The sequence below is a fragment of the Saccopteryx leptura genome, chromosome 10 (assembly GCF_036850995.1).
Source record: "Saccopteryx leptura isolate mSacLep1 chromosome 10, mSacLep1_pri_phased_curated, whole genome shotgun sequence".
NCBI classification, from domain to species: domain Eukaryota; kingdom Metazoa; phylum Chordata; class Mammalia; order Chiroptera; family Emballonuridae; genus Saccopteryx; species Saccopteryx leptura.
Window position 1 is genome coordinate 60,070,553 of NC_089512.1, and position 71,036 is coordinate 60,141,588.

At 43.8% G+C, this 71,036-nt stretch overlaps 1 protein-coding gene across 5 annotated transcripts; it reads right to left on the bottom strand.

Moving 5' to 3' along the window:
- Positions 1-28,155: 28,155 nt before the first annotated feature.
- Positions 28,156-48,739, bottom strand: WNT5A (Wnt family member 5A). Of its 5 annotated transcripts, none has more exons than XM_066350811.1 (5): positions 47,276-48,739; positions 41,052-41,185; positions 39,576-39,826; positions 34,831-35,123; positions 28,156-31,249 (listed from the first exon to the last, which is right to left on the bottom strand). In XM_066350811.1, the coding sequence occupies exons 1-5, from the start codon at positions 47,279-47,281 to the stop codon at positions 30,791-30,793; spliced, it is 1,143 nt and encodes a 380-aa protein (XP_066206908.1). In that variant the 5' UTR covers positions 47,282-48,739; the 3' UTR covers positions 28,156-30,790. The 5 variants fall into 5 exon arrangements, with proteins under 5 accessions (XP_066206908.1, XP_066206912.1, XP_066206911.1 ...); XM_066350815.1 differs by having other exon boundaries at positions 48,393-48,611; XM_066350814.1 differs by lacking the exon at positions 47,276-48,739 and adding an exon at positions 42,134-42,230.
- Positions 48,740-71,036: the final 22,297 nt, after the last annotated feature.

Here is a 71,036-nt window from a genome sequence, read left to right on the forward strand (position 1 = left end):
GACCAACCCCCCATTTCTGCAATCATCACAGTAGTGCTGGGTGGGGATGGCATATGCTGCCCCCTTTGCAGACTGTCAACTCCAAGAGAAAAGAGCTGATGTCTTTACCTGGCATGTAACCACGTCTCAGGAAGTTTTCAGTGACAGGAATTTACAGAGCGTTCAGACCTCATTGCTGGCCCAGTGTGTCTCAGACAGAGAACTACTGAGCTCTTCTGCCAGCCATTCTTGGATATCACATGCTCTCTCACAACTGGGCACTTGCACATGCTTTGCCCATGACTTAAGCATTCTCTAATGTTTCTTTCATCTAGTTTCCTGTCCCCAGTACTGGGTTGCGTTGCCTTGTTTAAAGCCCTCCTAGCCAATGTACTTTATTTTTATTTTTATTTTTATTTTTTTGTATTTTTCCAAAGCCAGAAACGGGGAGGCAGTCAGACAGACTCCCGCATGTGCCCAACCGGGATCCACCTGGCACGCCCACCAGGGGTGATGCTCTGCCCATCCTGGGCCTCGCTCTGTTGCAAGCAGAGCCATTCTAGCGCCTGAGGCAGAGGCCATGGAGCCATCCTCAGCACCCGGGCCAACTTTGCTCCAATGGAACCTTGGCTGCGGGAAGGGAAGAGAGAGACAGAGAGGAAGGAGAGGGGGAGGGGTGGAGAAGCAGATGGGCGCTTCTCCTGTGTGCCCTGGCCGGGAATCGAACCCGGGACTCCTGCATGCCAGGCCAACGCTCTACCACTGAGCCAACCAGCCAGGGCCTAGCCAATGTACCTTAAAGTAGTACAGTGGTCCCTCATCTATCATGGAGGTTAGGTTCCAGAACCCCCCACGATAGGCAAGAATCCACGAAGTAGCAACTTTATATTTATTTTATTATTTATATATATTTTAAGGTTTTATAAACCCTCCCTACACTCTTATAAACCTTTCTCAAATTGCTAACCTTTCCCACACTCTCATAAACACTCCCTATGCTTATTTTACCACAAAAATAATTAATAAATATATAAAAATACCTATATACAGCAAAATCCTGCAATATAGCAAAAAATCTGCTATACAAAATTAGATATATATATATCATACAATATTAAAATCCGCAATACAGTGAGACAGTGAAAAGTAAACCTTGATATGGTGAGGGACAACTGTAGTTCCCAAAGTGTAATCCCTACACCCCTGGAAGGTCCCCACGACCCTTTCAGGGAGTCTGTGCAATCAAAAATACTTTTATAAACCATAAACCATTAAGAAAATGCAGTTCACCTGAAACTAAAATAATGTTGTATGTCAATTATATCTCTATTAAAAAAAATACAAAGCACAGTAGGTGCTCAATAAATATTTAGAATGAGTGAACCACAGCCTTACTGATGGTCCTGAGGGCTAACATGTCCCGGACACACCCTGTCTCATCAAAGGCAGCTCTGGATGCCACGCACATGCAGGGCTGTGGCAGGCCCCTCCTTGAGGAAAGAGGGGAGGGGGTAGAGGCAGTGCACCCCTGGCCCCCAACAGTATGTCCACTGGCAAAACTTGCAGACCCAACACAGTGCTATAAATGTGCAACTTCCCATTTGGCTCTGCATTTTTTAAATTTCTTGGAAATGCATCTGGAACACATTACAAAGGGGTCAGACTGGCTTGGAAATGTTTGGGTAACACTGGACAAGGGAGATGGGGCTGGAAATCCGTGTGGAAGAGCAGGACTCCTCGACGGAGTTCACGGGTAAGGCCAATTCTGGCTGGCTGCCAGCCCAGGACAGCTGTCCGGGTCCCCGCCTGGCCTCTCCCACTCTTGCTCTACTCTTCTGGAGGCTTCTGGACCCATCTCCAACCCTCGGAGACTCCTTTCAGACTAGCTTTGTAAGGAGACAACCCTCCCCTCGTTCTCCTCCCATTGCCTCTCCTGACCCAAACCCAAACTCAGCCAGGCCCTGCCCCATGAATAATAATAGTGATGACAGTAATTGTAACCCATAAATTATCTCCCATCTGTTGAGTCCCAGGTAAGGAGCTCACACACAATCACTCTTTTTATCTTTTGAATAAACCCTCAACTCATATGTATTCTTGTACGCACTTCACAGACAAGGAAACTGAGAGGCAGAAAGGCAGCCTAATTCCTCCATGGTCATAAAGCTGAAACTCAAACCCAGAATTATCCACCACCAAAGTTTGTTTTGTAACCTCCACAGGACATCAATCTCCCAGGAACACAGAAGAATCGTTCCGGAAGCTGGTTCCTTTTCCACTGAATTGAGGAGGTGCAGAAGCAACTCAGAGAAGCAGCTTGAGGGCAGAGGGAGTCCTGCTCGAGGTGCCTGGCCACCTGTGCCCACCAGCTCCTGTTCATACTCCGCCTCCTCACTCCTCTGCTATAGCTCCCAAACCAATTCTAGTTTTCCAATTAAATTCCCAACACTCTCCCCATTAGTTACCAGGATGAGAGCTGTTCCCGTGAGTTCAGGGACCCACTTCCTCGGCCCACCCACTCACCAAAAGACAGGATCACTTCAGAATAGAGCAGGGGTCGGGAACCTATGGCTCGCGAGCCAGATGTGGCTCTTTTGATGGCTGCATCTGTCTCGTAGACAAATCTTTAATAAAAAAAAATGTTAAAAATATAAAACATTTTCATGTATTACAATCCATTTATTACCTATCACTCATGTTCATGGTTGCGGGTGGCTGGAGCCAATCACAGCTGTCCTCCAGGACAACACCGAATTTTTATTGGATAATGCATAATGTACAAGGGTCATTGTATGGCTCTCATGGAATTACATTTTAAAATATGTGGCGTTCGTGGCTCTCTCAGCCAAAAAATTCCCGACTCCCGGAATAGAGAGAGGTTAATTTTCTAAAAACAAGTTTTTTCTCTTTGAATATGCCTGAGAAATCCCGGGTTAATGATTAATTTTGTGAAAACCAGCCCAGTCCACAGGCTCAGCAGAGCAGAGAGAAGGGAGGGAGGCAGGGACACTTTGCTGCTCAGGGCAGCTCTCAGCAGGAGGATGGCACAGCCCTCCAGCCCTCCAGCTCCAGCGACAGAGAGAGAGGAGCCAAAATGGAAACCTGGGGAAAGGACACAACTGCTATCAGCTTCACACCAACTTCCTCCAGGTCTAGAGCCATGCTGTTCCACACAGAAGCCACAGCCCCGTGACTGCTGGGACATGGCGGGTCCCATGTGGAACACACACCGGATCACAAAGACTTAGCACAAGAGACATATGAATTATCTCAGTAATAACGTTCATGTTGATCTCATGTTGCAGTGATAAATATTTTTTTTATTTTTGGGGTTAAACAATTTACCAAAATTTTACCTTTTTCTTTTTGCTGTTTTTTTATGGGCTATTAAATGATTTTAAATTACACAGGTGGTTAGTGGTTATGTTTCTATTTGACAGCTCAGCCCTGGATAGAAAGTACAGTCAGCCCAGAGACCAGGCCCTGAACACGGCTATCCCCAAAAGGCCCACTGGATCAGTCACCAGCCGCACCTTGGAAGCCCACCCCCCTCCTTCTTCAGAGCTGCCCTGGGCTTCCCGTTACAGGTCAACCCTAAGCCAGTCTCCCCAGCCGTGCAGGCTGCCCTGGTTGACCCACTGGCCCTGTCCTGACCTTAGGCAGTGACCTTGGAGGCCGCCTTCAGCTCCTTTCAGCCCTGCTGCCTTCCTGGCACAGCCACGGGGCCCCAGGTAGAGAACAGCCTCCCTTCTGCCCCACTCCTCCTTGTGCTCATTACCTTCAGAAGTTCAGAAGTTTGCATGTAATTGCTCCTTCCTTCCTCTTTAATGAGCTCCTGGCTCTCAGGGTGCAGAGACATAGGCCCAGACCTGCCCCTCGGCTGGAGCTGTTGATGCCTGGCCACACCCACCTCACTGGTGTTCATGCCCAACAGGTGGGCCCACTGAACCCAGGCTCTCACCACTTTTCAGGCAAATAAACAGCAAAAAATGGCTACTAACAGTGGCAGGCAGGCAATCCACCATCCACCATCTGCAATCCCTCTGACCCAAACCACCCATAACCTTACATAGGTCATACACATGTGGTGCTGCCACGCACTTACACACCAATCAGGCAAGTGCTTGCAGCCAGTAAACCTGCGAGCAAGCCTAACACAGCTGCTTCCCCACAATAGTCCATCTAAACCAGCGGTTCTCATAATCATACTGTGATAAGCATGCTGATACATACATTTTTAGTCACCCACCTGGCCCTGATTGTTTCCTTACGATGGATTATTAAAGGCAGGTTACTGAGACTAACAGTATGAGCCCTTTTATGACTCATTATCCACACTGACTGGCATATATTTGAGTACCTGTCTCATCACATACTCACCAGCACTAAGTATTATCTCTTTTTAATCATTTGATACTATATGATGATATTTCTTTGTACATTACATTAAATATTAGTGAGGAATAATCAGCACAGGCTAAAATAATCTGGCTCTGGGAGAAACAAGTAGAAGAAATATTCTACTGAATTTGACACCAGCTGGAAATAGACATTTGTTTTCAAGAAATGCAGTATGATTAGCCTGACCAGGTGGTGGCGCAGTGGATAGAGTGTCGAACTGGGATGGAGAGGACCCAGGTTTGAAACCCTGAGGTTGCCAGCTTGAGCGTGAGCTCATCTGGTTTGAGCAAAGCCCACCAGCTTGGTCCCGAGGTCTCTGGCTCAAGCAAGGGGTCACTCGGTCTGCTGTACCCCACAGTCAAGGCACATATGAGAAAGCAATCAATGAACAACTAAGGTCTCTCAATGAAAAACTGATGATTGATGCTTCTCATCTCTCTCTGTTCCTGTCTGTTCCTGTCTATCCCTCTCTCTGTCCCTGTAAAAAAAAAAAATGCAGTATGATTATGTTTAACCTGCACTTTTTTATTCTAACTTGCAGCCAGCAAAATAAATATTGCTGAGGCTTGAATAGTCCAGCTTTATGGAACAGGTAAGCGAAAGGGGAGGCAAATAACAGTATTTGAGTAGTTTCAAGTAACCTGTTCTTAACATGCAATACCATATTCTATCTTAAATCTCAGACAGTTTTATTATTTTTAGTTGTATAGACAGAGAGTCTGAGACTCAGAGAGGCTAAGTGATCCAGGTCATTCAAGCTGGATCCGTGCAGCTAGGACTCAAACCCAGTCTGTCCGCTCCGGGGTGCACATTCCTTCTGCGCCCCCAGGCTGCAGTGCAAAAAATAGGTGGAAATAAAGGTGACTTAGTCTGTACTTCAGGTCTCTCACACAGGATGAAATAGCCCCACACAATCTGCTTACTTTACTAGATTCTTCAGCAAACTTTTTCCCACAGGAGGAAAAACCTTATTTAGCAATCACCTAAATTATCTTCTACTGAAAACAGAAATGAATTGCAAATTACCTAACACATTTAAATATATCTCTCAAAATGCATACAAAAGTTAAATGTAAAAAAAAAATACAAAGTTCAACAAAGGATGAATATGTATTTATGAGAAATTCTATTCACCGTGAACTAAAAACAAAAAAAATCCATATATTAAAGTTGTAAGTGGTTTATGAAACCTCTGGTTGCTATGTAACATGGACAAGATTATTTACAATATACTAAAATATAGAAAACACTGGCTCGTAGGAAATACAAAACAATTTCTCTGAAATAGCTGGGAACCACAGATCTGTGGTCGGTTGCATAATCAGAAGTTACATTCAGAAGATGGAGAGGTGCTGGAACGAGGGCCTTGTTGGTGGCTATTTAGGAAGGAAGGAAGAAGGGACCTGAGTGAAAAATGGACCAGGAGATCACTGACACCAACCTTGGTACTTTTAACCAACTATTTTGAAAAATTGGTCAAGAAAAATGTTGATTTTATATTTTCTCCTCTTTCACAAAGGGAATGCCTCAGACAGGGAACTCAGATATATTCCCTGGTTGTGTTAGCAGGATTTTCTTTTGGCAATCAAGCCAGTCTGTAAAGCCAGTAGCCAGGGCCACCATTACAGCCGCCCAGCCCATGCAGATTCACGTTGGATTCGGACAGTCGGTAAAGAAACAATGGAGCCAAGAACTGGTGGGCCATCATCTTTAATCCTAGCTTGCACCCGGCGGACAAGTAAAAAACACACACTGGGCTCCAAAACCCACTCACATTCAGGGCTCACAAAGCTACTGACTTATCCGAGTTTCCCAGAATCAAAGGTTTCTAGCTCACCAGACTTATTCACCTCTGTTCCCCATCTCCTTCCTTCTCCCTGCACAAACTCTGCACAAACTGGCCTCTCACTCAACACTCCACCATCTTGGCTGCTTCTCCTGGCCTCCTCCATGTGGCTTTTCTCTGCTCTCCTCTCTGCTCTCTGTTCTAATGTTAATCTCAGGAACCACAAGCTCAAGCTCCCGTTCTGCCCCCATTTTATAGTGTAGAAATCCAAACCTTTAATCCAATATACAAAATAGGGAAGTCTCTAATACAAAGTCACTTATCAGAGACATGATGGGATTGCACCACCCCACATCAAAAAGGGTGGGAATGGCTTAGTCCTAAAACCAAGCCCCAGGCTACAAAAATCCTGCCTGCCCACAGCCCACCCCCAACACACATTAACATCACCTGGGCAATGGCTTCCACATGGACAGCGCCATCTTTAACAAAGTGGGCATAATATATTTTATCTGCCCAACACTGTCTGTCTGCCTTTCCTTCTTCCTTCTCTCCTTCTTTAACTTCTCTACTATGAATTACAAATAGAAATATATCATTTTGGTATAAAGCCTAAAATATTCAATACAATTGGCAAGCTCTTAAAAGAGTGGATGAATAATTGTCCATTTTGTATCCAGGCAAACTTTCATTCACGATTGATGGTCAAATAAAGTCATTTTTAATAAAATAATAACTGAGACAATTTCCACCATTCAGTGAAGAAAATTCTAAAGGCTACACTTTCAGGATATGAAGAAAATGAACTGATTTCACAGAAGGTCCCAAAGAGAAGATGTTGGCAAGTATGTTAAACTGATATTAACTATATAAAATAATTACAGTACATTTTAGGGTTTTAAGTAACAAATATACAGGTCAAATAAGAGCATATATACTAGGAGAAGAGAAATGGGAATTATCTGAAATTGCATTGTTTGAAAAGAGGATCGAGACACTGATTAACATTAGACTTTATAAGCATAACTGTTTGAATAATCTAGGGTCTCCACTTTTTAAAAATTTGACAAAAATGTAGCTTGAAAAAAAAAATTAAATGAGCAAAAGAAAAATAAAGCATCCAAAAGAACAAGAAATAACATGTTGTAAAGTACCCAATCCACAATTCCACGGGTTTCCGTAGAGGCACGTAGTCTAAGTAAGTTTTTGAAAAGTTTTATTAAAGGAGAAAATTTATTAAATATGCCGGCCGTATATATCTTACACAGGACAGTTCCAAAGTCCCAAATCATGTGTGTTATTAATATTCTAGGGGTTGGTTATATACCATTAATTATACATGGGTGGGGAAATAACCTGACATCACGGTGTAAGCCTATACCTTTTGTTTTCTCCTATACAGGTTTGGGGAAAGGATGAAGGGAGGGTGATGGGACACAATTCATTAGCAAGTTTATAACATCTGTCTATAGGATTCATAAAAAGACGCTTCTACACATTAAAACTTACAAGGCAACACAATGGTAAAAATGTCACTTTACATACTAAAAGACATTCCTATAATTTCTAGTGTTCATTTGCTATTCCTTTGTCCAGAGATACACACATCAACCACATGCCTTCAGGAGGGGAGAGGTAGTCTCCATGGGGACATATGCCTGTACATTTATCCATTAGTATAAGAAAAGGTTTAATTTAATTTTTTCTCTCCCTACACCTGGCTAGCTATTCACCCATTTTTCCACAGGTATGGGAGAAGGCCAGAGAATCCAAGTCTCCTTCTTCTTCTGCATTTACAACACATTGCCATCAGCCATCTTGGTTTTATGCTAATCACAAGTACAGAGATCATCTACAAAATCTCTCTGCACGCCTAGCCCAAATTAACAAAATGTTCTGCTTCCTAAAATATTAATATTAATTCTGTAGCCTTTGGTACTTTACAGCAATCCCCACTGGTTCTATTTCCTAAATCAAATTCTTGACTTAATTTACTGATGAGCATAAGGCTGTTGTTCAGGAATATTAACTTATAGCATGTAACAGATATTTAACAAACAGCATTAATAGCAATACAGTTCATTAAAGAAGCAAATATTACTGATTGATTTCTTATAAACTGTACAAACCTTTTGCAACTTACATAAAATTAATTGGTTTTTATAACAACTTATTTTTAGTCAGAACTCTTAAAATTTTTAACTTTTAGTGACAATTAAGTTGACTTTTTTTTTTTACCCTAGCTTCCCTTTTCCCAAAGTCTAATTAAAAAGAGTCTTTAATTTATTCACATATTTGCCTTACACAGACCAACCAGCTTCCTGTTTGTGGTTGGAGTGAGACACGCCTTCTATTTTGGCAGCAGTGGGAGTTGTCAGGATCAGGGTGTGTGGACCGGTCAACGTGAGAGTCAATCCTTGGGTGATGCACTGGATTTCCTAATAACACTAGAAGCACCTTTTGGACCATCTTTTGAACAGCTTGCTGAGTAACCTGTAAATCCTGCAAGTATTTAAGGAAGGGGTGGTTATGTTTCTTATATTATTTGGTTTATGTAATTTACTTGCCCTGAACCTTTGGGTACCTGTGGGTATGATGTAACTTTTAATTAGCTTCTAATTAATATTGAGTTCCTTTCCTACTAGCTTTGAGACTGTGGACATGAATGTAGGTCCAATACTAGAATGGGCAAGCTAAACTTGGAAAGAACTATATATAGCAATTTCCTAACAATTGTTAATTAATTTATTAAAATTTATTTTTAAATATTTACCTGAAAAAATTCCTTTCTTCCCTGTTTTAATTTTTTTCTAATTGGTTTCAAATAAACCTTTGGCAATAAGGGTCCCAAAATCCCACTGGTTCTGGGTGGTATCTACTCATTTGAATTACTATGTTCCAATTTTGAGGTAAACTGGAAGAACATACAATTAACAATAAAATTCAAACAGCTAATGTTAATAAATACTATAACAAGCATTTTAATACAATAAAGTGACTAAAGCCTACTAGATTATTAAAAAAAATTTTAACTAATATAACAGGATCCAAAGTAAAATTCTTATAGTCACAAATGTCTTAATATGTTAACATAATTTCACTAAATTTATGTTGATGCTACTGTTGTTTTCTGTTATTCACAAATGTAACCTAATTTTTATTTCAGTCTGAGAAATGTCGTAAATAGCCAGAGATACACACATTGAGGAAAAGTCCACAAGGTACAAATACCTTAGGCTCATAAACGGTGTCATGAGATGGGGCCAATATTAATCCTTCAGTGGCAAATCCCAGCAGGCTGGGCAAGGTCAGGTCACAGGTAGCTGGAAAGGACTAAAAGAGACTGAACCCTTCCTCCGTGGAGCAAGGGGGCAGCTTACCTTCTCATATCCCTTTTTTTTTCCCACAGCAAAGACATGTCCCCCAGTGGGGCCAAGAAGCCTGGCAGGCCTCATCTCAATGACTTTTCTTTCCACTCTTGACACGAGGCCCTGATAAAATCTTACGAAGCTCCTTTGGGGTGCTGGAGCCTTTTAAGGGTATATGCCAAAAGCTGGTATTTTCCTGATCTCTTTTAGGCCTTATTTGCCTTTTCTGTTTCTATCTTGGTTATTATAGACCTTAAAAGCCATGTTCAGAAGATCTCTGAGGGGCCTGAAAGCCCTTTTTTGTCTATATAAACTCTTGGAAAAAGACAAAAGCAATGTTATTAGCTGGATTAAATTAAGAAAAACAGGTTTTTGGTTCCTTTTTTAGAATTCCAGAGTCTCTTCACTGCTGAATAACTCAGTATATTAGTATTGAAAATAAATTTCAACAAAAGAATAATAAAATAGATTTGCAGGAATTCTAGGATATGACTCTTTTTTTATATTACTTAGTATAGAACAATATTGTTGCAAATGATAAACTAAATATTATATAAAAAGACATTATTAACAATTCCTAATATTTAAACTAAGATTCTACTATTATAGGGCTATAAAACAACAAATAAAGGATTAACAAAAAGGCCTTTAAATTAACACATATATTTTAATATGGAAAATACATTTTTTACACAATAGTAGGGAGGAGACAACAAATCACTACTCCTAACCCAGTGGTCAGAAAACCTATTAGTTAATAGAGCCAACTACTAACAGTACAATAACTGAATTTTTTTTTTTTTTTTTTTTTTTTTGCATTTTTCTGAAGCTGGAAGCAGGGAGAGACAGTCAGACAGACTCCCGCATGCGCCCGACCGGGATCCACCCGGCACGCCCACCATGGGGCGACGCTCTGCCCACCAGGGGGCGATGCTCTGCCCATCCTGGGGGTCGCCATGTTGCAACCAGAGCCACTCTAGCGCCTGGGGCAGAGGCCAAGGAGCCATCCCCAGCGCCCGGGCCATCTTTGCTCCAATGGAGCCTTGGCTGTGGAAGGGGAAGAGAGAGACAGAGAGGAAAGCGCGGTGGACGGGTGGAGAAGCAAATGGGCGCTTCTCCTATGTGCCCTGGCCGGGAATCGAACCCGGGTCCTCCGCACGCTAGGCCGACGCTCTACCGCTGAGCCAACCGGCCAGGGCTGAATTTTTTTAAGAACGAAATTTTAAATTTAAATTATATATGTAGGCACCTTCCCTACTGAGGCTGCATCCACACTTGGCACTCCATTGGAAAGCTGTACCTACGAGGCCTTATGTGGCCCGCAAGCTGTTTGCAAATGGCAGTTTGCCGACCAGAGTTCTTAGGAGAGGGGAAAAGGAAGAGACGTCCAATGTGCCTGTCCCTCTTTGCACAACTCAAGGGCTGACTGAACCCTAGCCTGGCCAAGTAGCAAGGCTCCGGGCTCAGTCCCAAAGCAGCACTTTCTCAGGACTTCCGTTCCCTGTTCCCTTCTCCTTTGCCTCCAGATTAGGGACACGGTTGCCATGGGAGAGGTGGCGCAGATGGGCGTTTGGACCTAGCATTTCCATACGCCAAGCCGACTTTATTCCCTCCCCCTGCAGCTGTTTAGCTTTATTTCTTAAAATAAAAGCAGCAAATAAAATACAATTTTAATAAATTTATCTTCCTAATAATGGGCTGCTTTTTGTCCTGTATGAGGTTTTCAATCTTTCCCGCAATTTCCTGAAAATTCTTTTTACAGTTTTTACCATTATGGTTAATGCTGTTGGTCTTCCTTATGAACTTCATGTCGTCTTCTACTAACTGAGAGACTTGAAGGAGATTCTACCACCCTCTCGTCCTGCAAGAGAGTTTTGGAAACTTTTTCTTTATTTTTACACCAGTGGAGGGCAATAAGCCATCATCCCCAACCCATGGAGAACTTATTTCTAATTTTATTTTCTATAATTTTATTACTTATGTTTTTATTACTCCTTCTGGAGTTGCAATTTAATTTAAGAAACCGCCAATTAGCTAGCAAGGTCTACACCTATGGTTAATTTTTAATTTTTTTTCTTTCTTTAAAGATTTTTTTTAAAGCAAAGTTCTAATTTTTAATACTATTTTTACCCTGTATTTTTCAAATGGGCAAAACCTCCTTTGGTCTACAGGTGGACATTTGAAACTAATTTCTATTCTATATTTTAGTTATTTTATTCTTTCTTTATTGTTCTTTCTCCTCCACACTGTACACAGCAAGCTGAACCCTAGTCTAGCCATGCATCTGGAGATGGCAGTGGGGCTCGCCTTTTGGTGCTCGGCCTTCTGCTTGATGTTTGCCTTCTGCCTGGGTGCCCTGTGGGGCGAGGGCAGGAGCAAGGCGAGAGGGGTAGGCGGCATGTCTACGTTCACCTCTCCACGGCCACACCCCACTCTATCGTTACGCACACCATGCCTCCCCACACGGTTTTTCCCCTTTCTCTCACCTAAATCACTTACTTACCAGTCCTTTCTCCTAGAGGCTGGAGAAATACTTTCCCGGCTCTATTCCTTACTGCAATACTACATTGATTTCTTCCTGAGTTCTAATTTTTTCTCTCGAATCTCTTTCCTGTCTTAGATATAAGTCTGGCCAGACTAGGAAGACATATCGCCTTTTCTGTATTGAACAAGCTTTTAGCCATTGTGGTGGTTTTAATGTTAAATTTAGCCATTGATTAATGTATGGAAACTTATCAGGGATAGCCTGGATTCCCAGTTACTATATTCCAGACTGCTTTTACTAGCTGGGGATTAAAAGTCCCAGCTTTTGGCTATTTAACCCTGAAAGCAGGCCATTTTGATTCACAGAGAGTGTGAAGCCTTCTCTTAGATTATTTAATTGCATACCCACAGTTGTCTTCATAAGCTTCTTAAAAGTGCTTTAAAAGACAACCTAAAGGGGTCTTCTGTGAACTGGCCCATCCTCCCATATTTAATAGTCAAGGCCACCAATTACAGAATTAAAACTACTGCAGAAAAATCCAGAAATTAGTGCACCAATAAAAACAAATGGATAAGACAGATAATTAACTAGTACCCAGAATAAAAGGTGTTTGACTATAGAGATATTAATTATCACACAAGACAAGGGGAAGAAGCCAACTGAAGAGAATGATTCTTTTCAGAGAGAAACCTGACAGGGCGCCCGAAGGTAATTTGAGAACAAAGAGAGGACAATGATTCTCTACTTAAGATTGCTTTTTAGTCAGAACTTTCCAATGTTGATACAAAAGACTTAAGGCACACTTTAAAACAGACATATTTTAGCCTGACCAGGTGGTGGCGCAGTGGATAGAGCGTCTGACTGGGATGCAGAAGGACCCAGGTTTGAGACCCCGAGGTGGCCAGCTTGAGCATGGGCTCATCTGGCTTGAGCAAAGAGCTCACCAGCTTGGACCCAAGGTCGCTGGCTCCAGCAAGGGGTTGCTCGATCTGCTGAAGGCTTGTGGTCAAGGCACATGTGAGAAAGCAATCAATGAACAACTAAGAAGTCGCAACGCACAACGAAAAACTAATGATTGATGCTTCTCATTTCTCTCTCCGTTCCTGTCTGTCTGTCTATATAAAAAAAAATAATAATAATAAATAAATAAAATGAATAAAGCCTTAAAAAAAACAGACATATTTTAGATATTAATCAAAGGACTTATACACATACCCCACACACACACACACACACAAACACATGAGCGCGCTTTCATAGACGAGGGAAGGGCTCCTCCTTGAGGCCTCTCCAGTGTTCTCCTAGCCGTGTTCCCAGAACTTCGGCTTAGGCACTAAGGTTTCTAAACCAGGAGTGTTAGACAGAGACATTAAAACAAAGTCTGAGATCTCGACAAACACAGAGAAGTCTCCAGAAGTCCGAGGTGAGATTAATCAGTCCAGGTTAGCTCAGTCTCCACTGATTCAGTACGATGCGAGACTGACTACGCCTGGACTGACTTAATTTCCACTATGGCTTCCGAGAGCACAAAGTCTCTACTATATTTCTCTAGAGAACCCAATGTCTCTTAAGGCCCGAGGCAGGACTGATGGACCTGATCCACTCAGTTCTCATTAATGTTCATCCAGAGTATGGGTAGATATCCCTTAGAGTCTGAGGCAGGACCTAGAAAAGTCTCCACCAACGTCTCAGTCTTGGAGAGCGTAAAACGAGCATGTCGACCATGTCTGATCTATTTCGCCGTACTCACTACAGAACAGAAAAGCAAGCATACAGACATATAGAGGAAAGCTAGCATTCAGTAAAGCAAGAGTTGCTTTACTTACCTCCTCGAGTTCTCTGCTGAATAGTCCAAATTGTCGAATTTTGGAACTGAGAGGTGTCTACCGGGGAACTGTCTGGACCCCACAGGAAGACCAGGAGCCCTGGAAGTCTCAGGTGGCGTGCCTTTCCTCGATTTCCAAGCGGGCCCGGGGCAGCTCCCCGGAGAGTCCGTCCGACTCAGGGTGCCTCTATCTGGTGATGTGAAACACCGTATGCCCCACATTGGGTGCCAAATGTTGTAAAGTACCCAATCCACAATTCCACGGTTTTCGTAGAGGCAGGTAGTTCAAATAAGTTTTTGAAAAGTTTTATTAAAGGAGAAAATTTATTAAATATGCCGGCTGCATATATCTTACACAAAGTCCCAAATCATGTGTGTTATTAATATTCTAGGGGTTGTTATATACCGTTAATTATACATGGGTGGAGAAATAACCTGACATCACGGTGTAAGCCTATACCTTTTGTTTTCTCCTATACAGGTTTGGGAAAAGGATGAAGGGAGGGTGATGGGACACAATTCATTAGCAAGTTTATAACATCTGTCTATAGGATTCATAAAAAGACACTTCTACACATTAAAACTTACAAGGCAACACAATGATAAAAATGTCACTTTACATACTAAAAGACATTCCTATAATTTCTAGTGTTCATTTGCTATTCCTTTGTCCAGAGATATACACATCAACCACATGCCTTCAGGAGGGGAGAGATAGTCTCCATGGGGACATATGCCTGTACATTTATCCATTAGTATAAGAAAAGGTTTAATTTAATTTTTTTCTCTCCCTACACCTGGCTAGCTATTCACCCATTTTTCCACAGGTATGGGTGAAGGCCAGAGAATCCAAGTCTCCTTCTTCTTCTGCATTTACAACACATTGCCATCGGCCATCTTGGTTTTATGCTAATCACAAGTACAGAGATCATCTACAAAATCCCTCTGTACACCTAGCCCAAATTAACAAAATGTTCTTTAAGCTTCCTAAAATATTAATATTAATTCTATAGCCTTTGGTACCTTACAGCAAACAAAAGAAATAAAGAGTAGGACAAATACAAAGCTCAAAATATATCAATGAGCATAATTAATATAATGAACTAAACTTTTCAGTGAAAAGACAAAGATTGTCAGACTAAAAAAAAAAAAATTCAACTCTAGATATTTAAAAGAAACACTCAAAACCTAATGACTCAGAGCAGTTGAAGAAAAGGATTGAAAGAGATAAATACCAACCAAAAAGAGATGATGGTAGCCACATTAATGCCTGATAAATAGACTTTGAGGTGCAAAATATTATTATAAACAGTAGGTAATAATAAGTTTTCATTTGTCAGAAAGATATTAGGTGAGGAAATGAGTAAAATGTTACCAATTTACATGCATCTTCAAGTCCTTGGGAAAACACATCCGTAGAAAGGAGGCAGCGCCCTCAAAACCAAGGGGGAACTTACCCACTGGCTATGCAGGTATCACCTCCTAGAAACATGTGATGTCCTTATACCTGCCTCAAGCTGAAGGTCTCTGCGAGCTCACCATTGCTTCATTTCCTTTGACTGCTGGCCAAGTAGACTGACCTCCAGACTACTGTTTGGCACAGTTCCTCAAGTGCCCCACTCAATGCCACCCAGTTTACCCACGTCAGTGGTCCCTTGCTTTTCCAGCCCCAGGGCAGAAACCTAAAGGAACACAAATGCTCCGTGTTAAATAAACATCTTCCAGTTCTTTCTCTTCCCCAGACTCACCCTGTAAATATGACTTAAATTCTTTCTTCATTCATTTATTCAACACTTTTCCATACTTACTAGGTGCTAAGCACTGCCCCACATGTGCACAGGAAAAACTCCTGCCAGGCCCAGCGTGACTCTTGGGAGCTAGCCTGGACCACCTTACATTTATCAACTCCAGAGGAGGGAGGTGTGTGATACCAATTGCCAGACTGCTGAGCCATCCTGCTCCCCTAGAAACTGAAACATCTCCCAGTTTCAAGCTTGAAGTTTGCCCTCAGTTAGAGATCCTTTCCCACAGTTTTCATAAGAGATAATTACATATGGCAACCCTTATTTTATGTATCCATTTTTAGATTTAAAAACGACCTTTATTGCAAAAAAACTCATGTTCAGCAAAGAAAAATTTAGAACATAAAGATTAATAAAATTAAAAACCGGCTCTTCCACTTAGAATTACTGTGAACACTTTGCACTTTGGTGGACTGCTGTTCAGACATTTTTCCATATATACACGTACATGAACCGTTTTACTCATTTCCTTTCATTAGGAAACAAAACATTTAGTCTGAGGGCAAAAAAAAAAATCGAGACTCTTGGATATCACCAAGCACCCCTTAAAATTGAATGTTCCCAGGATTTACTATTAGTTTTTCATTGAAAAATTGCAAAGTCAACAGGGCACTACATAGTTAGAGAAATATTTACAAATGGTTTTCCCCAACAGAGAAGATATAACTCTTTGTATCAGTTATCCATTATTACATGACAAATGGCCTCCCCAACTCCTCGATGTCACAAAATAAAGCAATGAAAATGGCATTATCCCCCCACAGGAGATGTGTCTAAACTCTCTGAACAACTCATCAAAATTCTCTCCTCTTTTTTTTTTTTAATTGTGGTAAGAACACTTAAAGTGAAATTGACCCTCTTAACAATTTCAAGTGTACAATCCAGTAATTTGTTAACTATAGGTGCAATGTTGTATAGCAGATCTCTAGAATTTCTTAGTCTCATATGACTGAAACTTATACCCACTAAACAGTGACTCCCCATTTCTCCCTCCCTCCAGTCCCCTGGCAACCACCATTCTATTTTCTGTTTCTATGAGTGTGACTATTTTGGATTCCTCATGACTTATTTCACTTAGCTTAATGTCCTCCAGTGTCATCCAGATTGTCACATATGGTGGGATCTTCTTTTTATTTTAAGGCTGAATAATAATACCTTATATGTATATACTACATTTATTTTATTCATTCACTTGTTGATGAACATTCTAGGTTGTTCCCGTACCGTGACTCTTATAAACAATGCTGCAATAAACATGGGAGAACAGCTATCCCTTCCTGATCTTGATTTTAATTTTTTGGCTATAAATGCTCAGAAGTGATATTGCTGGAGCATATGAATCAGGCTTGAGCCGTGAGACTCCACTCCCCTTCCTCCTCCCGCCCCCACCACCCCACCTCCATCCCCACCACCACCATCGTGCTAATTATACAATGGAAAGACAGGTGGGTTAATCAGACCCTCTCCCTCTGGATCATGGCATTCAGTCTGGAAGCAAGATTCCTAGGGAAACAGATCAGGAGCTGAGAGCACAGGTCAGGAACGGAGGTATCTGGATGGCAGCTTCAGTCTCACCTGAGGAGCCTAGAAAAATACAGATTCCCAGCACTCACTCTAAGCACAATGAATCTGAAAATCCAAGAAGGGCCCTAGAATCTGTACTTTACGAATATCTTAGTTGATTCTACAGCTGTCAAATTTGGAAAGTTCATCAGAGAGCAAATTCATGAATTTCTAACCTGAGATCCCCAGAGCCACCTCAATGGCTCAAGTCACCCTCAGATTTTAAGATACATCACAACATCTTCCAACAAGTTGGGGTTTTGTTTACTCTAGTTGGAGTTTGGTTCTGTGACTGCAGTTAAGAAGAACCTTAACTAATATGACTCGGACCACTGGCACATGGAGTGCCTGCCATACTACAGCTGTCGATCGTGTTTTGCGATCTTTGCTGTTCTTGTGTTATACCTGTCCCGCTGTGGAGTATTTTTCCACATTTGGACATTATACACACAAGAAGGGGGATCCACAGAAAAAGCTGATTTGTCTTTTAAATTCTAAATTCTGGGGAAAGTACTCCTAGGAGATATATATATATTTCTGAATTAATGCAGCCTCCTGTTGACCACAGGTGCTGTGATTGTTAAGAGCCGTGGAAGCCACAATTTCTCTGTTGGGCTCCACTGAGCACCTAGCGAGTGCAGGAAGCCAGAGCTTCCAGGACAGATTCCCTCAATGATGGAATGTCCTATAGCTTCGCTGTCATTTCGGACATGCAGCTATGAAAACATGGCTAGCGCAACTGAGAACAGAATAGTAACTTTATCGTAACTCAAATTTCAATAGTCATATGTGGCTAATGGCTCCTGTGTCATTCTAGATACTTCACATAATTCATTATGCAAGGCAAGAAACGCCAGCTCAGTTTCCCAGATGGGAAAAATGACATGCCTGAGGTCGCTGAGAGAGACAGGGCCAGGATTCAAACCCATATTCAAACCACACATAAACTGCTTCACACACACACACACACACACACACACACACACACAGTGTGTGTGAAACATTGATAGGGGATAAAATAAAACTAAACATCCCATCTCTGAGACATCAGCTCTGTTTTAGTTACAAAGACAAAACAAAAAGGAAAGCCACGGAGCAGGACACACACTATCAATTCTGCCTAACCATGTATGTAGACGTCAGGCCAACAGGCTTGGCTTTCTCCTCCAGCCGTCCTGGCTCAACACCGGCCTTGTGGTCGAGTGTGTTTTATTGCAGGCCTAAAACTGCAGATAACTCAGCCTCCAAGTACAAAAGTGATTGCGGGGTGAAGAGGGAAGGGGGCCAAGAGGCTGTCCCTCCCGACTCTCCGGGTGGACACCACGTCTGACGCGGCGCGGGCCCCACACGGCCCTGGGAAGAGTCCCGGCCGCCACCTCCACTCGCTGCGTCCCGGGAAGACTCCATTTCTAACAGTTACGGTCAGCCATTTAAATCACATTACACCGTAAATGGATATACAAATTGTCAGCCCTAATGAAATTTAGGAGGAAGCAGTGGGAGAGGTGAAAACACTCAGAGCTGGTTTCTTGGTTTTCGAGACCCGAATTCAAGTGGTTTCTACTGCTCATTGAAAGCGTGCTTGGAGTGTGGTTTCCCGGCTGGCGGGCAGAGGTCCCTGGGAATGCATGGCTGTCTCTGCCCCGCTGGCCCTTGACCGCACCTCGAAGCAGACCTCGATGGTGCTCCTCAAGGCAGGGAGGATCTCACTCATTGCTTCACCTCGCAGAAGGCCTGGCACTCAGACACATTTGGGAAATGCGGGAGGAAAGAATAAAAGCAGGCAGCCCTAGGCACAGCCTGAATCTGGAGAGTCAGAGGGGCCCTAGCAAAGGAAATCCACCTCCATGGTGCCAGAAATCCCTCCGTGAAGACTGTTGGGGGCAGGGAGGGGCGGTAAGAATGGCCCATTTTCAGTCTGTTCCTCCAGAATGCATGCGCTCATGAGATAATGTGCTGAACAGCCTAGTGGAGGAACTAATGAATTATTTGCCCCTAAATAAGTTATCAGGTCCTCTCTCCGGGGCAGAAGGGGTGAAGGACTGTGTATTAGGATAACAATATAATAGCTTCCATTTATTGAGTGTTCCCCATGCTTTTTACACTGCACAAGCATTTCCTGGTAATCGTCACAAAACCCCTACACAGTGGATAGGGTTTGCCCCTTTTATAGATGAGAAAATAGAAGCTCAGAAGGGTCAAGAAACTTGCTCAAGATCATTCAGGTGTTTCTGAGTCCAAAACTCATACTTTTTTTGTTCCCCAACCCATCCCGCCAGGCTGGATGGGGAACCTGGACAGGAAGTGGTAGGTGTGCAGATGTGTACAGGACATGCCAGAGAGGTTTCCCCTGCGTCACCATATTGCTGGCCCAAAGCAGCATAGGCCAGATTTTATTTGAATTTCTTTTATTCCCAAATATCAGAGCTTATGTTCCTATTCTCTACCTCAATGTGGCATCAATTTCCTGGGACACAGTATTGTTGGACAGGAAATTGAACTCATTCATTTGACCTTGCCCAAACCATTGTGCAGTATCTAGAAATGAGGCCCAGAGAAGGGAAGGGGTATTTCCAAAGTCAGACAGCAAGCTAGGGGCCAAAGTAGTACCAGAATCCAGACAAAGAAAGTCCTGTTGGGCTGGTGAAAAGCCGGGTCCAGGATCCTCCCAGCCCTGGTTCACGCGCAGAGGCAAGTCTCGCCCGACACCCCCGGGGCTCTCTGATGGCACAAGTTTGAGGACTTAGAGGACAAGCTCTGAGGTGGCCGCAACTTGAAAACCAGGACAAGCGACTCTGGGTCAGAAATGGAATGTTAGATTTCTACCATTTCCAGCCTTCCATTTTTCTCCTCCCAGCAGCCCTGGGGCACTATGAAAACCAGGTTGCTATGATCAGACGCATGGTTTGCTACTTTCCAGCTCTGTAGTTCGGGGAAAGATACTTGATCTTCTGGGGCTTCTCTTCTTCTGTAAAATGGAAAGAGTAACCCTTCTTTATTTTGGATGCCATGAGATCAAACAAAATAATATAATTAAAAATGCCTAAGAAATAAAAAAGCCCGTACTTGTAATGCATAGTAAATGGGAGCACTTGCTAATAAAGCTGTGTTCTTCAGTCTTTTGTTGTTGTTCTTATTCCTATTAGTTTTAGTCAACACATTTCAACTTTAGAAGGCAAAATTAGAACACAGCATAACTTCAGAAATTCTTTTTACAAAGAAATTAATACCTTTTAGGGTCATTGTCACACAGGTCTTATTATTTCCACTCTGTAATGGAGAAAACAGAATCCCAAAGGCAGTTTGGTGGCTTGCCTAAGAAGCACAGCTTGCCATCCACAGAAAACAAAGTGGGGTGATGGGTGTGCTTAGAACTCAGGAGTCCAGGGCTGTTCTTCTCAGCCTCAGAAACGTACTCTGTAAAGAGGAGGCGAGTCCCCACCCTGCTGGTGTCACAGTTCTCTCCTAAGACATGGGAAAGTGTTTTGCAGAGTTTCCCAGGGACGGGAGAAGACTTGGTATGTCTGAGCTGAGACTAAGCCCATCCTCTCACTCCACACCTCTGCTTCCTTAGCCTGAACCTGATCAAGAACCTTCAGGAGCTCCCTCCCAGTGCCTCCAAAGGAGCACCCTGAAATTTGCTGAACAGGGAAGTTCATGAGGCATTGAAAGCCCATGATGGAAATATGGCTGGTTTCTCCCAGGCCAGTGATCACCATCACCAGCAGCAGCATCTGAATGTCTGTGCTATACCAGGCCCTTGACTTACGTAGTTAGCAGCCTTCCTCCTCACCAGATCCTCATGACACACAGAGTACTGAATGAAGTGCAGAGAAGGTAAGTAACTGGCCAATAGATAGCTAATAAGAGCAAAGTTTGGAGCCAGGTTTTCTTGACTCCATATTCTTTGTCCTACCCTCTGAACCATGCTGACAGTGATTTTGCAGAGTGGGAGGAGGGTTTTCTCCTGCAGATGCTGTCACAAGAGAGAGGGGAAGTGGCGTGCCACTCAGACCTGTGGAATCCTGACACACAGGAGAGGCTGCTGGCAAGGATGCTGCAGCAACTGTGCAACCTTCTTGCAATGTGACTGCCATTCCTTTTATCGAGAGGTGCAGTGTGTCCACTTCTTTGAATCTGGGCTGTCCTTGGGCTTGCTTTGACCAACAGAATGAAGTGGAAATAATATGGTGAAAATTCCAACTGCAGGCCTCAAGAGGCCTTGGCGCTACCAGTCTCACCTTCTTGGAAAGTGGTGTCCCAAAAGATAAAAGATCTCATCAAAATAAAGGCCCAGTCAATAGCCAGAACCAACGATTGACTTGTGAGTGAGGCCACGTAGGATCATCCAGCCCCTAGCCTATGGCAGAAGCATCAGAAGAACCCCTCACTCACAACTCAGTCCAAACTGTTGACCCACGGAACTATAAGCAATTATAAAAGTTACTGTTTTAAGCCAGTTTTTGTATGAGTCTGATGTGTTATTCAGCAATAGATAACTGATAGAGTAAGTGGTAAGTGACCTAATTTTTTCCAGCCTTGTTTTCCTGATCTGTAAAATAGGAATAATGCTCACAGTCTTTATTTAAAAGAAAAAAGGCTTTTATAACTTTATTTATTTATTGAATTTAGAGGGGGAGGAGAAAGAGAAAAACATCAATTTGTTGTTCCACTTATTTAGGCATTCATTGGTGGATTCTTGTATGTGCCCTGACCGAGATTAAACCCATAATCTTGGTGTATCAGGATGACATTCTAAACAACTGAGCTACCTGGCCAGGGCAATTCTCACATTCTTGTTTGATAAATTTGTTATGAAAAGTAAAGGAGATGAAGACTGAGTTATGGAGCAGTGGGTCTGGAATCAAGGTTCCCCATTAGGAACCTCTGAAGCAAGTGACACAAGTGAGCCCTGCAGTGGGTGGGGGCAGCATGCATAGAGAGGGAAACTCCAGGACAAGACTGTAGGGTAGAAATTAGAGCAAGTCACACTAGTAGAGCAGAGGTGGGCATCTGGCTAGAATTATCTGTTACAGCGATTGTAAATTGTCCCAAGTTAGGAAGACAGCCCAGGATTACAGGGCTTTGAGTCAAGGCAAAGCAACACCAAGATGTCCCCAAGATCATGGAGGCCTTCAGAGTTTAGGAACTAAAGAATTGAGGAGGCAAGTGTTTCTACAAGGTTATTAAAGGTCAGTCCTGAGCATGTCCCACCCCTGCTGAATTTGTTTTCATGGCTCCCATTCCCCTAAGGAGGGTGACTAGGCCCTTCTTGACTGCAGCCTGAGCTGCAATGCACCCCACCTCATCCTGCACTATTGCCCTCCACCTTCACATTCCAGCCGACCTCTAGCCTCATGGTTCCTAAGGATAGACCATATTGTCTCCTACCTCTGGGCCTTTGCATATGCTGTATCCTCTTAAATGCTATTACCCACTCTTCCCCCACGGAACCTGGATAACCTCTACTTATCTTTAAAAGCTCAGCTGAAACATCACTTTCTCTGGGGAGCATCCTTGATCCCCCATGTGTGGGTTCAGCTCTCCTCCCCAGGGCCCCCATGGCACCCCATCCTTTCCTGATGCTTCATTATTGTGATGCTGGTTACTCCAGAAGGGCAGGGACCTAGTTTGCTTTGTTCACCTCTGTAAGCCCAACATCTAAATCAGTGCCCAGAACACAGTAGATAATCATTTAAAACCCTACCTACTGTATAAATGATAAATCAAGAAATGAGTTAGATGGGTCCTTAGAGAAAAAGCAACAACAACACAAAGAATGAGGCTGAGAGAAGGAAGAGACTCACAAGGGACCTTCCAATCTGTTCATCTTCTGCCGAGGGCACAGCCCCCCCCCCATTGTGTCTGGAAACTCAGTGACATCCCTGGGTCTGACTATGGAAGCATGACAAGTGGACTGAAGTGCCAGGAGAGGTAGCATATTGGGTACAAGTACTAAGTATTGTATAAAACTCCAAAATGTCAGTGGTTTAACAACAGAAGTTTATAAGTTAGACAACAACCAAAGAGAGGAGTTTCTAGTCATCTCATGACTTTCCTCCATGTAGTGGGTCAAGAACTTAACGTTTCTTCCACGTTGTGGCTCCATTAACCCCTAACACTTCAGAGTCCTCTGCCCCCAACTGATGGAAGGGAAAGACGCAAAGGAGAACTCGTACCAGCTCCTCAAAACGTGAGCTCCAAGACTGACTCACATCTCTTCCATTCACCTCCCATTGATAGAAACTAGTCATGAGCTGTACCTGCATGCAAGGGAGCCTGGGAAGTCCAGTGTTTTGGTTAGGCAGCTGCCTTCTAATATCAGCTCCACATTGATAAAGGGAGATCTAAATTTTGGGTAGACAAGTGGGTTCTTGGGTCAGGCTGATGTTCTCCAAACTTCTATTTCTTCATCTACAATATGAAAATACCGTTACCTCAGAAGATTTTTGGAAAGCTTACTTAAATGGATGAAAGATAAAACCCTACAGAACACATAATGGTTAGACATTACCTTCCCACCTCACTTTTTTTTTTTAGTTCTAGATTTTCTCCTGCCTTTATTCATCTCTGCTTTGCATGCCTTCCTCTCTCTCTTTCCACCCTTCCCTATTGTTCCTCCCTTTATTTCTCTTTCCTTTTTTCATGGTATCTTTAATTCTCAGGACTCCCCTGGCTGCCTTCAGGAGCACCTCCTTTCCCATCCCCATCTCCCAGGCTAGGAGTGGATTACCTGCCGCTCAGAGCCAGCCCCCTCATTAGCAACCAGAGCAATGCCAGCTCTCTAGACACAGGTCATCAAAAAGGAGTTTCTGCAGCCACAAAAGGTGAGCCAGATAGCTCTTGACCTCAATAGAACACATCCCCACAAAAGCTGCCAGAAAGAGGAGAGCTCCATGCCTGAGCTTCCCAACTTGCCCAGAGGATAGCAACAGGTGTTAAGTGAACAGGAGTCAAAACATTTCCGACAAACTGAGTTAAGCAGCAGCCTTCCTTCATGCCGCTCTTTGATTTCAGCACTGCCAACAGGCTAACGAACAGCATACATCTCTCAGCAGGGCAATGATCCATCCTTCGTCATTTCCCAAACTTGTTTGGCAGTGAAACTCTTTCTGTTGAGCATCTCCTGGGTCTGTGAGTGATGGGATGCTCTTTGCAAACTGCAGCTCAGGAACAACAATCAAAGAACAGAGCGCATATTCACTTAGCTATGTGGGGACAGGCTAACCAGGAAAATTTGGCCAAGAATTTATTATCTTTGTTTTTAATACTAATTACCCCTCTTAAGTTGCTGCTGTGGGTAGACTTTGGAGGTGGCCTTTCAGGTTCTATCAGAGCAATTCAAGAATGGTGGTGGGGCTGATGGAAATGGATGTTTTTTACTTACCCATTAAATATTTATCAAGTTCCTGCGATGTGCCAGACATTTCTTTACACCAAGAGACTAATCTTTTTTGTTTATTTATTTTTGTTTGTTTTAACGTCATTGGCTAGCTTATGAATACAGACCATTTAGTTTTAGACCAATAGTTTTGAACCAGGGTGATTCTGCCCCTCCCACGGGACATTCCACAATATCTGGAGACCTATTTTGTTGTCACAAATGGAAGGGCGCCATTGGCATCTAGTGGCTAGAAGACTGAAATATTGCTAAACATTCTACAATGCACATGACAGCCCCTCACAACAACAAATTAGCCCAAGCGGCCGATAATCGTGAGGGTGAAGAATTCTTAAGAGGAAAAAACACTTTTAAAACCATCACAAGTGCATGGACCTGTGGGGTTAGTTAGGTGACATAAATGGCTCACTAATTGGAAATACTCAGCCCTGTCTCAAAAGGGTCAGTGGCTTCCTAGACCCAGCTGGTTGATCTCACAGAGGACTCAGAATGCCATGCATCTAGGTGGCCAGTTTTTCCCAGTTTTCAAGCCAGAAATCCATATTTGAAAGTGAAAATACTGATCTTTTAAATGTTAGAAACTAATTTGAGTATTTTTATAATATTTTTTCAGACAAACAAAATACATCTGGTAACATGATGTAGACAGGCCACAAGTTTGCAACCTGCCCTTGTTGCTAGCCACTTTCAGGCACATTAAACAACACTGACCCATACTTCCTGGGTTGTCTTCAGACTGATTTGATCCTTCCTAGCTAACACTTAGTGAGCTCTTGCTAAGGACCAGAACCTCCTCTAAGCACTCAAAACATGTTAATTCATGTTACCTCTACAACAATCCAGAAGGTAGGTATAATATTTTCTCCCATTTATAGACAAATGTTCAGAGAGGCTACACAACTTTCCCAGGGTGACACAGCAAATGGCAGTACCAGGATTTGAACCCAACTAGTCTGGCTCCAGAGCCTATGTTGGTAATTGCTAAGCCAGCCTGCCCTATGGAAGCTGCTGCAACTCCATATTCTACACAGGGAAACTTATAAGGGATTTCCCTGGCTTACCAGACCAACCTAGGCAAGTAAGTCCACCACTGTGGTTAGCCTGGTTTCCCCAAATGCTCAGACCTCAGTCCTTCCATCTAAAGCTGTGGTTCTCAACTGGGGGCGATTCTGATCCCTGGGGCACATTCTACAATGTCTGGAGACATGTTTGGTTGTCACAGATGGGGGGGTACTACAGGCATCTAGTGGGTAGACACTAGAGATGCTGTTAAAAATCTCATAGCACAAACCCCCACCACAAAGAATTACTCATCCCAAAATGCCCATAGTGCTAAGGCTTAGAAACTCACCTAAACACCTAGCTGGCGACCGTCGCAGCATGTAAAAAACCACCAGCGGAATATTCCAGGTGATTCCATGTGTTTATCCAGAACATTATTTTACTCTCTCTTCAAATCATTCTTTCTTCTCTGGCCTTGGAATTTCATGGTAATACCATGTCACTGTGCTAAATGCCCACATTGAATAATAATCTCCTAATACAACTCCTATATGTTAGCACAGCAGAACAAATAAGAAATGGAAAGATTAGCAGTAGCCAAGAGGAAAATGAGCATTAAAATACAAAATAAAGCCTTGAGATTCTACCATAATTATCAACTACATGCCTGAAATGTGAATGTTCTCATCTGGATGCCCTAAACCATAATCGTGCTCCGTGCCCACATGCATCAAGCTCTGATCGCCATGAACACCATCTCCACTAAACACACACGACTGCGCCGATTTCATAAAATGATTTTAATAGAAAAGTACAAGATATGAACAAAAATAAATAATCTTTATCTCATTTCTAGCCCAGCAAATTGTACACGGCATATAAAACTGGTCTCAGATGCAATTTTCCTCACTTTTTTTTTTTTTGCTTTTGAAATACTGAGACAGCATTTTAATTAAATCCCCTCTATCCAAATGGATACGTTTTTTAAAAATCATACCCAGCTTGACTCATTCTAAATCCATTTTTTAAAGTTGCCTAGCAATGATGTTTCACTACAACAAAATACCATCCAGTCATCAGAGTAAGGTGTAAGGTTTGTTCGAACAGTAAATTAGAAGATTACTAAATTTTAATTCCTACGTTGCTGAAAGTTTCCTGTTTTAAAACCTCATTTCACCATCTTACTTTCAAAACCTGGCATCTGTTTTTCACCATTCCATAGAAAGAGGGGAAGATTAAAAAAATACGTCCAAAATAATAAATATTTTAAAAGTCCCCTCTACAGTGATAATGCGGTATTTTAGACCTACGCCTCCGTGGGCATTTGCATTACATACACGCTTCAAGTTACAGGAACCTTTTCTGTCTATCTCTCTCTACTTAGATAATGGACCACTCAGTCTTTGGGGACTGTTTTTGCTAATGATCTCTTGGAATCAGCCAGGATTAGTCTTGTACTGGCAGTACTTAGCCTACTAGAGTGTCATATTTGGTAATTCCAGTGGCTGGTATAATGTTTTGCAAAAACAAATTGAAACTTGGTACTGGCAAAATCGTCTGAGCTAAGGATTTGGGTAGGCTACCAAAACATAACAGGCAGGAGGTCAGCAGCTGAACAGATAAACCAAACTCACACTTGAAACAGTCTTCCTCTTACTTGAGCCCAGAATTACTATTTTGAACATGGCTCTGCTTGTCGCAGCCTATATATAAATTTTTTGTTAATTTTCCTGTATTGGGAAGATCTTGAATGCATTCCAGGATGCAAAGAAAAAGAAATATGCTGACACTCCTAAGTCAAGTATATGTTTTTGCAATAAAGAACACTGGTCAATATACAACTGAGGAAAAACTGAAACAGATGTGTGCCCTAGAACCACAAGCGTTTGAATTTGCCCAGAAATGCTATTTTAAACACTCTATATGTTGGCCTACTGTTTTTTTGTGGAATAATGCATTCTTGGCATCCTTAAAAGGTTTCAATATGTTATAAGGTTATCCGGAAAGAAAAAAAAAATGCGAAGGGCTAACATATCAACCTGGGCAGCGCGGGGCCAGATTTCAGTGTACACTTTCAGAAAGCACGAGAACCCGTATCAATTGCACTTTAACACAACGAGCCTTTAGTTTCCAATGAGTTTTCATTCTCTGCAGATTGAGGCTTGCTTTTCCCGAAATGACTTTCAAAGGGGTACAGAAACACTCAGTCCACAGTAACTTCAAAGAGAGAGGTGCAACAGTTGTCGCGGTAAACACAAATACATTTTTTTGGACTAAAACTCTGGTCATGGATAAAAGCATGTGCCTTTTCAGTTTTCCTCTGAGATGTTACAACAGCAACGCGTTCTAAAACAATTAAGTTACATGCATAATGCTAAAAGAATGTGAGCAATCCTATAACCAGCTTTGAACCATCTGCTTGACTGTTTTTTTGTTGTTTTTTTTTTTTGAGGAACATATATAGGAAAAGAGAATTCCCCTTTTGTTCCGTTACATATAAAAATCTTTTGAAGCTTCCAAATACTTTGGGTTTTGGTAAAAATTCTCCACTCTTCTGTTATTTTGACATGTAGTCACCCTAAACTCTCCCTCATGGTTTCTCAAAAAATCTCCACATTATGTGAACAACAATTGAAACCACTTACCAATATACAAGTAATGTTTTATTTTATATTCTATCTTCCATTTGGCATAAGCCTTCTGATGTTTGTTTTTTAAACCAGTAAAATATACAAATCACACAAGAAGAAATATGTACATTAAAAGTACAGAATAAAGGCCATAGAAGATATACATAATATCTGAATGACAAGTAGAATATTTTACATTAAATAGTTTCTTTTAAAACTAGGATTGTTAAACTCAACTCTCTTCATAAACATGAAATCACTAAAAAGGAACAAAAATCTGGTTTAGCAAATAAAAAACTTACTTCATGGTTTTTGTATAATAAAAACCAAAAAAGTGACATTTTAAACTAATTAGTGCTTTTTAATTTCAAGATCTTTTGCTTGCAATTCACTGCATTGAGGGGAAGTGAATATCCTTGTGCAATAAATTAAGAGCCACAGAGGCTGAAGTGATATGACGGCCACCACACCTTTGAAAGTTGCAGGAGATGAGTATCTTTCCAAACTTTTAAAATCATGTCTGAGATAAAAACACATTGGATGGCACCTTTTGAGAAGAGGTGTCCTGTTTAAAAAAAATTTTAAACTAGCTGTACATGTCATGAACTAGACTTTCCTTAAGGATTCAAACAGGTACTATGAGGTCTATAGGCACCAGTTTCCACTCTGCAAAATGAACTAAGAAAAGAGAAACATTGACCATGCTTCCGAGTTTTGACTCTCTCTTCATTCCCAAGTCTATGACAAACAAGTAATGCCCTCTAAGCAAAATACAGAAATAGAGGTTGAAATAAAGGGGATGGGGCAGGGAAGATAAAAGATATCTTCAAACCAACATGTGTATCAGGGAGGAAGACCTTCCGATTCCTTAGAAACGAGACTGCTTTACAATGCTCTGGGTAGTATCACATCAGGGCCACAGCCCAAGCTCAACTCGAAAACCTTTTGGAAAAATCCCAATGGATTGCAATGAAGGACAAGAACGCTCTAGACTGAGAAATAACCCGAGTAAAGTGTAACTCTAAATTACTGGCTACACTGAGATATAATATTATTTATATTTATATATATATATGTATATATATATATATGTTATGTACAAAAGACTTTGAGATATCAGGCACCATTAAACCACATTCCCTCCCTCCTTATAAATGTAACTGTTCAAGTACACTAGAAACAGTTTTAGGGTCCACCTGCAGTAAAATAGGAAAAGCTTGAGTGGAGAATCTTAACACAGGATCATAATGGCGAAATGCTGCAACACTTCTGTGAACTCCATTAGCCACAGAATGTCATTAAAACATGTAAGACTGGGACTCTTCAGAATAAAAGTTTTAGGGGAAAAGATACCCTAAGTAATGAACTGTTTTCCAAGTGGAGCTCTTAATGGTTCATTTCCTGTCCTGCAATCAAAGGGGACCCAGTGGGGCTGCCGTTTGGCCAGCCTCACCTCCTCAAGCACTTCGAGGAGGGATCAGACAAGGCTTGGGGTCAAGTGTGAGAGCAGCTTTCACTTTCTCCCCTCAAATGGTTTTCTGCTTTGGTGCAGTGCTGAACTGCATGCAATTACCTTGTTGTTTGGGGGGGGAGGGTCTATGACTGGAATCCATTCATTATTTTGATTATTATCATTTATTAACCAAGTATCCCTAAGAAAATTACAGTATATATTTCCTTTGTATTCAAGCCAACCTCCCCCACCCCTCTCCAAACAAAAAGTCTACAACCCATCCAGAGTCATTGGGGATGCTTTCCCAATCTGATAACCTAATTCCTATAACAGCTTCAACATTGTCTTAACACAGGAGTTTTTAAGATTTTTAAATTTCTGAGGCTTTCCTTCCTGCTCTCCAAGTTTCAATAGCTGCTAGAATAGGGCCATCTGCACATGGAATGTTTGAGAAGCATGAAACACATCATATACTCCTTTTATGAGGGATATGAGATTATCGCTCTTACATTTTAAATTACTATTTTGAAAATGTTTCAGGCTGGTAGTCACGGGGGAAGAAGGAGGGGGTTCTCTCTCTCTCTCTCTCTTTTTTATTTTATTTTTTGCTTGTTTCTCAAGACCTTTCATCAGAGCATTTACAGTTCATGTTGGTCACAGAGCCTGAATCAGCACAGATTTGGACCACACCCCCTTCTAGCTGGATACTACCCGTCAATCTGACTCCATGGTTGAGAAAAAGAAAATGTATTTTCTTTACTTTCTAGATGTGCACACAGCTAAGTCAGGGTATGTGTGATATGCCCCTCAGCCTACACCATCAAAAGAAGTCTTGTCTTACCTTTTCAAAGATCCACAAAATAAATATTTGTCTTGGTTCCCACCCCCCATTATTGCCAAATAATAATTATAATATTAATAATAAACCACAGAGTTCTTGGATGGGAACAGAAAAAAATGGTTCCGGTTGCCATTCTTGGGGGAAAATAAAACAATATTAAAAAAACAAAACAAAAAACAGAATCACTGTACTTTCTATAAATAAGTGGGTCCTGGGAATAGGGCTGGGTGATAGGCAGGCGGCAGGGCACCCACTATTTGCACACGAACTGGTCCACGATCTCCGTGCACTTCTTGCACTTGACATAGCAGCACCAGTGGAACTTGCAGTGGCAGCGCTCTGTCTGCACCGTCTTGAACTGGTCGTAGCCACGGCCGCAGCACATGAGCTCGCAGCCGTCCATGCCCTCGGACGTCTTGTTGCACAGGCGGCCCTGCGTGCCCAGCGAGCCTGTGCTCTCGTTGCGCACGCAGTAGTCGGGGCTGGGGTCAATGTAGACCAGGTCCTGCGTGGTGGGCGAGTTGAAGCGGCTGTTGACCTGCACCAGCTTGCCTCGGCCGTTGAGCCGCATGGCCGCCGCACTGTCATACTTCTCCTTTAGGGCATCGCCCACCTTGCGGAAGTCAGCTAGCTGCAGCCAGCACGTCTTGAGGCTACATGAACCGGACACACCATGGCACTTGCAGGCAACATCGGCCAGGTTGTACACCGTCTGTGGGGAGATGGGACAGGCACTTTACAAACTCATGGAGGTGCACAGACACAGGCAGGGCTATGTTAAAGATCCCTTCCGACATCTGGCTGGAGCCATATTTGCCAGCTAAACTAGGGGTAGGCTATCTCCTCCTCATTCTTCACTTCTGGAAGTCTGTGCTGCTTTCTTTAAGAAGTCTACAAAATAAATATGTTTTTAGCCCCTCATTATTACACATAATCATAATAAACAACCACATTTTTAATAGGAACAGAAAAAAAAATTGTTCCTGTTGCTTCTGTTCTACAAGGAAACATTAGCAGCAACTTCTACAGCTTGAACAGTCATCCGGGAGATTGTGCACAAATCCTGGATTAGCCCCCACAACCAGCCTGAGACAAGTGCTGTTAGCATCCCCATTTCACAAAGAAGGAAAATGAGGCCCAGAGAGTTCAGTTACTTATCCAACTACTGAGAAGCAGGGGTACCAGGATCTGAACCCAGGTAGCTTGTGCTCAGTGACTTGCTCATGGATAACCAGCCGCTATGTGGTAGGGCTGGCTGGGAGGGGTCTAGTCCAGGTAGGATTAGGGACTCTTACTATCATCGCTGTGTGTCATCCACTGTATTAAGATGCCTTTATCTCATTTAATCCTCCCAGCAATGTTATAACGTGGGCTGGATCAGATGGTCGCTCACTGACACAGAGAAGGTAAGTGGCCTGCACAGATCACATTGCTAGAATGTGGGAGAACTGGGCTTGGATCTCAGGTCTTCTCCCTCCTGATTCCAAAACAATCCGTACCCTTCTACCTCCACTGGCTAAGCTAAAAGTACTGACCCTGGACACAGGCAGACATAGGTCTGTCATGACTCTGCGCCTGAGTTTAGACAATTGGCTTACCCTCTCTGAGCCTCCATTTTCCATCTGTGTAGGGAACTGTGATCTATTGCACCAGACTCACAGCATTGTTATATGGATAAAATTAGAAGATGCGTTGAAAGTACTTAGCATGCAGATGTAATCAGTAAATCTGGTCTTTCTCCAGGGTGTCAAGGGCATGGCATCTGGGCCTGGCCCCACAGCATTGTGCCCAGCGTCTGGGAAGTGGCACTGTCTCTCTATAGTCCTGACAGCCCACAGTGCCTGTACCAGTTACCCTCCAGAGTCCACGTGCTGTTCAGGAACCTGGAAGTTGGAGTGAGTTAGAAGGCTGCTTCCACCCAGAACAGCAGTGTTCTTCCTCCAGGGATTCACAGGGGGCTTTCTTAAAAATGGGGCCAAAGTGTATCCCTTGGCATAAAGAGTTTCAGGCACTTAGCTAATCTGAGGAAGGGTTTTGCAAACATACTTAACCTTCACTCCCTTTTTACTTTGAGGAAAGTAAAAAGCAATGTCCTGAGAAGATGCTAATGTGATTTCCTGGCACAGTGTCCAACTTCCCTGCACCACCCACACTATACTGAAGAAAAACTGTCTTCTATGTAACCTCATCCACCAGGATAGATGCACTGCTTGAATTATAAAACTTATGGGGGGGGCACTCAATATTAAAAATGCAGATGTTAAGTGAAATTATAACATTAAAGATGCTTTTTCAACCTGCAAAATTCCCTCTCCACCTGGAAATCCTTTGACCTGTTCTCCTTGGTGGCTAAGCCCCTGATGATTTCTCTACATGAGAGAAGTATAAGAAATCTCCAAAGATGGATGAAAGCACCAAATATGGGCAGAGTGGGACTCAGACCATTAGCCACATGCCCACGTCTCTGTCCTGGAGGCACGTCTGGTCTGAGGTTCTGGGCACACTGCCTGCCGAGAGCATAGGTGTGAGTCTCTGACAAGAACAGAAGCAAGGTCTCGGGGCTCCCAGAGAGAGCAGGGCTCACATGCCCATTGCATGGCCTTGGGTGGGCCACAGTGGGGAGTCCACTCACACTGCAGACACCACTGCAGCAGGAGACCTGACAACGGAGGGGCCACACTCCCTCTGGAACAATTATTTGACTCCTCAGGGTGGCAAAGGCAACAATCTGCAGAGCCCAGTCCTTCCCTGACACCACCAAATGTTTAGCATCAAGTGTGAGAAGATAGGTTAGCTGGAGCCGTCTAGATAATCTCTGACCTCTCTATGTCTTTTACTTCATATTGTTTAGTAATTATCATTAATCAAGCACTTTACTACTGGTCGACACTAAACTAAGACCTTCGATGAAACCATAGGAAATTGTTATTTTGTAAGTCAGAAAAAGCCACGTATTGGTATTTCATGTGGTTCAACTTATTATATGATCTCCATTAGTACTCAAGACACTTTCAAAAGAGAGTTAATGCCATGGCCATTTAACAGACATGGAAACATGAAAACTGGGGCTCAGAAACAGAAAGGACAGCCAGAACTGGATTTTAACGTGATTTCTCTACTTCCAAAATCTGTATAGCCCCTCACTCCCAAACTGTGATGCATGAATTTATTTTGGGAAAAAAAAGCACCTGGCTTACATCTCACTCCATTAATTTTCTTCCACAGCCATGAAGTGGTTCTCCAAGCCTCAGTCTCCCAATCTTTAAAATGAGGATGTACAGCCAGAAGGTTCTAAGACTCCTTCCCGTCCTGGACACTTTACTTTGTGATTCTCTTCCCTTTTCCTCACTCCAAAACACAGAAGAATGAAATCTGATCAGAAAGTTCCTGGCACCTACCTTGGGTTTTGTGAAAAACTAATGACCCTGGTTTTCAGTGCTGCCAAAGTTAAGAAGTTTTCACCCCTTCGTTTTAAAGCAGCCAGAAAGGGCCATGTGCTAACCACAGAAACAAGGGTTGTTTTAAAAACTATGGTGGAGAAGCATTTCATGTCCCCACCTGGGGAAGGAAGGCACAGAATGGGGGACATTCAGCAGGGCCTGCAGAGGCAATCCTTTCTGGGCACTTCTGAGTGGTTCCGTCATCTTTCTAGAACCATCCACAATTGGCCTGATGGTCAGACTATGAAAAAATGCTGTAGTTTTCCTGGAAAATCTCTTTTTTAGAAAAGCACTCAGTCCATCAAGCCTGCTGCCTAATGACACAGACAGGTAAATCCTGCAAGCTGGGATGTGGGTTTCTCAGTTGAGCATCTACTGGGCTAAAGAGCTCTCTCTCCCAAATCTAAGCCCATCCACAGACATGTTCCAGGGAGGAGGGCAAGCACTGTTAACATTTGAACTTTGGAGCTGGGCTGGCGAGTTGCACTGGGGACTCATCAAAAAGACAGAGAAAGACCTGTCAGGCAACTTCAGAGGCACCTTGGCTGGAGGGGCCTCTGCAGGATGTCACCCCACCGGAGGTCTTTCTGGGTTGTGTGCCCCTCTCCAGAGAGGCCTGCGGCCTGTGGGGATGGGTAAAGATGGAAGAGAAGGAGAGGGAGAGAGAAAGACAAGCAGGGAGGGAGAGAAAGAGACCAGGAAAGATAGAAAGGGGGTGGAAACAGAGATGCAGAGAGAAAATAGACAGGAACCTATAGAGAGAGGCAGAGGGAGGAGTAGAAGCTGGGCCTAGTTGGGGGACAAAGGGAGAGGAGCCGGACCCTGGGGCATGGACACGACAGGGGGCACTTACCCTTCGGCCAGCCTCATTGTTATGCAGGTTCATGAGGATGCGCGCGCTCTCATAGGAGCCCTTGGCGTGGATGCGCTCCCGCTCCCGCGCGTCCACGAACTCCTTGGCGAAGCGGTAGCCATAGTCGATGTTGTCACCGCAGCCTCCCCACAGCCAGTCCCTGGGCAGGTCCTTGGGACGCGCAGCACGGCTGCAGCCGCAGGTGGAGAGCTCGCCCTCGCGGCAAGCGCGGCTCATGGCGTTGACCACCCCCGCAGCGCTCACTGCGTATGTGAAGGCCGTCTCGCGGCTGCCTGCAGGCAAGGACATGGGTCACCGCACGGCTGGGGCAGAAAAGCCCAGGCACGCAGCACGCAGCACACAGCAGCCCCTGGCCCAGTGAGGGCTGCGGGTGGAGATGGGAGGGGGCAGAAGAAAGCCTGCTCACAGGCCTGCTGCCCCTAGATGGCAACAACTGAAGGCCCCATCCCTAACATACGCCCAGGCCCTGCACCCTTCTCCAGGGAAAGCCAAGAAGAGTGCCCTCAAACACACAGAAGCAACAACAACACAGTAAGAGAACATCCCTGATATCTTTGCTCTAGTGTTTTAAGGCCAAAGGCAGGATTCTAGACAGTGCTGGACTGATTTTTTTCTCTACAATTCTTTAGAAAATATTGGAAATTTATTTTTAAATGCACAAGAAAAAAGCCATTGAGGGGAAACTCAGAATTTGGGTAAACCCCTTTACATTCATTTTGATGTTTGTATTATTTTCATTTTGAGTTACACGGAGCTGGAGCATATAATCTGCCAGGCTTAGAGCCTCGGAAAGTTTGAGGCCCCAGTGGAATGGAACCCAGACAGGTAGCAGCCACGCTTGTGGCCACACTAGTTCTAGCTCACTTCCGCCTCCTCCTCCTGCGTGGTAACTTCTCCTTCATGTGGTATGAAGTGTGTCTCAGGACAAGGCTCAAGACTTTCCCGGTGGACATTTTCTAAACCGATCCCTAGAGAGTTATGAGCCGCCTCTTCTTGAATCCCAGGCTGACTGGACTGATACTTCTCATCCCAGATGACGGCCTACTTTTAAAACAGCCTGCTGCTGGTCTTCAATGCCACTTCTGCAACTCCCTGATAGCCTGTGCCCCAAAGTGTTAGAATGACACCAAGAAAGCAAAAGGCACAATCAAAAGGGAAAAGGAAAAATAAAGAATATAGAAATGGGGGAACAGTACTCCCTTCCCTAATAGTTATATAGGAGCCCTACTAGTAAGAAGGAAAATGGAGGTGATCATAGACTAAATTAATCTCCATTTGGACGTGAAGACATTTTTAAGCATAACAGAAGCCACTTAATAAAAATGCTGTACCATGCAAGCGAAAGGGAGGGGAGGGGGGGAGGGGGCCTCCCTTCCCTCCACTATAAAATCAAGGTATTGGACTAGGAGAAAAAGGTCCCCCTGGCATGAAAATCCTTGTATCAGAATCAGTTTCTCCTGCACTTAAAGAGCTTGCTAACAATCTTCTAGGGGAAGAAGGAAGGGGTGGTGACATGAAAACAGCTGACAACAGAACGCAGCCCCAACCAGAAAGGTCATTCTGCAGGAGGGTGACTGTGCCAATTCAAGGACCCATCCTTTCCTTGAACTCCTGGTCCAACTTCAACCCACAGCCATCTGGGATCCCCTTTCTAGGAATGGTGATGGCTCCCATTTCCGACAGATCTTCCCCCCCACATTTTAAAAAATGAATTACTTAAGGTGTGTGCTGGGGTTGGAAGGAGGATCCAGAAAATTCCTGTGTGGTGTGACATCTATCTTGCTGGAATTAGCGAGGCAGAGCGCATGGAAAGGGTGGAGAGAAATGACGAGGGCAAACTGATTCGAGGGAGTTATTTAAGGATTAATACATAATACAAAAAATGCTGTAGCCCTCGATGGGAGGCTTGTAGAATGAAGAGGTAGCTAGACGAAGAGGAGATAAACAATCCTTCAGAGATACAGGAAAATAAGACACTGCCCCATGAGTATACAAAGCATAAAAGGTCTTTTATACAAAACACAATAATACTGCTTGTTTCAGAAGTCTATCTTGAGCATTTCCTTTTTTGCCCCAGAATACAAACCTGGTAGAAGTCTCTAAGCCAACTGGTTACTGCAGGGGAAAAGTCCCTTTGAAAAGTGCTCTCTGGCTAATAGCCTGTGGATACAGTCACCCTGGATGACTGCGGCTTCACTTAGGTTTCCCTCCTTGTGAATCTACACCCTCTTCCATCCTCACACTCCTGAAACATGGCGCCTTTCTGACATATCTTTTCACAGAATGGAAACAAAGAAGAGACAGAGACAAAAGCTGGAAGAAAGGGTAGCATGATGAAAAATGAGAAAGTTTCCAAAATGAAGAGTAGGCCCTTCATGAGGCAATTGTGTACAGTGCCTCCAAGGCGATTAGCACCCTAGAAAAATTAGTTGAGGAGGGGTACGAAGTGGCAGCCCCGAGTTTCCCAGACATTGGCCCGATCACAGGGTCAGATTCTCACGAACAAGAATTGCTCCTCAAGTCCCTTGTGTACTAAGTGCTCTGGCGTGTACACACACACACACACACACACACACACACCTTTCAGCCTTGAAGGTGTTCTGAACTTTCCCTTAGCACATCCTCTTCCAATGTGCCTTAAACAGAAAAGTGAAAGCTAAGTAACTTTTCACTACTGGGGCTGGGTCCATGTTCCTCTTCTAGAAAAAGCGATTCTTGTTTTTCTTCACTCCAATTCAATTTTAAATTAAAAAGCAAAGGCCCTGTTGGTTTTCCAAAAGAAGGTACTAGCAGCAGCTTTCTGCACCGGACTCCAGGCACTTGGGGAGCTTTTGGCAAGGGAGCTGCGACATCCGACATCCGACATCCTGGGACAGCAGCTGACTTGGTGATCCTACCTCAGATGGCTCCCTCCAAGGCTGTCCCACATACTTCCCATCAACCCAGACAGTCGTGCTACACAGCTGAGCACCAGAGAGTGTACTTGCAAGGGACAATTGTACCAAAGGTTCTGCTTTTTCCCTAAGGAATTAGCCTCTTTGAATCTGGGACCACATTTAAAATAAATCTCCAGCAGAACTCAAATCCACTTAGCAAATGATAGCTTATTCTGAACATTCTGGCCCCAAACAGGCTATGTATAAAGACAAGAAGAGGATCTTAAATCAAAGCTGTGTTCCAGGGACTACACAGAAAAACAGTTTCAATTGGTTTCTTTCCTTTCTGGTTACCATGAGAGGTGTGTGATTTTTGCAAACTCATATACTTGTGGAAAAGTGGTCCCATAGTTTGAGAGGAAGGCAGTTTAGGGGGAACACAGTAGCAAATGTGATGGGGGGAAAGCTGATAACTTTCAAAAAAGTTTTCATTCACTCACAATATCAAAATGCAGGGAAATTAAATCTCCACACACACACACACACACACACACACACACACACACGCACACACGCACACACACACACACCCTCAGTTAACTATATAAGGCAGCCTATACTCAGGGCAAACTCCTGTGTTCCTGAAGCTGAACTCCTGCTTCTGATCCCACTATATACATTAGCACATTTTAATCATTAACAGGAAGGACAAAGCCCTAGGAAACTTTGCAGGCTGAGGCTGCAGAGCATTTTCCCATTCAGTTAGAGGAACTGCTTCCAGTTCAGGATTATTTTAGTTTATGAAGCCACTTGGCTCAAACATCCACTGACAACTCTTTTTTGTTCTCAATGAATGCACTTTTCACGGGTTTTTACAAAAGCATTTTATCCATCCCTGACGTATATTAAGCCAACTTTTTATCTTCAGTCAGTATAAACAGTTAATTGCTTTGATAAATTGCATTTTATTTTAGGAGTCATTGTAGTCATATTAATTATAAGGGCTTCTTTGCATAAAAGAGACCTAAAATATTCACACTAGAAAACACACACAGGACCTCATCTGTCAGAGAGTACCCTATGTTATTAAACCAAACCAGGGGCCAATTGATTCTTCAAAATCTTTGCCTTTATCCAGTTTTAATGTCATCTCCTCCCTGAATGGAATAATAAGTACAACAACACATTTAAAATAAAGAACTGAACTGTGAATGATACATTTAAAGTTTTTCTTTTTAAGTTCCTAGGTTGAGGCCTGAAGTATGTGTTTTTATACCAATTGCCAAAATCACAAATGTAAATTGGACCACTTCTAATTAAAATTCTTTCTAAAACTAAAAATAAAGCTTTTAACATATATATCTCCACAGCCTTGGGACTATCTACATACATTAGGACAATCAGAACCTGATTCACTTTCAACATGCCCAGCATTCTGAAAGATGACAATTTTTAGATCACTACTTGGGCCATCTGAATTGCAGCATAAGACACTGCTTTCAGTTAAAAGAGTTTTGAAGCTTGAAAGGATATAAATAACTCAGCTTTCCTCATCTACTTTTGAGAAACCAAAATATTGTAACCAAAATGTTTCTTAAAAAAATTAAGAGCTCAGGTAAAAACAAAGGTGTCTTAGATGCTCCCTTCCTGAATGGGTTAAAGAAGTCCAAAAGGTGGAATGAGAGTGGGAACAAAAATTAACACAGGTAGAAATAATGACACAAATCCCGAAGCCACCACCTCTCTGCTGCAAGATTCCCTGCTGATGAAGCTGGTCAATAAACACTAAGGACTTTCTCTAGGAGAAAAGTTTCCATATATTTAAAAATATGTTAAATGTTTTCCTACCTATCTGCATAACCCTGCCAAACACGGAGGTGTTATCCACAGTGCTGCAGTTCCATCGACGATGTCGAAATTGATACTGGCATTCTTTGATGCCTGTCTTCGCTCCTTCTCCGATGTACTGCATGTGGTCCTGGTACAAGTGGCATAGTTTCTTCTGTCCTTGAGAAAGTCCTGCCAGTTGGCTGCAGAGAGGCTGTGCTCCTATAATATATACTTCTGACATCTGAACAGGGTTATTCATACCTAGCGACCTAAAAAGGGATGGGGGGGGGGGGAGATGTGCATTCAAGATTTACGTGAACTCTCTCGAGGTGGGCCCCCAGAAAGCATGTCAGCAAGACAGAGTTCCCAGTACACAGATGCTTTTCTCTCCTGCTTGTCCTCATGACAAAGTATGAGAAGGGCTTCATAAAACTCCTCTGTTTCAGCTCCACTCAGAAAACAGAGGTATTGTGTAGTCCCATTCCTGCCATCTGGCTCCTCGGTTAGAGTTTTTACTCCCTTCCTTGCCCCCTCCCATTGCCATATACCTGAACCAGTATTTCTGAAATCCACTCAGAAAAGACAGAAACATCGGTTTCGGAACAAGTCTTTGACCTTAGAGAAAGTGATTCACTTTGCCCCACAAATTGGACCTATCTGCCTTGAAAACATAAGAATGCTGAAAGTAGACACAATTAGACACGGGTGGGAGATTGTAGTTTCTTTTGACTGATGGAAAAACAGTGGGGCACGTATACACACTAGAGAAAATTCACTATGCTCTGGACATTTTAAAAGGGCTCCCTATATATGATTGTGAAGGACCCAAGACAGGGTATCCAGTGAACAGAAGTCATGTTTGACAGTCAGAAAAACACTGCTCATTTACAGGGAAAAATATCCAGAACGCCGTCAAAAATAATCCTCTGGATATACTGCAGCCTATCTGCAAGGACCCTACCAGAAAGAAAGCCCCGTCCAGGGACATTTAACAACTTCAAGTTCACCTTTCCTTGATCAAATTCTGAGCCCAAATAGTTCTCCACTTGGAGATTAGCTGTCTTACTAAAACTTTCCCTACATTAGACTGAAGGTTAATAACATCAAGTGACAAAAAAATAAAAGTTGGAACTCACTTTTTACTACCTAGAGGTGGCAAGAAGTAAGTTTTACAGATAGGCTTTCTATTATTAAATAAGTGGATTTTGGTTGTCTTTTATAATATAATGCACTACAAGCATACATATGTACAAGGGCCTCATAGAAAAACGTCTAGATTTATAGGTTCTGATTACCTATGGAACTAAAAATAAGTTTTACAATATTAGCAAATTAAAAGAAAATTCTTATTTTAGAAAACATGTAATAAAACATACATGCATTATTATGTGTATTAGATAAATGCACCCAAACTCACGATTCAGCTTTAAATACTGTAGCATCATACAAATAAATCTTTTTTTAAAATAAAATATGCACATAGGATAAACTTACCACCAAGAATTGGCTTCTATTACAACCTGGGCGAAGGAGAAAAATATGGCCAAAGCCATTAGGAAGAACTTGGAAGACATTGCACTTCCAGCCGTCCCCAAAGCAACTCCCGGGCTTAATATTCCAATCGACTTCTGGAGAGGGAAGAAAGGAGCAGATGTTTATTGCCTCTCAGATAATTTTCAAGCATACAAGTTTAAACAACGGAAGCATCCGGGTCTCTTAAGTTTACTGTTGATTGACTGCGATTCTTCTCCGTGAGTTTTTTGATGAGAAGATATAGGCAGTTTCTTTTTCCAAATTAGTCCACCCACGCAACCTCACCAGGAAATCTGATTTCGCTGGGATCTTGCGCGCGGGACAAACCAGCGATTACAAACATGTCTCAATGCTGTTGAGTCAAAGCCCGGGTGCCAGGCGCTGTCTCCTTCCTGCTTGCTCGAGTCCCGCACCCCCTTGCTCCCCTCTAGTTCGCGCTGTGCTCCGGTCCCTCCTCGGAAATTCACTTGGGAACCCGCAGCCACCCCTCGTCCTCTCCCCGACCTGGGCTGAGCAACAAGTGGAGCCGGAATTAATTCCAAGGGCGAGAGGAGCGCGAAGGCGAGTGGAGCTCGCCGGCGGCGGCTGCGGAGGAGGAGGCGGAGTGGCCGGCGCGGGGGTGGGGGGTGGGGGCAGGACGCGGGAGGGAAGGGCAGGGGGTGGGGGGCGAGGCCCGGGGGAGCAGCGCGGGAGAAAGTGCCCAGCTGGGAAATCCAGCTCTGAATTAACATCGTATGTTTCATAATCAGTTTACGGGCCGCTTTGGGCAAAGCCACTTCCAGAGGGGGGAGGGCAGCCTGGGTTCCTTAGGACACACTTCGGCCAGATCGGAGCGGGGAAAAGGAGATGGGGGACATAGAGGTCAATGGGGAGAGAGATCTGCTCTCCCAACCAAGGAATCCAGAAAACAGGGCGCTCCCTCGGACTCAGTGTACTCCAGAGAAGGGATGGCACCCCAGAGAGAAGGGGATCTGGGTCTCGCTGTGCTCGGAGAGGCTCCCTTCCCTGCTCTCCCCACAATCCTCTTCCAAATTCTTTCTCACTCTCCCTCCCGTCCCTGCCGTCCCCACTGTTGGCCGCTGCCAAGGAGAAAGGGGAAAGGAAGCCAAGGGGACTCCAGTTTCCTTTAGTCCTGGTGTGGAGGTATCGGCCACTTCGCCATCGCGGCACTGTGAGCCTGGCCTTGGAACACCGCCACTCCACCCTCCAGCCCAACTAAGACTCGGTTCGGTCAGCGACAAGCGGTGAGGGTGCACGGTAAGGCCAGAGAGCTGGTTCGAGTACCCCCCCACCCCCGACGGAGCTATAGATGCGCTGGCTTTCGCGCCGCGGCTGAGCCCCTGGATTCCAGGGCGCAGAGGGCCGGGCGGTGAAGGTTCCAGTCAAGAATTTCGGGGCAAGGGTGGCCTTGAAAACTTCCGCTGCCGTTCCTTCCCACTGGTGACTTCTCCACCTGTAGGCGGCGGCGGAGCAAGGCGGGGGCGGCTGCGGGTGGGAGGAGCGGGTTTCCAAAATCCCCCTTTACATCTCTGATAAGTGTAACCGGGCCGCGCTGCGCCTCCCGCAGATCCCAAGGGACGCCTTCCTAGGAAAAGGATAGGCGAACCTCTTCTAAGCTGCAGAAGGGCCTGGCCTGGAACCTGCGCGGTAAAAGGGACTGAAGGGACCTAGGCAGCCTTGAAAACACGAAGGAGCCCAGGACCTTGCCACGGCTTTTCCCGGCCAGCCTCCCCTTTGGCCTGGACACCCCCGCGCTTTCTCCAAAAGGAAATGCTTATGTGGTCCTCAGTGCCCACTAACCAGGGTTCCGCGCCCTGTGGCCCACTCATCCTCGAAACGCCGCTAAGCCGGGGGCGCATCCCGGGCAATAGAAACCTGGGGTTTCCCCAGCTGTGGGAGAGAGGCTCGGTCTCCCTCCCCACCCCTGCCCGAAGTGTCAAGTTTCCTCCAGGGGAGGGGGGGGGGGGCTTCGAGGTCTGCCTCGCGCGCGGCCCCAGCAACAAAGTCGACTCTCCCTATAGGCAGCCGAGGCCGCGCGCATACAATCAGGCACGATCACAATAATGCACTTTTCACACACTCACACGCGTGCACAGAAACACACGCTCTGATGTGCTTCCGAGACTGCCGCGCAGGTCGCTGCTGGCCGCGCGCACTTTCCAAGCTTCTCGACGGGCGGGGCGCACGGGGTGGGGCGTGGACAGCCGAGAAATTGATAACAGATTCGGTGGATTACAGCGGATCTCTTTGTTAGAGACGAAGCCACACAAACCGAACCCACTCTTGGCCGATGACCCTGAGGAAAGTCTACCCGTTCCCAGAGCAGTAGGAGTGGGCCATTGGGTCTCTGCGACTCTGGTCTCCGCAGTACCAGGCAAGGAGTTAACCAAATCTGTCCCCAACGGGATCTGCAGGAGAGCCCAGCGAGTCGCGTCTCCACTTAACCTTGCGCGCTTGCCCGGAAGCACCTTGGCCCTCTTCCCGCTCCAAACTCCGCGCAATCCAGAAAAGGCCCCACAGGGTTGAAATAGTGAAGGAACCCATAGCAAACTCATTAATAAATACATCGCCCCTGTTAGGTAAACATCCCTGCCTTGTTTACCAAGAGATCTGATCCCAAAAGACAGTACAAAATGAGACCTCTCCGGAGACTGTTACACCGGAGGTAGATCAAAACTTCTAGGCAGAAGCTGAGTTTATCAAAGAACGGACTAAATGTTTTCAAACGCTTTCAGGGCCGAGGAAAACCGACTTTGTGAGGGTCCTTGGAACGTGTTCCTTGTGTGGGATGGGGGAAAGGATGCGTCTGAGAGATTCAAGCTCAGTGGAAGGGTGAGGTTGAGGGGACGGGTAGAACATTCGTCCGCGCACCCTTGTTTCCAGTCCAGAGCAGCTTATTGTAATGGCTGCTTATTCTGTCTCTCTTCCAAAGCTTTCGTATTGGATAAAGGTGTTCTTAAATCCCCCCCCCCTTTTTTTTTTATCAACTGGGATGCGAGCAGGAAGTGATGAGCAGTGAAAGTGACTAAACTGTCAGGCTGGTTAGAAGACGTTTGATTGCTTCGGAAAGCATCGGAACGCGAGCGCAAAGCCGCTCAAGTCCTCCGCCCGCCACCCCTAAGAAGAAATTCCACAGAGGTAGGGCGAAGATCCTTGACCCTTGGCCAGGCCTCTGGCGCTTCCTCACTCGGTTTGGACATCCTCTTCCACCAGGCTCTTTAGATTTAGATCCGCCCAAGTCTCTGGGAGTGGAAATGATGAGGGAGACCACCTTGGAGGAAGTGAGTTTGACCTAGACTCGCGGTGTCGAAAAGGATAGGAAACTCCAAAAATAAACTTGTTTTCCCCACTCTGATCTCTCCCCAAAGCAAGGAGAGAGATGGAGAAAGTTGCAGGAGAAAAACTCTGTTGCAGTCACAGCGTTTGGCCGTCCTGCCTCGGGGAACGCCGAGAGAAGTGGGAGGGGATGATGAAGGATGAGCCCGCCAAAGCTGATAGGAGGTCCGCTTTGGGGGAGCAGACAAGAAACCAGCGCTCCCCCACGCCTCTAGCCTAGGTACGGAGGGGGGGCATGGCCGCCCCACGCCAAGGGGATGTATCCACAGCGCCGTGGAGGGGTGGGGTGGAGGGGAGAGAAAGTGGGTAGAGCTCCCAGAGCCAAATCAGTGCAAGGAACGTGTGCAGCCTGATAGCCCCGACTCAGAACCAACAGCAGGTCGGGTAACAGAAGTCTCCAAGAGAGGAATAGTAGCTAAGTCTAGTTTTGTTCCCTGTCTTCCCTCGTCCGCCCCTAAGGAAAGGCTCTCCGGACTGAACGGGAAGGCTTTCTTCTTCTTCTTCTCCGCCTTCGCCTCCTCCTCCTCCTCCTCCTCCTCCTCCTCCTCCTCCTCCTTCTTCTCTCTCTGTCTCTCTCTGTCTCTCTCTGTCTCTCTCTCTCTCTCTCTCTCTCTCTCTCTCTCTCACACACACACACACACACACACACACACACACACACACACACACGCCGCACTTACACCTTCTCACACGGAATGTATAACTCTCTCAGCGCAGGCTCTCAACTTTGTCCAGGGGAAGAGCAGTGTCCAGTGGAGGGAGAAAGAAAATTAAACATCAGTTCAACCTTCCTCCCCCTTCTGAGGCAATTTAATACCCACTTTTTAATAGACGAGGAAACTGAGGGCGAGAGAGAGGAACACTTGTCTTCCTTCTCAATTACAGAGAAAATTGGTGAGAGCGTCAAGACCCGGCCAGAGGCCTCCTATAGGGCGACGCTCTTGTTCCTACGCCTTGAAGAGGTACCAACTCCTTCCTCCACTCGCCCGAACTCCATTGGCTGCTTCAGACCCTTGATCTCTGCCGTATTGCAGTGGAACTGGTCCTCTGGAAGCCTCCGAGCGGCCCTCTCTGAAGAGTGAGATATGGTAGTCCAGAGAAACGTGTGCAGCCAGGGGTGGGAGCTAGCTACCTCTCGCCCCAAAGCACCGACTCCGAGGCGTCTTACCTCAAAGCAGCCAACAGGGGGCAGCCGGCACCGCACAGCGGGGAAGAAAAGGCTGCGGGAAAAGCTGAGCTCCGCGCGCACTAAGCTAACCCCTTATGCACCGGAGCGCTCCAATGAGGGAGGGGAAACGGCAAAAGAAACTCTAGGGTCGGCTTCCGGAGGGGGCGGGGGGGTGTTCTCCTTTGTGAGGCCCGTGCGGGACTAAGACCCAAGACCCAAGAATAACTGACCTTTTACTTCTCCTCCCCACACGCAGGGCATAAATCCACACACTCGGACACAATTTCCACTGCCTCTCCATTGCTTGTGCGCTCTTAGCATTACCCTCTCGGAACTTCCCTGGCAGAGACTGTCTAGAAACTAAATCTCAGCAACTGGCTGGAGCCGCAGTGAACATTAGGGGCTGAGGAGGTGTGATCCCACCTCTTCAATAAGTGACCTCAAACAGCAAGTTGTCCATTTTAAAAAAGACGACAGGAGAGGGGCCCAATGCCAGACTGGTTTTAGAAAGTAAAACAAGGCCTCAGGGTCTCTAGGTTTTCTCGAATTTTAAATCTTTTGGGGGGTAAGGGGAAATTTGTCTACTTTTAGAAAACATCTTAATTCTAATTTCAACTTTATTTTCTAGAAAACTGAAAATGGAAAGATCAACAAAAATGGAAGACTAGAAGCTTGGAGGAAGGCAGAGAAGTTGTTTGAAAAATAGCAAGTTATATTGCAGGAAGAAATGTTAACTTTTCGTAAAAGTGAACTCTCTGTGACCCTCGGAGTGTGTGACTCGGCTTTAACATACAACTGACAATTAAAACAAACAAGAGTTCACAAACTGCCCCCCGCCCGCTCTCCCAACGCGGAGGCCCAAATGTTTCCAAAAGACAAGGCAGATTCCGCTTAGGGGGCCGGAGCGAGATTTCCCAGCGGACAGGATTAGAGCCACCACCGCCAACACTCCCCGCCCCCATCACCGCTGCTGAGTGCCGCAGTTCACCCTGTGGCGGCTAATAATGCTAATAACGCGACCCCGCTCTCGGCGTCGGGGTGCGCGCTGGCCCCCCGCCAGGCACTCTTAAAGGTACAGGGCCTGCAGCACTAGGGTTCCCCGACAACGACGAGCCTGCAACCTGGCCTTTCTGGTTGCAGAGGGTGAGGGTTGCGCTTCTCTGGGGCAGTCGGCCCCTAGTCTAGCTGCCGGTCTTCCAACCAACGAGTCCCCTTCCCCATCCAAGCCCTGGCCACACACCTTCTTGGTGCCCGAGCAATAGGCACTTGGTAAATATTTGTTGAATTGAATCATTATCCTCTTACTGAAATATACATTATAAGTACATTTGAGTTTCTCAGAGCCAAAAGGAAGTCGTCCTAGAACAGCACTGTTTTTCTGCCTTGGCTCTTCCTCACGTTTTCTCCAAAGTCGGAATGTTTGCAGAACGTTTGGTGGGGCAAGAAGAGGTCTTCAAGATGTAGAGGCAATGCTCAGGGAGTGGTGGGGGTCGAAGGGGTAGGAGGTCCCAGCTAGCCCTGCGGGAGTTCCAACTTCTCGAAGCGGTAGGAGAAATGGAGGGATAGGAAGAGGGGTGTGTGTGCGTGGGTGGGGGTGGGGGGGTCAATTAACTTCCATAAGAAAAAAAAAAAAGTAAAGGAAAAATAAGTAGCTAGCGTCGGCGGCACACAGAACACCTACCTTCATGACGAGGGGGAGGGGGCCCGCAGAGGAAGTAGCCACCAGAGCAAGGGCAGCGGAGGAATCCAAGCGGAGCGGCCGGGTTAAGCTTGGGGAGACAATCCGGCACAGAGCTGCAGACTCCTACCGGGCGCGTCCCGCAGGCGCAAGGAATCGGAGCCGGAGCGGTATCTGGAGCCAAAGTCTGGTGGCCCAGGACGGAGCAGTGCTGGGATGCGCCCGGGAACCAAAGGGGCGCGGAAGCCCGCCCGCCCGCAGCAGAAACTGGGCCCGGCCGACGCGCAACAAGGGAGCCGCGGATCCGGCGAGGGCGCGCAGGCGACTGTTCCGCGGCGAGGCGCTCCCTCTCCAACGTCCATCAGCGACAGCGGTAATTAGGGCTTTCCAACCCCAATGTGGGCGTGATTGTGCAAAAGACTTTACAACAAATAATAAAAAAATTCTTCACAAGAGGGTGAAAAAAAATGCCCCACTACTCAACTCTGGCCTGGGGCGGAGGGGGGGGGGCGATCCGTGCGCCCAGGTGCCCCCAGTTCATTCACACCACAGATTCTGCAAACTCCAGGCGACTCACGCCCTCCTGATCTCCAGCTCCTCCTCTCCAAGTCTGTGGCCGAAACGTCTGCTTCCAGGCACTGATCCTGCGGCCGCGAGTGTGTGGACGTCTGTGTACACACACACAAACACGCGCGCGCGCACACACACACACACACGCACACACACACTCACACTCACACACTGCAGCTTTGGGGCCACAGAACAATCAGGCGTGCATGGCTTTTTCTCTGGGAGATGACGCTGAAAACGCACAAGTCGCCATCCGAGCTGTAAGAGTCAGCGCCAACTTTTGTCCTTTCATTTTAGGGTTTGGCAAAAAGGGGGCGCAAACTGGGTAGTTGTCCCCGGACGTTCTGCCGCGCGGTGGTTTCAGGGACTATTGCCCCAGGGGAGACACGGGCTCCCCCCTTCCCACCCCTTTCTTTCTCTCTTCGGATTAATCCCCCGCTTTTCCCCGCCTTTCCAGGGCGAAGGGCGACGCGAAGCGAGGGCACCGAGGGCGAGGGGCTCCGCGGCGGCTGCTCAGCTCCGGAGGTCCATGGCCGGCGCGGCTGCCCACCTCCTCGTTTGGCGCCCGGGCCCGAGGGGCGGGAGAGCTAGCAGGCGGGCGGTCGAGGGCAAGGCGGCGGCGGCGACGGCGGGAGGAGCTCGCTCGGCAGCGGCACAGAACCGGACTCTGGACGGCGGAGGCGGCGTCGTGGAGTTTGCAGCAGCCTTTCACGCGATCCTGTGCCCCGCAGACTGACCGACTGCAGCAACCGCGTCCCCCCACCCACCCCTAGCCCTTCTGGCCAACTGCCGCGCTCTCTCCCTCCCTCTCTCTGGACTACTCTTTCCCCTGGTGTTCACAGAGAAAAAAAATTTTTTTTTAAGTTGCAGAACCAAAGGCTGCTGGAGAGAGAGAGAGAGGGAAGGGTGGAAAAAAAGGGAAAAAAAGAAAAGGAAAAAAAAAAAAAAACCCTTCAACTTTGTCTATGCGCATGCGTGCTGAGGCCGGCCTATGACAAACTCCACAGGATTTTAAAGCCGTACCACGGGCTGGGGTGCAGGGGGGCGGGATACATTCCCTGCCGGAGCCCCCTTCTCTTGGCCCCCCCATCCCCCAAGCATCTGCTGAAAGAGAGAGGTCCACCCGCAGCCGCTACCTGACTGCCGTCCGACACTCCGCGCTCCTTCCAAAGCCACCGACCCGCGGGAGGCTGAACCCCAACTTCCAGGGCTGGACTCTCTGGCTTGCCTGTGCTCGGCCTATTCCACTGGGGCTGCACGGGGGCTGCTGCCCTAGCATGGCACCTCTTGGAGCACCTCCTCTGCATTCTTACCCCCGGGAGGTAGTCCCCTAAACCCCGGGATTGGAGAACAGGGTAGGCGCGCATATCCTGAAATGCCCCAAGTATAGTAGATTTGGTGCACTATTGAGCATCTGACTGGGACCCCGCGCATCCCGATGCGACACATGGTCTTACCGGGTGGATATTAGTGAGTGCCCTCAGGTGAGAAAGAAGCCTGCGAAGTTCAGCAAAACCGAGCTCAGGACGCTGGAACTTCTAGACACTTCCAGACACCTATGACTGTTGGGACGGGGGTGGGGGTGGGGGCAGGGTTGGTGAATCTGTGCCCCCCACCTTCAGGCCCTCAAAACAATGCCTCACAAGGGAGCGCAGTTCTTGTTCTCAATCCTCCGGTTCTCCAGACATTACAGGTGGAAGACACACGCACACACACACACATCAATTGCTGCCATCCCTGTAGCATGCACTTGACCTTAGGGGCAAAATCCATAGCCTGGGTACTTCAAGGTGAAGGCTGTTATGTTTTCCTACTTTTGTACCCTAATCCTATCCCTGGCTGAGTATCCCAGCATGTGCAGGGAAAGGTTCTGGTGACTTCGTCATATCCTTTGCAGTCTCTTCCTGGTCCTTATTTATCTCAATTGACTGGACCCCTCCTTAGCCCTGACCTTCTTTGCGGGCACACCAAAATGTCAAGTGTGGGCTTTCCATGAACTGCACCAAATGCCCTTGCTCTGACAGAGCTCACTTACTTTCTCCAGGGGCAGATGCAGCCTTAAGGAGGGGAAGCCCAAGGTTATCAAATATCCCCTTGGGGCATCTCTCCACCTCCTGAATCCGTTTCCCCTCATCATTTTACACCTTCACCACTTAATGACCCAGTGGGCATTTTCCACTTTTCTATCTAGCCTGAGACTTGCCCATGGGAAGGCGAGGGTCTAAACAGCAGGAATCTCTGCCTGTCAGATCCATCCTCCTCCAGTCCCCTCTCCCTATTATGTTTTGCCCAGCCACGACAGCCTGGGATTCTCCTGGTTGGGGAAGCAGAGGTGCCTGTGGGCAGGCACCACAGTGATACCCCTGGAGTCCATTCCTCAGACCCATTTTGGGGGTTGGGGTAGAAGGAGGCACTGAGAGTTGGCAGGATATGAGTTGGTTCAGAATGCAGCTCCTAGAGGGTGCTGAAGCCACTGGGCACAAGAGTGCTTAGAATCAGATTGCTTAGATTACCCTTTTCCAAAGAAGGAAAGGGCCATTAATTTAAGCCTTTGCTCCATTCATACAGTAGTCCCGAAACACTGGCTACCCAACAACAAAACCCTTTCTGTAATTGCTATATTCTGAATTATCTGGATAATTTTCTGTTCCTTTCCAATTGCCTTTGCTTGTTTGTTTAGACACAGCCCCAACAATTTTATTTTCAGCTTTAATCTTTCCTCTAGTGAAAGATGATATTTGGGAGTGGTTAAGAGTGTAAGCTCTGACATCTGGAGTTCCAATCTCCTTTCTGTGACTTTCTAGCTTGGACAAGTCATTGAGCTTCTAAGGGCCTCAGAATCCTCTTAAATGCACATATAACAACAATGACAAAATAACAAAAAACAAAAACAGAGAAATATAATGACCTATCACACAACAAAGAGAACCAGACATGTAATGACCTACCATGTAGGAGTTCAATAAAAATGCAAAGGGTAACAAAAATCAGAGTTGTGGAAAGAATGACAGCAATAATCATAAATCATAGAGCACTTAGGGTGGCTCAAGAACTCAGTGAGTACTCAATACCTGCTCTTATAACAAAAAAAAAAAAAAAGGCTCTGAAAATAGAGGGTTTTAAACTCCTTTGCTGGCAAAGGTAGACCTCACATGACAAGGCCATGAGAAGGCGAGGGTCTTGATTTATCCCAGTTGTAGTGAATGTTTATACTGTTCACAGAAGAAACATGAACAGTGTTGGATAACTGTGTACTTCCCCAGACCTCACTGGGGCTGCTTGTAAACTAAATAATCATATGCCTTATTTTATCTTTCAAAAAAATCCCAAAATTTCTGACAAACTGATCTGACCCCAAGGACTTCAGATGAAGGACTGTGAATTTTATCTAGTGATATGAATAATGGGTATGCTGAGATTATATCCCATGAGGATGCAATAAGCTCTGTGACAGTGTTTTCATGGCTCTAACCCCAGTTCTCAGAACTGTGCCTGGAACTTAGTAGGTGCTCAATAATACATACTGAATGACCAAATGGTTGCATGCATGAATGAAAGGACTATTTCCAGAGGAAAATGTCAAGGGGAACCAATTGGAAACCCACTTTGAGCCTTCAGTCTGGGGGTGTTGCCTTGGAAAACCAGGCTCAGTTGCAACAGCCAGTCTCACTATGGGTATTTGTTGATTTGTCTGGGCAATGAACAGTGCAAGGAGGGAAATCCACACTTCTCTGTTTTCATCTTCAAAGGTCCTCTTCTTCAAACCTCCAGGTGTGGAACTCTGCCTTTCCCCCTGCAAACAGTGTGTGCATCTGGGTGTATACAACCTGATTGAGTCATCTACAGACACAGGCATGGCATCGCCATGCTCCACTCATTAAAAATGCTTTTGAGTCTGTGGAACAAATAAATCAATAGTTTTGGCTGCTCTCCCAACAGGGTCATTCCACAAAACAGAGTGCAAGATAAGGAATTTATGAATACTCTCATCCCTGTGCCGCTGTTCCTAGTGGGAGAAAGCAGGGCCCGGGTTGACATTCTGGGAAAATCTACCCCCCTACTTTTATTCTAGGCAAATAATATTTTATGGCCCTGGGTTTATGGTGGTGTTTTAATGATCCACTGTAGAAAGCGGTTTTCTCTCCAGTCACTAGAATTTGTCAAGAAGGGCTGGAGGCCATAAAAGAGGGATGGGCCCCAGGGACAAACAGGCTCCATCCTCTGAAATAAACTAATAAAAAGTCCCAAAATGTTTACTCCTTCACCTCAGAGTCAAGACCAGCCGGACTGCCTGCGAGGGGCCAGAGATGGAGCAATAAACGAGACAAAGAGGGCAATAGGAGGTCGGGGCTTCCTCATCACCACATGGCCACAGTCCAAGTAATATTGTCACATTGACTTGTCATGGGCCACTGGCCTGGGGAGGGACACAGGCTCCCATGAGGTTTGAAGACATTTTTTGGACACTGAGATGACTGAAGGAAACTCCTTGAAAGTCCCCAGCTCTCCTAGTACTAGCCGTAATTTTAGTGACCTCCTAACTCAGAGCCTCTTTATTTTGTATAATGGAGTGCTTTTGGGCAGGACCTGAATGGATACTTTGATTTTTTGAGTTTTAAGCACTATCAGGGTCAAACAAACCTGAGTCTGAATCCCAGCCCTTTCTCTTACTGATTGACCATGAAGGGGTCACTTTCCCTCTGAGCCTTGACTTCCTCATCTATGAATTAGAATATTTAGGGATGATCTAACAACTGAGGTCATATATGGAAGGCTGTGAGCCAGCCTCTGCCCATGGCAGTAGCTGATGTGATTATTTCAACACTGGGAATGTCTGTCCCTGACACCTGGGTAAAATCCTGAGGTAAATGAGTTGCCTGAGAAGGGAGGAAGCAGGGGTCCTGGAGAACGGAGAAAAATGGGAAAGGCGATTATGAGTTATCTGCCATGTCTGCATGACAGAATTTATTAAGGATAAGACTAATAAGTGTGGAGATAATGAGTATTGCAAATTATAATATGCTGGTAGTATTTATTGTGCTCTTATTATGCACCAGATGCCAGCCACTGTGTAAACTCTTCATGTTATTGCTTTGTTTCATCCTTACTGCTTTATAAGGTAAATTCTAGTATTATCCACACAATGTGGAGAAAAAGAAAATTTCAAAGAGATCACAATTTCAATAAACCCAAAATATTTTCTTGTTCAAACCCAAGAGTTGGAACCCTGGTATTCTGACTCTAAATAACAAAGGCTTAACCACCATACCACCAAAGGCTCCCGATAAATAGAGACAAAACTATTTTTTGAAAGGTGTTTCCCAGGTTCCCCAAATGTGCCCACACTTTTCCCCTTGGCCTCTCCTACACGAGCCTTAATTTTAAGTGGAAAGAGACTTTCTTGGAAGTTTCTGATTCACTCTACTAAGCACCAAGCATCAATATCAACAAAATAAGCCATAGCAGGAAAGCCTGATTCAAGTCCAATTCAGTGAAGCTGTCAAAGATTTGATCTGATTTTATTAATTGACATGCAAGAAGCCATGAAGTCCCTGCCCTCATTCCACCACCACCGTCAGGAACCACAGCATCCATACTGTGCTATCCACCTTGAATTCCGACCTTGTATAGGCAGTATCCTTTGAATCCCTTACTCTCTGAGGACTTCTGGTGCTCCTCCTGTGTTATCCCTGAAGAGGACAGGGTTCTCTCACCCCATGAAGCTCAGATTTGCTCATACCCCTGCTTAATGCCCTTCAAGGACTCCCCAGTTTACCAGGTAAAGCTTAAACAAGTCAACCTGCCTACGAGACTCACTGGAATGCATCATCTGCCTTTGCAGTTCCCTCTGCCTGAGAGGCTGTTCCTTTGATCTGGGCACCCTCACTCCATTTGGAACAGCACCTCAATGTACATATTAACTTACTGCAGCTCCAGCTCTCCCTGCCAGTGTTTCTCTGTACGATTCTCTTCTTTTATTCTTACCTAAAGTTATCTTATTTCATTTGCATGCATGTTTATTTATTTGTTTTCTGTTTCCCCCCCATTAGAGTGTAAACTCTAGGGACCAGGAGTTTTATCTTTCTTGTTCAAAACTATAACTTCCAGCACTGGCACAGAAACAGTGCTTAGAATAAATGAATGAATGAATGATCATGCTCATAGCCAGAAAATGGCTAAGCAAGGGTTGGAACTTTGGCAGTTTGACTCTAAATAGCAGAGGCTTAAACAGCATACCTTACTTACCTATAAATAAAGACAAAACTTTTTGAAAAAGTGTTTCCTTGGTTTCTGAAATGTGTCCACGCTTTCCCCTGGCCTCTCCCACGCAAGGCTTCCCTTAAGTGGATAGAGTCTGATAAGAGAAACAGTTTTCTTCTGAAAAAAGACAGTATTCCATTATTCTCCCCTCTTGTCATATTGTTTTTTCCTGAAGAGTTGTTTTATCTTCAGTGGTCTTTTCTTATAAAATGGTCAGTCTGGCCTATTTCATATTGTATGTGGGCCCCTGGGCATTTAGATTCTGAATTTAGAAATAGGTTTACCATTTCTGGGGAGTACAAGTCCCTTTACTAGCATGAAATAAGGTTTTTCATCTGAGAACTAGAAGAAAATGCTGGAATTTTTATTTTGTTTTATTTTATTCATTGTTTACACTTCTCAATATTGTGTGCCTTAATCTGTATATCAGGATTTAGAAATCTGCATTAGGTATTCTTAATAATTACTTTTTTCCCCTAAACAACCCATTACCCAGCCATACTCCTTTGGGTATGCAATAGCAGGTTTTTAAAGTCTTTAGTTAAGTTCTTTTTTTCTGAAAGGAGAATCTAGAAAACTGTAATATTTTTCTAAGATTTTGGACTGAAACATGCTGTAAAACCCACTGGCAGAAGTGTAAGGTCTCATTAGAAAGCAGCTGGCTAATGCTCAGATTCAATTCAAACTGGATTCTAGTATAAGCCAACTCTATTCCTTCCAGATAAGAGCAATGAACAGTCCTCCTTTTATGACCTGCAAAGCCAAGCTGGAGACACATTTGAATGAGTGCTGAAATGGACTTTGCCCTCAGAGGAAAAGTGCATCCTGACTAAGAATGTGAACATTTCTTCTTGTCAATTTCAGCTGTGTGACACTGAATTTTTAATATCAAGCCAATGGATGAGAAAAATTGCAAGTGAGAGAGATGCATTATAGCCAAATAAAAAGGCCAGAGTTTAGGTATCTAGTCAATTACTTGGTTTTCCTAACACCAAGTGTGTACAAAGCATCTAAGAGACTGATGGCATTTTTTAACTTTTCAAGAATGTTCTGACATTGTAACAATTTTACATCTTATTGAATTTTAACTGGAGTGACTCTAATATGATATGTTTCTTCTGTGCCAATATTCTCAACCTACTTAAAAGGGACCACAAATAATTCTAAGTAGCAGAATTAAATTTCAAGTCTTTTTAATTTTGTATACTTTGCTGCTATATCCATCAATGCTTAGTAAAGTGACATTGTTATGATTTCCCAAATCTGTATCAATGAATTAGTAAATTTTGGATAAAAGCTTTTTTTTCTACACTCAATTTAATCCTTGATTCAGTGTCCTATAAGTGTCCATTAAGGTCAAATGACAGTTCATTGACTTTGAAAAACATGAGTAGCACTCCAAGGGCAAAAGATCTCAATGTCACTGAATGTATTTAAAGTAAGTGGTTTTGACTTAAGCAAAGATTTCTACTTAACCCAGAAGAAAAGCAGTCACTCCTTGGAAATACCACAGAATTCAGGAAAGTGAAATGAATGATGGCAAAGGATTAAATTTACCTATTCCAGCCAGTACATATATCTACTGAACATATACAGGAACATGATGGCTCCACTCATGTGTCATTTATGAACAACCTTCTTCTTCTCAACCCAGGAGCATGATCCTCTCAGTCATGAAGATATGTCATAACAGAGATTAGTCGGTACATAAGCACCATCCCATCCTTGTTCTGCATGCTCAATTCAAGGATGTTTAAATATATCTCTTTGCTATTTAAAATGAGATTCAATCCATATGATAATAGCATCTATTTCAAAAATCAACAACAGGAAATAGAAACAAATCATAAATCTCAAGAGTTTATTTGTTGGGATTGAATTATAGCTAAAGGGAATAAAGAGCACTTTAACACACATAGAAAGTAATAGCTGTAGGCTACTCGTTCATTCATTCATTCATTGTATTGTTTTCTCATTCAACAAATATCCATGCAACATCAACTGTGGATCATCAATCACTTATTTAGTAAGCATTTATGGTGTACCCATTTATTCATTCACCAAATTAGTATTATAGATGCCAGGTCATGTTGGCTTGTCATTTTAGTCAACAGATAGTTACTGAGCACTTACTTGGTGCTAAACTTGAACAGGCTCCATGAGAAAGTCCCTAATGTATGGGTGAGATGGAAGCCCCCAAAACATCCTTATAAACATATCCTGAATATTACTGCTACTGGGGCAAGGTCACTGAGCCCATGGCCTCTTAGCTCAGTGGGTTTAGAACAGAGCTTAAACAGCTTAAGATCCAAGTTCAATATTAGGGACTTCTCCTTTTGCTGGCTAACCACCCTAGAAGCCCCAAGTGGGTTCAGCAAGAGAGAAGTATTGACTCTTGCCCAATGTGTTACCATCAGAAGAATAATTTGCATGATATTGTATGCCTTATGAAGTGGTCACATGACCAAAACTTGATTGCTTCTTCTTATTTACTTATTTTTTTTTGTTTTGAACCCAGCTGTGCAGTTCCATAATGGTACATTCTTCAGTTTGCTTCCAAACATCATTGTTCATAATGGAGAGTTTTCACTTGGGCCATAAAAGAGTGAACATAATTTTGAATGGTGTCCCCCAACCCAGGAGTTTAATTCCCAGGTGAATTATCTATTTCTTCTCTTTTTTATTAAACGTTATTCAGTTAATCTACTATGTGCCAAGAATTATGCAGAAATGAATGAGCCATATCTCCTGCTCTCAAGGGCTCCCACAGTAAGTCAGGCTATCCAGGCATGTGTACTAATGATGAGCAGTGTAATGCTTACTAATGCTACACAGTGAGGTATTTGGAAGTCACAGCAATGGAAGGAAAAAGCAGACCTGTTATTAAAGAAAGAAGATAAAGACTATGTCAGCTCTGGAGACAGGGCACCTCATCTAGATTCTTAGAGCTATTGCCTGTTCAGCATTGTCTCTTCATTCTTCTGGTAGAAGCACCTGGTTATCCTTTGAATATTCACCTATATTCTCCTTCCAGGCCAAGTAATTTGTCAAGGTTGCCTTCACCGCATGATTCAAGATTTCATCATGTGAGTCAGGCCTGGTCAGTCAGAGAAAGAGTCATGTGACACAGATTAGACCAATAAGATACAGCCTTAGGATTTTGTTTTGGCAATAGTACAATAGGATAGGGAAACCAACTTTGCTTTGAAGTTACTAACCTGGTCGGCAGTAAATGAGTTTCTGGGCAAGGAGTTGGAAAGGATCACATGACATTAAGTAGTGTTAAAAATGAAGGCAATATAGAAGTAAAAAGAGCCCAGAAATGAAGAAAAATAATAAGACATTGGCCTTCTGACCTTGTTGGAATCCTTGGATGAGGTTCATATTAACCTTCCTTGCCTGTCTTTCATAAATCAGTTTGCATTGGGTTTTATCACTTTCAATTGAAAGAGTTTTGACAATATACAACATTTGGCCATTTTAGGAAAATTAATAAGTAAAAGAGGCAAAGTAAGGTATAGGATTAAATGGCAGATAACTTGTTTCTGTCTAGGGTTTGACCAGCCCCCAGAGACTAAAGGAGATTAGATCTGAGACCATCCTCAGTTCCCTTGAGACAGAACATCTTGGCAGGCCAGGAAGAAAGCATGAGGAGTGAACACTAATGTAAGAATTCTGTGGAGAGGGAGGAGAACCCATGTGTGAGTCAAGCAAGGATTTGTGGAGCACTTTGAGGATAAGCTGTTGAGATCCAGGCCACAAAGAGAGTATGTGAGGAGTTCTTCTTAGAGACAAAACACTCTGAAGCTGGCTGATGGATGGTGCAGCCTATGACCTATACCTACATCTATGGGACACCTGGCTTTGACATATTTGAAACTATCGGTGGGAAAGTCAGCAACTACCTTTTCAAAGTAGACTCTTGATTGCTGTGGTCTCTCTGATACTATTTCATTTGGAAACATAATTAAATAATTTAAACAAATTAAATCTGCTAGGGGTTGACTTTGGATCTTAAAATCCAAATACTCAGGGGGAAGGAAAAAAAACTTATATTCACTATGCCCATTAGGAAAATAATTTAAAATAACTGAAATTTCCACGTAAATTTATTAATTTATTCCACCAAAGAAATAATAATACTTCTTGCAAACTTGTACCTTATACTGTACTACAGGAAGGGTTACAGAAGTGTGGAAAGCTTAAATAAGTTCTTGCCCTGATGATCTTAACACATCTTTCCTGCCAAAGAGACTTTCCTCTTCTATGGTGGTGAATATATTCATTCATTTAGTCATTGATTCCAGTATTATTTATTTGCATCAACTTGTATAAATATACTGTATTTTTTGCTCCATAAGACGCACTTCTCCCCCCCCCCCCAAAGTGGAGGGGAAAATGCCTGTGTATCTTATGGAGTGAATGTTCATTTTTTTTGGCTGCTGTGGGGCACTCTGCTGGTAAACATATGTAGAATGAGCACCAACAGGAGCGTAATCATACTCGCCATGGTGGCATGTGGAACCCTGGCATCTGCTGCGTGATCTCCTGGTTCCAGTTTCCACAGTTGCATGCAGCACAGGAGGGAAGGTGAGCAACGTTGTGTGGGAGCATTCATCTGGCATTATTGAGGGCAGACCTGAGAGTCACGCTGTAGCAATGGAGGGCTGTGCTGCAGATGCTGGAGCTCTGTGTGAAGTTGTGACATCACCTGTTACCCTATTAGTGCTTGACCAGTTTAGAGCACATATTAGCAAAACCACACACACACACACACACACAAAACTTTAAAGAAGTGAAGACTCATCTAGCTGTAATTCCTGGGGGTCTTACCAGCTAGTTGCAACCTCTCAACGTTTCCATCAACAAACCGTTTAAAGTCTTTATGCGAGAAGAATGGAATAAATGGATGGCTGCTGGTAATCATGATCTGACACCAACTGGATGAATAAAGAGACCCACTATCGCTCAAGTTTTTGAATAGGTGAAAACATCATGGCAGTCAGTGAAGAATGAAACCGTGGTACGGTCATTCAAAAAATGTGGCATTAGCAATACCTTATGGCACTGAAGATGGTATCATATATGAAAAGAGCGAACAAAGTGATGCCAGTGATTGTGAGCAAATGAGCTTCTTAAATTCTGACACAAGCAATGATGAGTGCCTGGGGTTCCTGGACAACTAGAAGAGTATTTGAACATTAAAGTCTCTTCTCATTTGTTAACAACAGTGCTAATGGTTGTTAATACTGCTGTTGAGTTTATTTACATTGTTGAAATATTATTGTGGTATATTTCGTTAAATATTTTAACACACCATTTGGTTCAGAATATTTTTTTTCTTATTTTCCTCCTTAAAACCCTAGCTGCGTCTAATGGTCGGGTGCGTCTTATGGAGCGAAAAATATGGTACATATTATATATAACAGAGTAAGAGCTCAGAAAGCAGAATGTTCCAGGAAAAAGCTATTATTTGAGCATAAATTGTTTAGTAAATTGAGAATGTAAAAATTAACATGCTGAACCCCTGCTACACTTCTAAAACTCCCTTTATTACCTTTGGTAAAAATGGAAATTCTATCAGTTTCTTCTTCAGTAAATACAGTGGGAAATTTCGTTGGCACACTCTTCAAAGACTTGGGCACAACTTGGCAGGGTGGGTCAGCGGATAAAGTGTTGACCTTGCATGCCACAGATCACAGGTTCAATCCTTTACAAGAAGCAAGCAGTGAGTACACAACTAGTAAATGGAAAAGCTACGTGAAATGAGATGATGCTTCTCTCTCTCTCTTCCCACCCCCACCTCTCTCTTCCTTCCTCTCTCTCCCTCAAATCAATGGAAAATTTTTAAAAGACTCAGGCACAATGGTGCAGTGGTTAAAGCTACATTGTCCAGTACCATGACCATGAGCTACATGTGGCTTTTGAGCACGTGAAATATGGCTGGTCCAAATTGAGCTGGGTCAGAAGTGTAAACTATAAACTGAATTTCAAAGCCTTAGGATAAAAAAGAAAAGATTCTAAAATGTCTCAATAATTCTTATATTGATTATTTTGAAATGATAATATTTTGGATATATTGGATTAAAATACATCTAGCAAATGTAAAATTATGTACATGACTCACGTGATTTTCTGTTGGACAGCACTGGGATAGAACAGGGCTCTGAGGTCAGAGTGAAGACTGATAGCTGGCTTCTATACTTAATAACTGCAGCAGTGGATGACTTAACTTCACCAAACCTGGTTTCCTAACTTCCCTGTAGAAGGGGTTACTAATTGTTCCACCTCATTGGGTGGTTGTGACTGCTACATGAGAAAATATATCTGCAGTGTTCAGCACAAAGCTTGGCATGTCATTCCTTCTGAGTCAATGCCAGTTCTTCAGAGCCACTTGGCAGGACTGTACCTGGAAAGTCAGGAGATTGGGCTGAATCAGTAACGACAGAAAAATATATCACGAGAATTTGCATAAATCCCTGAAACTGAGTCATTTCCTTTTGATTTGCCATTTTCCTAAATCTAAAGTACTCACAAAATGAGGGTAGTGTTAGTGAATGGTTAGAGTTAGCCAGGTTCTGGTAAAGCACAAGGTCTAATGAGATAGGTTGTGGTTAATTAAGGACTGGTACCCACTCAAATTCTTTATGGCACTGGAGGATACATGCAGTTACTGTTACATGAACTATTAATATAGGTAGTATTTCCTGAGAGCCTACCATATGCCAGACATTGTGTAAGCATTTTACCTGAAGCTTGTGCTCCCAACCAGCCTGAAGCATAGGAAGGTTGAGAGATTGGCTCAGGGTGACCCGACCAAGGGATTGGCAGATACCGAACTCAACCCAAGTCTGTTTGACCCTAAAAGTCAATCTATATATTGCTGAAGCAGAAAATTCTAGATGATATTTCACTCCCTGTGGCCATGAAATCCGGGTGTCTTTCTCAGAGCTCCAGGGTCTGTTTAGAAAGAGAGGACTGGTTTACCTCAGGCATTCCAGAGGATTGCATTAATAAAGGAGAACCAGAGCTGTCAGTCATGGAAAGTTCTTGCTTTCAAAAAGGTGTTCCATTCCTTAGTCATAAGGGAGCAAAGAACATCCATCTGTAATAATGGCCCTATGGCAGCAGCCCTTCTTTTCTATGGCTCTAAAACATTACCAGCCAGAATTGCAAACGTGGTAGAACTTTCCCTCTTGAGAATTTTCTAGGACCTAACAAACATGACCCCATTAATCCACTCAATACCCGGATGAGATAGGTAGTTGGAAGTTATTATTATGAACACTTTCAAGATAGAAAACCTCAAGCCAAGAGAGATTAAGCAATTAGTTCAAGGTCAAATGGTGAGCTAGAGACAGACCTGGAAATGAAACAATTATCTTGTGAAATTTGAATCAAATGCACGAACTGATTGGCCAGTCAGCACAGTGTGCTACTATCCAGTTTGGTGTTCTCAGTGCAGAATGACTGGCTTTTCCATGAGATTTCTGCAGCTGCATTTTGATGGAATTTTGTGGAGTTTTTTAATACTGATGTCCAAACTGACATCAGATTTTTCCAAAATATTGACTGGAGGAAAATACAGCTTGTTGCTCCAAATGTGGTATCCATTTTACCTAGCTCTGCTACATTTAATCATACCTAGGAGCACAATATGGGAGGATAAAGGGAGAATTGTTCTACAAAGAACTGCTGCTTCTGCTTTCTTCAGAGATAATCTGTGGCACATAGGACGGTTTAGTGGCATCTTATCATTTACTCTGATGTTGAGACTAAGGAAAGATGACCATAAACTATCTCTAAACTGTACAAAATCTGGAATCCAACTACTCACCTTTGAACTTACCACCCCTTTTTAGTCAAATACGCTTTACTCTTTTCAGCTCTATACTTTTGACACTATGTAAATTGTATGAACAGAAGTTGGAAAAAGAGAAGACTTCCTCATGAGCCAGGAGGAATCCATGCTTTCAGCTCAAAATTCTGAGGGCATGTGCACAGAAAATTGGTCTATGGACAAAGTGCTACTAATGGTTCCTGTTCTCCAATTTTTCAAAAGGCTCTGCCCCTCCAAACACTCAGAGAAAAATTTTATTTCTTTCTGCCCTCTTGAGTCTTGGTAATTTAAAGTCAGCTACTCCATTATCAGTTTTGGCTGGTTTGGAGCAGCATGAGATTCAAACATTGGAAGAAAGATAAGACTCCATTTCATAAACTCGGTAGGAGGGGCAGCTACACTTTCAGAAACGCCCTATGCCATACTCTTGAACTTGTTCTTTAAGAATTCACGGTGGCCACCCTGGCTGGTGGCACATTGGATAGAGCATTGTAACAGAGCAATGGCGTCACTGGCTCAAAACTGGGGGCACTAGCTTAATCTTGGGGTGCTGGTTTGATCCCAAAGGCACTGACTCAACCCCAAGGTCACCAGTTCAAGCCCTAGTTAGGGCATGTAAGAGAAGCAGTCAATGGCACAACTAAGTGGAATGAGTTCCATGCTTTCTCTAAAAAAGAGAAAGAAAGAAAGAAAGAAAGAAAGAAAGAGAGAGAGAGAAAGGAGGGAGGAAGGGAGGGAAGGAGGAAGGGAGGGAGGGAGGGAGGGAGGGAGGGAGGGAGGGAGGGAGGGAGGGAGGGAGGAAAGAAAGAAAGAAAGAAAGAAAGAGAAAGAAAGAAAGAAAGAAAGAAGAAAGAAAAAAGAAAGAAAGAAAGAAAGAAAGAAAGAAAGAAAGAAAGAAAGAAAGAAAGAAAGAAAGAAAGAAAGAAAGAAAGAAAGAAAGAAAGAAATTCACAGTGGTCACTTTTGGATTTATTAGCTTGTGGTTTCTTTGACCAGTCAAATCAGACTCTGGAGAAATTCTTCTCCCATGACTTCCTAATATCTGCAAGGCCAGGAGATTTAGTACTGGTCGTTCTAAGAAATTCCAATTCTTCCCCCTAACACTGCTTAATGTGCTCAACCTTTCCTCAGGCCCCTTGGTCCTGTGCTGATGTGGACAGCTCCTTCCAGAAACAAACTCAACTCAAGCCTACTACAGGAATGTTATCTTGCTAATACAGACTCTGCCAGGGGTGGGGGAAACATTTAAAGCTTATCCATTTTCTTCTTTCCAAAAATGAAACACTTGGGAAAATCCAAAGACAAGACAATGTCTTCTCTGTAACCTACTTCTACCTCCTGTCTCACAAACTGAAAATATGATGATTAGAAATCAAAGCATCCTTACCTAGAGTGCGAGGTCCTAGTCAGAAGATGCAAATGAAGTTGTGTCCAAAATCCCTAGCTTGTTGCTGTCTTGGGTATTTCCATGGAGCCCATTAAGCTGCCCTGTTTGTAGAATGTTGAACAGCATGGCATCACTTGCAAAGAACCATGCTGTAAAATAAACTAAGAAAGGCGACTATCTTACCAAAGGAATGCTAAAGACCATGGCCATGAATTTTGACTACTGGCAATGGCATTGATTCCTAACCAATCTCTGGTTAATTGTAAAGTCTTAATTATTCTTGCAGACGTGTGCAGCATTTGGGAGGGAAAGGGAAAATTATCTTGTCCAATGCAAAGTCTTCCAATGATGCTTTGCCACACTGATGTTAGTCCTTTTTCTGTTTTTCTCACCAGGCACATATTTCTTATCATACACATCGAGCAGGTCTTTCCTGCATGTTAAAAGCCCAGTGCTCTATTGTCCAAAACCCTTGCTCTTGACTTGAGTGCATGTGCTCTGTGGAAGTACAAGTGGTAATTACATAAGTCTTTTCTTCCCTGTCATTGGCAACAGTCACCAGGGAAATTTACAGCCCCCAATATCCAGATCTGGAAACTAGTTATTAAACGTGGTCGAGGAAAACCCTGACGTGGCAAATGGCATCAGAACGAGCACAGCTTGGGAGCAGTTCTCGTGAGAGTGGCTGAGAGTCAACAAGTGGCCGTCAGTTTTTGTTCATTAAACATTTTTTTACTATTTATGATAGTATTACTACAGCTAATAGTTATTTTCATTTGTTTAGAATATATTGTGTGGCTGGCATTATGTTAAGTACCTATTTGACCTTTTTTTTTTCTTTAAACAATCTCCTGGGAATGTATTATAATTTTAGGATGAAGAAACAAACATAGAGAGGCTGTATAACTAGCCCAGGTCATTTGTTGGGGACATGGCAGATTCAGGATTTTAACAGCTCCAGAGGCTTTGAACTGAGATATGTTCAAGGGTCAGGCAGGTAAAACACTGGGGTGAATTTGGCCAGGAGTAACGTTTTAGAGAATCATGAGAATAATGAAGAAATGGCAAGTATATGTAACACTTTCCCAAGCTCCCAGACTCTAAGCTTACTACTACTGCTTTGCCAAAAAATTCTCAGACATAGTGCTGGCCAGAAATATCTGAAGTCGAATCTATCCCACAAGTCCTTGTTTTCTAGCCTCTGTAATTTCAAACTTGATTAATGCTTAACATTAATTTTTTTAGGATAGCCTTTTAAAATGAAATATAGCATATAGAAAGAAAAGTAAACAAATCTTAAGATCACCATAAGTTTTCCAAAATTAAACATAACTATGTAACCAACTTCCCAGGTCAAGAATCACAATATTGCCCTAATTCCAGAAATGCTTTTGTGTCTTTACCAGTTATTAACTCCCCAGAGGTTAGCGACTGTCCCGACTTCTAACACTATAAATGAATTTTGTTAGTTTCTGTGCCTTGTAGGACTAAGATTATATAGTCTGTTCTCTGGTGTCCACCTGCTTTCATCTAATATCATTGGAGATTCATACATGTCATAGCATGTGGCAACAGTCTTTCTCAACAGCTTGTATTCTCAAACCTATTGTTTGATATATTCACCTCAATACTTTATACCTGAGCAACTAAGGAGGAAGAGTTTCTTCTCTGAATACAGGTTCTAAAAATGGAAACAAGTCACTCTAGACCTTTGTCAGAATTATGGAGAAGTTTTTGTTATGAAAATATTTCTCATTTTATCTTCTCCAGCCCATTGTCAAGTTGTTAGGAGATCTGTAATATTGGGTAGATTTAGAAACAGAGGGTGTATGCAGTTATATGATTGAGTGCTATCCTAAGAGCAAGTGGGGCAAAGAGTTAGAGTACAGTTGAGATTTCAGTTGAGGTGTCTTGACTGCCAACCTGATGCTGACCACACATCCTGTTGCTCCTTTCTGGGTTAAAAGTCCATTCAAAGGAAAAATAAACCCATCTGTTAGGTTGTTTTGCTGTGAGCATGTCATACTACTGTATGCAATTGATGTTTGCCTCCTCAGAATTCATTTTTCTTTCTTTTAAGAGGATCCACCCTACCCCCTTTCTTAATCACAAGATTGAAGCAGGCTCCATTCCTGGCAGGAAGAGCACATGACTCTTCCCCTTGGGAGAGAAATGTAGGTTCTGGGGTCTCACATGCAACCTTGAGAGTGTTCAGAAATGTATTAACACAAAGGATGCAAAACCAAGAAAATAGGAGTGAGAAGTCATTTCAGTTTCTGGGACAAGCCACACCTGAAATCCACTACCTCTAAACTATTTATTGCATAAAGATATATATGTATATTGCTCCAAATACTTACAAAAGAAAAAGTCCTAAAAGATACATTTATTCAAATCTTCGTATTTCTTCTCTCAAATTCAAAGAGCCATAACGTCCTTTTCCAGTGAGTGGCAGTTATGAACATGGAGTTTTTGTCTTGAATTTATGCAAAGTTTCTCTCCTGAGTTCTCCCTAAGTGAAGTCACTGTGTTGACACAGACAACATCTGTTTTTAAGCCATAGAAATGCTGGCTTTGCCCTGCACTTGGAAAGGGGTCTATATCACCCATAGCGATCATTCCTGCCATAGATGCGCATGTGAAATAACAGGGAAAGGCAAGGCTAAGGGAGGTAAAGATATTGTCAAATACACTGCTCACAAAAATTAAGGGATATTTTAAAATGAATATGAAGCAATAAAAATATATTTGATATTTTTTTATTAAATAAGAACATCAGAAAAGCAAACAAGTCAAAGTAAGTTGTTTGATTATGCAAATGAGATGCAAATACAATTATCATGATTGAGTAGCAAGTGACATATTGATGGGGGTGAACAGAAGCATGTCAAACTGGATGACAGGGCCACACACTGACTGTTCAGTAGGGTGTATGGTCACCCAAGACTGTCAACACACACTGACAGCAATGGGGCATGGACAGGATCAGATTGTCCAGCAGCTCTTGTGGGATCCTCTGCCACTCCTGCTCCAGGACAACTTCCAGCTCAAGAAGTGTGTGGGAGGCACTGGACGGTTTGCCAGACGTCTTCCCAGTGCATCCCAAGCCTGTTCAATGGGATTCAGGTCTGGAGAATGTGAAGGCCAGTCCATGCGTTCAATTCCTGCCTCTGAAGCATGTTGTTGACAAGATGCACACAGTGGGGCCTTGAATTATTGTCCATGAAAAGAAAGTTGTTTCTAACTGCTCCAGCATAGGGTACCACAATAGGGTACAGGAGGACGTCATCTCGATATCTGACAGTCAGTGATCTGTTTCTGATGACGTGGAGGTCAGTACGACCACCAATGCTGATGCCAGCCCACACCATGATTGCACCACCACCAAAGGAGTCCCTTTCTTGCATGAAACATGGATTCTCCTGTATTCCTCATTCACACCAGATCAGGACACAATGACTGTCAGGCTGCAGACTGAACTGTGACTCATCAAAGAGGACAGCTGACCACTCATCATGGTCCAATGACAATGCTCATCAGCCCACCTTCTATGGGTTCTACAGTGTTCAGCAGATAACAAAATGCATACCATTGGTTGCCGGGCAGTCCAACACGATGTAGCCAATTTTGTATGGTCTGGGTACATATCTATTGTCTAGTGGCAGCAAGAAACTGTCCCTGCAGTTCTGTTGCATTTCTGTGCCTATTCCTTCTTGCTAATAAGGTCAAGTAGCAGTCATCTCTTGCTGTTGTGGCAGATGGGCAACCCTGCCCTCATCTTCTTTGTACTGTGCCAGTCTCTTGAAAGCAATTCCACAGTCTGCTTATCATGCTTTGGGATGTTCCAAGTGCTGTTTCCACTCTTGTCTTCAACCAGCTTCAAGACATCCTATGGCCTGACCAGGCAGTGGCACAGTGAATGGAGCATTGGACTGGGAAGCACCAGATCCAGGTTGTGCACTTTTAAGATCAGGGAACATGTGGATACTCCAGAACTTTCAGCCTTTTTTATAGTGCATTTTCACCAATGAAATAAAAGTTTGTTTTGCATCTAATTTGCAAAATCAAACAACTTTCTTTGACTTGTTTGCTTTTCTAATGTTCTTGTTTAATAAAAAAATCAAATATTTCTTTTCTTTTATCACTTTATATTCATTTTGAAATATCTCCTAATTTTTGTGAGCAGTGTAGTAGAGAAAACTGGTTCAAACAACAGAGCTGTTGATTCAAACAAATTTTGTCCAAAGCCTTTTGGAATTTTTTTGTCTCTAGCCAGTGTGTCATCTACACTGCCAGCAGAACGTTCTTTCTAAAGTAGAGATTTAGTCATTCACCTCTGCATTTTAATTAATACAGACATTCATGTACATTCTCGTGCCTCCTGACCATCCAGAGTACAATCAATTTATTTTAAAAATGTGTAAGGCAACATTAAAAAAAGGCAAATGTATGTTCTTCTTGTTTCCATAAATTGGTTATCAAACAAACATGATTTTAAGTTAATAAAACTGTAACTGAAACTAATTTTATTAAAAAAAAAAAAAAAAAAACCCTCACTCTCAGGGGTCAGCAAGCATGAAAAAAAACCTCATTACTTAAAGGGTTAAAAGTCCATCACAAACTGGGGAAAGAGGAACTATAGTGGAGAATACGGACAAACACCACCTCTGCCCGGTGATCGAGGCCAGTAGTCGTGTTGAGAGTACCCACACTTGATATGATGTGATGAGAAAGGTGCTTTACCGTATGGTCATGCCCCCCCTGTTCCACTCCCCCAGTCTAGTCAGGAGGAACAGATTAGACAAATCCTGGAAGGCGAGCAACCTATGATACACCTAACTCGTACTCAAAACTGTCAAGATCTTCAGAACAATGATGGTGCGAGGTACTCACAGTCAAGAGGAGCCTAAGGAGACATGTCAGCTCAGTGGAACATGGGGCCTGGATGGGATCCTGGGACAGAAAAAGGACATTGAAACTAAGGAAATCTGAATGGAGTATAGACTCTAGTTAATAACAATGTATCAATGGTAGTTTAATTGATGACAACCGTACCCTTACTAATGAAAGATTTTAATAGAGGACATGATGAGTTCATGTTGGAGAAGGGAGCTGATATAGGAACCCTGCACTACCTGTTCAATTTTTTGAAAATCTAAGACTATTCTAAAAAATGAAATCTCTTAAAAATAAAATTTATTTAAAAATTCATCACTGGATATTTATTGCTGCAGGAGGCTTTCCTAATATTCAGAGACCAAAGTGGGTCCTTGACATGACTGTAGGTGATTTATGGACAAAGTCTTTAATAACTCTGAACCATATGGTTAAATATTCCTTCACTGATCACTTCTCAGCCCTTCTGATTCGGTAACAAAAAGGAACTCCCAGGTTAGCCCTGGAAACACTTCTCTAACCTTTGCCAACTTTCCTTTTTAACAAAGGAAGAGAAAGTTTCAGGCTCTGAATATTGTTTTCATTCTTTTTATTGTTCTTATATTTGGTGATGTCTGTGTACTGAAAATAATCTTATTTTCTCACTTATAATGATATTTTTTATCTTAAATTTATTTAAATAAAATTGTAAGTCCACTTAATTTTTAAAAATTACTTAACTACAACGACATATTGTTTTCAGATATACCAAAAACCAGGAAGGTGATATTCAAATAACTGATGTTGAGAACCAGTGACCAACAGCATTATGTCCACACCCCTCAGCAAGCCCTCTCCCACCTGAGGACACCTGTCCAGTCTTTTGTCCCAGATGCCCCACCTGAAAACCCAAGAATGTCTGGGAAGTCAGGGGTGCTGACGTCAGGGTTCAGAAGAAATCAGGGAGACCGTGGATAGCGAGTTTAAATCCAATATACTAAGCTATATTTGGACTCTCTTTTCACATCAGACTTGATTTCCATTAGGATTCATGGCTGTTCTCTCAGAATATAGGTCAGCTCTGGCACTGAGGAAGCAATCAGTGCCTTTTACCTTGCTGAGCTCTCTCGGTGTGTTGGAGACCAAATCTTCCACAGGGAAGCACTGCTGGGTGAGTATCAATGGGATCTGAGTCCTAGCCCCTTGTGTCCCCTCTCATCTGACCTGGGGCCGGGCACAGCTCTGAAGCAGAGGACCTTGCTGAGCACTAGGTGCAAAGCCTGACTCCACCACGGACCACCTCGCAGACCAGGATGAGATGTGTAAGCTGCCCAGACTTCCTCTTCCTTGTCTGGAAAGTGAGAAGAATAATAATACCTGCCTCATGGGTTTTCTGCAAGAGTAAAAAAGTTCACGTAAACATAGCTCTTAGCACAACACTGGTACCAGATAAGTCTCTATAAATATTCACCATTGCTGCTCAGCTCTGTGGATCCCCTGTTCCCTTGCTGCAAAATGTGGGTCATGGTGGCGCCCCCCTCATGGGACTGTTGTCAGGAATAAACAAGTTGATGCACATTAGACCTTGGTGATGTGACCTGGCTCCTTGCAAATGCTCAACATTCAATTATTTTTATCCATATTTACTTATTATCATTATGAGTGTTATTATGGATTAGCAATTCCAAGAATTAGAGAGTCTCTCCAATCTTTCATAACAGTAGTTCATAGATACTAGGAGCAGTCAAGGCAGATGTGCAAGGTTAAAACTCAGGTGCACCAAAATGAAGTCTATGCACCTCCATGGAACTGAAGGTCTGGGTTTGCTTGTAGTGGAGTCCCGCGAGTGTGGACTGCTGCCTTACTTACCCAGAGGACTGGCTTTTGGATAAGGCAGCAGAGGCTGCGTTTGGACAGCGGGGTTGACATGATCAGGCCTGAAAGCAAGTGGCTGCTTGAAGAAGTTCTAGGAGGCAAGAAATTCTTGTCCAACAGTTCTCTTTTTATAAAAAAGCTACATAATGAAATGGGCCAATGACTCCACAGGTCGCCCCAAAGTGCCTGACTGTGAGACAATGTCACTCTTGGTATCTTAGAGACTTTAAACCACAGAAACCAACTGGGGAGAGATTTTGTCCCACCCTGTGCTCCACAGAGACTCCTCAGGGACACATATGCTTGTTTCAGGAGCTCTTGGGACAGTCTGGGTTTGCAATGAACTTGCCATGCACAGGTGGATCAGTTCCTTCTGACTGCACCTCAGTTTCCCCAGATGTAAAATGAGGTTAGTGGATTGCATGCCATCTACTATATGTTCTAGCTTTGGTAACCAACTCCTCTTTGATTTCAATGAAGGTAGGAATTGGTAACTCATTTCCTGCAACCTTTAAGGAAACCAGCAGCCAGCAGCCCACTCTGAGCCACAGGTGGACTGTAGGTTTGTGGATGATTTTCTATCTTTTTTCTAGATGATTTTGTGTGTGTATCCGAGTAATGGCAGGGCTAGCTATTATTTCTGCCTGCCCAGCATTCATGTTCTTCTCTTTTAGAGAAGAGCCCATATTTTTTTGCCTTTGGAAACTGCCCCTTCCACATGCACTAGGCCTGTCAATCTACCAGGCCTCGCCCTCTCAACTCCTTTGCGTAAGGTAGTTGGATGCATGATCCAAAATGAACCAATGAGACTCTCTTTAGGGGGCTGATAGGGATGTTGAGGAGGGCGGGACTCTCTTCTAAAATCCAACAATCCTCCTCAACACTGTTGGGAGCCAACTTTGCTACCAAGTGAAGAGAACCTAGGGGGGACTGACATCAACACCATGGAAAGTTCA

Coding starts and splice junctions, on each gene's coding strand:
- WNT5A (XM_066350811.1), bottom strand. Junction 39,827..41,051: donor ATAGAAGCCAATTCTTGGTG/GTAAGTTTATCC, acceptor ATCCCTTTTTAG/GTCGCTAGGTATGAATAACC. Junction 35,124..39,575: donor TGGCAGGGTTATGCAGATAG/GTAGGAAAACAT, acceptor CCTTGCCTGCAG/GCAGCCGCGAGACGGCCTTC.